This window comes from Chaetodon auriga, chromosome 13 (genome assembly GCF_051107435.1).
Source record: "Chaetodon auriga isolate fChaAug3 chromosome 13, fChaAug3.hap1, whole genome shotgun sequence".
Taxonomy (NCBI): Eukaryota; Metazoa; Chordata; class Actinopteri; order Chaetodontiformes; family Chaetodontidae; genus Chaetodon; species Chaetodon auriga.
The window spans coordinates 15,367,945-15,425,372 of NC_135086.1; the positions used below are offsets into that span (position 1 = coordinate 15,367,945).

General features: G+C 42.1%; 6 protein-coding genes across 6 annotated transcripts; 2 read left to right on the forward strand and 4 right to left on the reverse strand.

Annotated features, from left to right (window-relative positions):
* Positions 1-213: 213 nt before the first annotated feature.
* LOC143330823 (ribosyldihydronicotinamide dehydrogenase [quinone]-like) lies at positions 214-1,491 on the reverse strand. The gene is made up of 6 exons (XM_076747583.1): positions 1,488-1,491; positions 1,194-1,361; positions 977-1,107; positions 788-901; positions 614-715; positions 214-513 (listed from the first exon to the last, which is right to left on the reverse strand). Exons 1-6 carry the CDS (start codon positions 1,489-1,491, stop codon positions 214-216), a joined length of 819 nt encoding a protein of 272 aa, XP_076603698.1.
* An 8,447-nt stretch (positions 1,492-9,938) lies between these two features.
* Positions 9,939-11,436, forward strand: LOC143330539 (helix-loop-helix protein 2-like). The gene is made up of 2 exons (XM_076747200.1): positions 9,939-10,021; positions 10,922-11,436. The coding sequence occupies exon 2, from the start codon at positions 10,948-10,950 to the stop codon at positions 11,293-11,295; it is 348 nt and encodes a 115-aa protein (XP_076603315.1). The 5' UTR covers positions 9,939-10,021; positions 10,922-10,947; the 3' UTR covers positions 11,296-11,436.
* Positions 11,437-14,165: 2,729 nt separating this feature from the next.
* Positions 14,166-32,788, forward strand: LOC143330922 (vang-like protein 1). The gene is made up of 9 exons (XM_076747693.1): positions 14,166-14,373; positions 19,249-19,504; positions 20,530-20,701; positions 25,864-26,292; positions 26,528-26,703; positions 27,616-27,749; positions 29,404-29,554; positions 30,143-30,377; positions 30,711-32,788. Exons 2-9 carry the CDS (start codon positions 19,434-19,436, stop codon positions 30,969-30,971), a joined length of 1,629 nt encoding a protein of 542 aa, XP_076603808.1. The 5' UTR covers positions 14,166-14,373; positions 19,249-19,433; the 3' UTR covers positions 30,972-32,788.
* A 942-nt stretch (positions 32,789-33,730) lies between these two features.
* On the reverse strand, positions 33,731-39,704 carry casq2 (calsequestrin 2). The gene is made up of 11 exons (XM_076746968.1): positions 39,169-39,704; positions 37,375-37,459; positions 37,114-37,214; positions 36,887-36,998; positions 36,279-36,352; positions 36,080-36,210; positions 35,907-35,952; positions 35,748-35,802; positions 35,224-35,324; positions 35,000-35,074; positions 33,731-34,868 (listed from the first exon to the last, which is right to left on the reverse strand). Exons 1-11 carry the CDS (start codon positions 39,403-39,405, stop codon positions 34,587-34,589), a joined length of 1,299 nt encoding a protein of 432 aa, XP_076603083.1. The 5' UTR covers positions 39,406-39,704; the 3' UTR covers positions 33,731-34,586.
* Positions 39,705-40,669: 965 nt separating this feature from the next.
* Positions 40,670-47,845, reverse strand: LOC143330273 (potassium voltage-gated channel subfamily E member 2-like). Its single transcript, XM_076746711.1, has one exon. It carries the CDS (start codon positions 41,593-41,595, stop codon positions 41,263-41,265), a length of 333 nt encoding a protein of 110 aa, XP_076602826.1. The 5' UTR covers positions 41,596-47,845; the 3' UTR covers positions 40,670-41,262.
* Positions 47,846-50,109: 2,264 nt separating this feature from the next.
* slc5a3b (solute carrier family 5 member 3b) lies at positions 50,110-57,174 on the reverse strand. The gene is made up of 2 exons (XM_076746710.1): positions 56,725-57,174; positions 50,110-54,076 (listed from the first exon to the last, which is right to left on the reverse strand). Exon 2 carries the CDS (start codon positions 53,796-53,798, stop codon positions 51,663-51,665), a length of 2,136 nt encoding a protein of 711 aa, XP_076602825.1. The 5' UTR covers positions 53,799-54,076; positions 56,725-57,174; the 3' UTR covers positions 50,110-51,662.
* Positions 57,175-57,428: the final 254 nt, after the last annotated feature.

A 57,428-nucleotide genomic window follows, 5' to 3' on the forward strand; every position in this document is an offset into this window, starting at 1 on the left:
TTCTTACTCCAAGATTGAAATCCTTTCCAAACACTGACAAGATTACCATCAAGACATCTTGGCTGTACCCCATATGTAAAACAAAATATAAGAACCCAGCCCTTCATGATTGAATTACCAAGACCATACAAGCGTCAAATCATAATATTTTAGTCAGCTCTTGTTTTATTTCATAAAAAGACAGGTCTGACACCCAGTGAGGCCCCACTGTCTTCAGACTCCAGCTTTCATCTGGTTGTTGGGTGGTAGTGGCTTGCCCAGGTGGATCCCCACAGTCAGTCCAAACTCCTTGGTGGCATGTTTCTCACAGACCTCAGGCTTCAGCTGGAACCCCTTCTCTTTATCAAAGCAGTCCAAGGGAGTGAAGGAAAGTGGTTCTTCTCCCAGGAGGCCTTGCAGCCTTGTACGCCAGCCCTCCAGCATGGCGCTGCGCACCTCAGTGGAAACGTGAGATGGAGCCCAGAATATCTGAGGGGCCAGAACCTGGAAGCCACAGTAATGCAGGATGCCGTTCTGCAGAGAGAAAGCATTTTTCTGGTCACTTAAACAGTTTGATTTGTCACTGTTGGCAGCCCATTTTAATGTTAGGATGAGTCTTAGCTTGAAGCAGTACCTGCAGTGGCCACAGTGTGACATTCATGTCTCCATTAATACCATTTGCACTGAACATAGATTCATGAGACCCAGTGGTGAAGGACAGCATGGCTTTCTTGTCCTGTGCAGAAAGCAAGCAGTTATGGGAAAAGTCTGAGTCTCGCAATGCCAACCTTTTGATTTGATCCCTTACCTTGAAGACACCCAGGCTGTATCGCTTCTCTTGTGAGAATGCATAGCCCAGTGTGAGCACCCGGTCAATCCAGCCCTTCAAGATCGCAGGAACAGTGAACCAGTACATGGGGAACTGAGAAGTAGGGTTTAAAGTCAATTCAATACAGAGGCGTTACCACAAACCCATTACTGTCACTCAAGGCTCTACCTGAAAGATAATGAGGTCTGCCTCAGTGAGTTTACGTTGTTCTTCAGTGATATCAGTAGACAGCTTGCCTGCCTCCCATGCCGCTTTGGTCTCCTCTGCATAACAGAAGTGATCAGCGTTTCTAACTTCCCCTGCAGAGACAAAGTAGTTTCAGGAATGCACCCACTCTGCCTTTAAATGCAAAACTTTTAAAAACCAAAAACCAACTTTTATATACCAGTGATGTCCTCAGCAGTGGCACTGGCTTTAAACTTCATGCCATAGAGGTCAGATACTTCCACGGTGCAGCCCTGAGCTGTTAATGCTTTTACAGCAGCATCTTTGGCAGCAGCGTTGAATGAGCCAGAGCTCTGGTGAGCATACACAATCAGCACTTTCTTCCCCGCTGAACCAGGAAGTAAAAATATTAGAATAAGTGCACATCAGATCAGAAACTTGAAAAGTGAAACACGAATACAACGCAACCTTAGTCAGAGCATGAATGCAGTTAAACACAGAGAAGAAGGCTCACCCATTCTGAAGCCAGATGTCGACTGCAAATGATGAACTTTACAAGTAGCTGATCTGTTGGTGGAGAGAGACACTCATCCTCCTCAAGGTGCTGCTTTATACAGCAAACCACTCTCACATGTGTTGTCTATCCGCAATCAAGGTCATCACTCAATCAGCTGTCATAGGAGGATGTCTCTCGGGACTCTCCTCCACATAGCTACATATCTTTTACTGAACCTAGACAGCACTTTTAAGTGGGGAGGGGAATTTATGCACCACCAAAAGCCAAGAATATGTAGGGTTTTATCAGTGAAACCAGCTGCAGATTTAGCCTGTTTCAAACACAGGATAAACTTACTCTCGCACATCTTCTATTTCAAGGCAATGTGTGCTCTTCCCATTATAGCCTAAGCAGAAAGAGACTGAACATATGTTGTCTGTGTGTCGTTCATACAGTAACCGTGTGGATATTTGAGAGCGTTCATATCTGTCTGTGTGCAAGATGTTTAAAAATGAAGTGCCACTCCTGATGTCTTCAAACCACATAAGCAGATGTGGCTGAGTGATGCGCTCACTCTACTGTTACTGCCTTCCAGCTCAGTTTTCCTTTACATTACGTTCCTCTGAAGAAACAGTCGCCTGCGGTCGAGCCCACTCACGAATGTTGCCCTGTAAAGGAAAAAAGAAACAAACCCAGCAGTGGACATCAAAGGCAGACATGAGCTGGCACACATCTGGGACCAAAATCCATCCTAAGTCCCATTTATCCAGCCACTGTGAGGAGGAGGAGGGGGTTAATGAACAACCGCAACATAATAACACAGAGACGCACATGCATGAAAGCACGCCACATAAGTGAGACATATGGATACGCTTTGTCAGCTATCCTTCTTCACATTGTCTCTCCTTTTTCTGACTAATTGAGACTGATTGGGCTTCTAAGGCTCAGTAGGTACAGGATTTGTCCAACCACCACATGCATTGTTAAAATTTAAAATTATGCTGGTGTTTCTGAGGCCAACTCTTTTTTTCTCTGCGGCTTCTCTGTTTGTTTCACCATCGCCACTCTGGTTTGTCGTCTTCATTGTGCTTCACGTTGAGCCTCTGGCTGGATTCTCTCTGTTGTGATGGGAAGGGATCATGTGTTTTGCTGGGAGGTATGTGTTTTCATGTTTCGTGATGTATTGACCTTCAGGATTACAGATGTTTCTGTTGTAGCATTGCATGATGTACTCACAAGTATGTTTCACACTTTCTACTATTCATGTCAGGTATTTGGTGTGTAGTGCTCGAGGCTTTCAGCCCGTTAATATATCTTACTCTGGACATACAACATAAAAGGAACATCTGCAGCCCACCTTTAGGGTAAGCTCCTTTACACATCACAACAACTGTGCAATTGTAGAATACATAAGGGCATGAAAAGGCACATTCCAAGGCACACACACATAGATGTAAGGGGGGTTTTGCCTTATTTGTCTTTATGAGAAATGCTGGATATAAACGCATAATATGAAAACATAGCCTACAGTGCCATCATGTGGCCAATGTGTGAAAATACAGCATTTTGGTCAATTTCATGAATTACCTTACTTTAAATAAGATGCTTATAGAACATATTATGCATATTATTATGCATTGTAAATGTGACATGGACAATACTAACAAAGTGGCCTCCCAGGGGCCTGAAGGGTCAAGAGGCCTCTAAGCCCAAGCCTCTTTAAGAGGTCACCGTTGTTAATATTGTTGGAAAAAGATACATACATACACGCATTAGAATAACTGAATGCATTTTAAATGTGTTTGACAGCAGAATATTTCTGGCTTAAGAAATTATAACCTGCATCACAGGTTTCCTTTGTTGAGTCTATGTGTAAAATAAAATTTTGTACAGTATCCCAGTTTCTTGTATAATATCCGTGGGAAAGCATGTCACCGTGGATCCACTGTGGAAGGAAGCCTTAGAATCTTCATTCTCAGCATGAACAGAACACTAAAGCTGAGGCGCAGAAATTGGTTAATGTGCGAAATGTTGCTGAAAAGAGGCAAGATGGGCATGGGGTGAGTGCAAAGTGCCTTTTTGGCATCTATGCCACAGGACTCACTGTCCCATACTCCATCCACAGAAGTTCTCCTCCTGCTTTTTACCACTATAGGATGACAGAGTCCAGTTTGTCTCCCAGTGAAAAGATTGATTCGATGCAGTTTATGGTTTAATCACAGTGTGTGAATATCTGCCAGAGCTTGAGGAGGTTAAGGCCAAAGAGTAATAGCCATCCAGATGGTGAGTCATGAATTGTGGCGATATATTGGCAGAGGAGAATCGGTGTAAAGTGTGCAAACTGCAGCCTTTAACAGATGAATGTCACTGATCTAATCACTGGAATGACCATAAGTAAGCAGAGCTCCAGGATTTACTGTGATATTCTTGGCACACCCTCAGCACTGCTGCCTGGCAGGGATACAAATTAAAAGGCACTCAAGTTGTTTCAGCTGGAGGAAGTTTTGGTCTTGTAGAGGCTTCTAAACAACCACAGAACAGGTCACTTCCTGCTCTGTTGTACTATCATAACCCACAGGAATTCTCTGATTAGAGGAGAAAAACACAAAAAGCAGATCTTTAAGTAAGTGCCACTGTCCCCTACTCCATTTTTAAGTTTAAGCAGAGCCCTGAGATGAACTTAAACCCACTGAGAATCCATCATGTTACCTGAAACTCAGCCTTTTAACAACAGTTTATTATTAGCTCTGGACATGCTAAATTATGTGTGACTGAGATTCAATTACAAGAAATAACTTTCATGAAATGACTTTTCTATAATAGAGCAGTTAACCGGCATGTACTGGTCCACTAGAGGGCAGCAGACACCAGTTACCTCCACATTGCGTCACCTGCAGCCAGTAAATGAACATTTCTCATGACTTTGACATGGCAGCAGCTGCACCACCGTTCGGATATTCATACAAAGTTTGGAGTTGGAGGATGTAATGAAAGTTTGTGATTGGTAAAAACATTATATTCAGATCAGGCATGAGCTCAGGTCGATGCATTTATATCAAACAGCTGCTCCTGTGGTTTCCTCTCTTAACCAAAAGCTGTTATTATGGTTTTCTAATGAAGCAAACATGGCCACAAGAGGGTACATCTGGTAAAGCCTTAAAAACTTGAGCGTTGCTGAGTGAACGTTGCACCTTTGGTTGCCTCCTCAGAAATGCGGCATAGATGACTGAGCACTTAGACATGTCACACAGACCAGATTTGTTCATTCTCTGTGACAGCACAACAGTAATCAGCGGAGTATAGCTGGATCACAGCTCATGCCAGAACAGGAGCTTCATGTTGCTCTCACTTCAGGTTTTGTGTGAGACAGTGAAAAGTAAGAGAGGGCTGGTGACAAAAGGTGCCAAGTGTGTGTCACATGTATGCACACGCCTTTGGCTTAAAAATACCATAATGTGGATCCAATCGTTTAATTGACGATAGCATCACCTTAAAAATGGGCCGATTCATCTTCCCCGTACAGACAAATGAAAAGAGCAGGTGAACATAAATAAGAGGTCTTGTTACATTTGGTTTTTAATGAATCAAAAACATGTAAACCTGACAGTGTGTAACCTTTTTTTTCTCATAGCAGGCACACTGTGCTGGTTATGTTCTGTGTCTGTTAATGTTCATACTGTAGGATGGATGAAAAAGTGTGACTGAGACTGAAAAGATCCAAAGTGAGATAGTTCTGCATTCTCAAAATCACAGAGTAAATTGAATTAGATGGGGAAAAGAAAGAGTTTTCTTTCCGTATCAGCTCTTGTTCTGATATCTGCAATGACGTAAACAATGGCAGCCTCAAGAGACGAAAGTACAGTCTAACCTTTTTCTCACCTGTAGTTCCTCACATGTGTGGCCGTCTCAGTTTGAATTAATGTTAACATTTTTCCTTATTACTGGGATCAAAGACAGTCTGCTCCGTCTAGACTCTTTGCTTTAATCCTGACTGGAAAGTTTCAGGTCAGCTGCAAAATCCTTTTCATGAAACGCTGCTGCTGTACATATTGCATCTGGTGTGAAGTGCGGGAAGGCATTTTAATCATTTTGCATTCCTGGCTGTTCTCATATCAGACCAATAAAATGCCCTCAGTTCAGTTATAAAGGCGCAATAAGGATCTGCTTTATCTGACAGCTGCGACTGTGACTGTTCTGGCAATGGATGGTCCCACAAAAAGGAGAGATGCACGCCTTTCTTGCAAGGAAAAAGAACTGACATTGTGTATTTGCAAAGTTGAATAAAGAATGTAAATCTGTTGGCACGACGTTGACTTTGATTATGTTGTGTCCTACTCACTGTCATTTTTTACTTTTCAGTTTCATTTTATCTAAATGCTCTGTGCCATTCTACCTTTTGATGTCTTTTATTACATTTTATATCTTTAGTTCGAAAATAAACATGTGTGTTAACTGCTTTACTTCTGCTGTTCTTCAATGGACTCCCATACTTGAATGTTTCCTCTCATATTTCTCATCTGTCCTCATGGGGATAATAACTCACTTGTTATATGTTTGTCAGCTAAGTAGAATTTCCTGAGCCAAAGTCCCTGAAGGCAACACGATGAAGTGATGTTCACTGAACTGTGACAGCGTCTCGCAGCAAAACACTGAGTTGCATTGTTAATAGAGTGGATGACAGACAAACCTTGTGCGTATTTATTTAATGTTACAGCGCTGGCATGTACCAAGATAACAGCCACCGCTTCCAGAGTAAATTTTCTGACTGAAGTGAAAGTCTTCGTCTTCATCTCTGCCCCTGAGGAGTTTAGAACAGGTGTCCTCTGTAATGTCAGTCCTGTTGAATTGAATGAGCAGAAGTCCCATTTAAGTAGCTAGAATAAGCAGCAAATTGAAGTTGCTGCTTTTAAGTTTGAAGGAGATAAGTCTTGAATTTTAACTCAGATGGCACATCAGACAGGCATTCCCCAGCGTTATTCTCAGGTGTGCAACAAATCCATCTACTCTGCTTTTCTATTTAAGCTCCTCTTTATCGGTTATACATTGTAAAGGGTCTGTTTAGTGCCTCATTCTGCTTCACTTACTTTACAGTTGGGAATTTCGAGCTCAGGCCTGAAAACAAAACTAAACAAAGTGCCAGTTTGGAATCAAAACTCTGTGAAACTTGTTGAGATTGTTTTGTTGTCAGTACACAGAAGACAAAGGGACAACTCCTCCTTGAAAGAACTGCTCCATTTAAACCATGTAATGTTCATTGAATGTTTCGCTTAACTATTCATCGCAATGAAAAGTTGCAAGTTTAACAACTGAAAACTACATTTTACCCATAATTAGTGACAAAAATGACATACATACACTTTAACTTTGACTCTTAATATAATCTAATTGAGTGAGTTATATAAGAATTCAGCACTGCACACTTGTCATGAAGGGGGAAATTAGCTACAGAGACCAAAGCTGTTTTTTGTACCAGGCAGTAAATGTGTTTATTTCTGCTGTAAAGTCTATTCTTGTTCATTTCTAAGACTGACATATGCATTATTCATGTGAGTGTAAATTGTGACAAATGCTTTTTTGACACATACATTACTGTCAGAGGTGCCTCGTCTCTAAATAATGAATTAGAAAAGATAAAGTGCTTTTGGAAGTTGTGCCAAAAACCTTGAGAAATGCAGCAGAACTGCTGTAACGTCTCACCTCGTCCCCTCCTCCCCTCCCCCTCTTTCTTCTCACCACTGTCGCCATGGTGACAAAGCTGATCGATCAGATGTCATCTGATTCCAAATCAGCAGAAACAATATAAGACAGCAGATGGTAACCAGACAGTGAGGAGAAGCGAGGGAGGGGGTGGGCAAAATGGGTACCAAATTGAAATTAAAGTGCTTCAGCTTATTTGCATATACAGCCTGTGATTTGATGGTGACACATAAGGGTTACAGAAACAAATGACAGGTGAACATGAGTGAAGGTAAAAGTCAGAAGGAGCAGAAAGTTGACCTGAAGCCTGCAGTAATATATGCAAACACAAACTTTTTCACCACTGGACTGCAGATATCACATATGCCTCGACATAAAGCTCAAACTAGATGCGTGGGTGTGAAGAAAAGATTTTGAACATGCGTGTTCATTAACACACAGGCCCACGTGCACACGCATGAACAGATGACGAGGAGGAGTTGAAAACGGGAGGTTTGTGGCTCTAGCCTTTAAACAGATGGCGTCCAGACCGAGACAGACGAGGGGTTACACCCAGGAGAACATGAAAAAAAAGGGGGAGGAGGACACAAGGGAGACAGGGTGGATGGCAGCACTGGGCACAGAACCTGAAAGTCCTCCTATGATATGTTCACTTGGGATTCCACTGAAATTAAATGGTTGAAGTGTTGAATGTCTTTAATGCAGTTGGAAAGAAAATGGATGATGAAAATTGTCTGGGTGGCGTTTGAAATCTTCAGGGTATTGCATCATTCGTCCTGACAGGTGTCTGAACTTATCCTGAATCTGCAGTATAGAGTTAAAGTTGTGACAGATGTGGAGGGATCGGACGAACTGTGAAGCTCGGCTGCACTCAGAGCTGGAGCCTGTAAAACGAAACGTAGGTTAATAAGTAGCAGCATCGTCTCTCTTTAAGAGAGTTTGACATCAAGTGTATCTTTTGTGTTTGTTAGAGAGAGTACACATGAATCAATACTGAATAAAATGGAAATCATCTGCATCAGACCTCTGCAGTGCCTTGCTAATATTAAGCCTTGCTAAGATATTATTAACAGCCAGTTGCATGCTGCTACATGAACAGTTTTGATTGTTAAATGGTAATAAATGGTCATGTATCTATATAATAATATATATATATATATATATATATATATATATATATATATATAGGGACATTTTCAGATCTCATAATACTTGTAGCAGAGGGCCAGATTTATCTCTATTTGCTCCACCGTTATACAGGAAATTGGTCTAAATTGTCTTTGATTATTACAGCATTTGAAGTTAGGCGAGAAAAGTGCGGCCCACACAAACAACTGTACAGACAGAGATCAGCAGAATTGATTTGCACTGTATCACTGCAAATGTGTCTATTCAAAGAACTCATAAAATATTGGCTTCATATCATCACATTCATTGATTTTCATGGAGATCATATAACTTCATGGCCTTACTGAGAGCGTGACAGAAATACCAAAACGAATCTTGAATATCGTATCAAACCCTAAACACACAGCACATATCCAAATCAATGGAACATTACGTTAAGTCTAACCAGACTGAAGAAATGTAAAGTCGAGGAGGCATTTCCTGCCCTGGAATCAGTCAGCTCATTCTAGCTTTCGATGAATGTTTACCAGCAGCAGTTCAGAGGAGTCTTCCCTAATCTCATCGTGAGCAACATATCCAGGGTGATATTTCCCGACTGCCAAAAGACTGAAATGGTCACATTTTGGAGGGAATGATAATGATGTACGCCATAAACCAAAGCCCTCTGAATAATCAGACATGAGCATTCATGACACTGTTTCAGAGGAAACATTTTCCACCATGGGCACAGAGGTGAGTTACTCACAATGATTATATCAGTAATGATTAGCACGGACATTTCCCACTCAGAGATGAACTGATCAAAAATAAAATGCCAGAACACCAACACAACACCACGCACACAAACAACATCAGGCTCTGGTACATGTGTCATAATAAAAGGCGCTACATTGAGAAACACTGATTAAACTTGGTGTCCATCAATTTTTTCTTTCTTTCTTGGATAAGTTAGTTGATTTACAGACCTCAAACATACTGTTCACACCTCACCCTCCACCTCCTGACCCTGTACCTCAATCAGCACTGGGCCTATTAAAGTGCTGCAAATGGCAAAGCACGCTCTGGTAAAACCAGCAGCTTGTAACCAACCAAATGCTGTGCACTGTGCTTTACTGCCTGCAGGCTACACAAGCCCCCTGGGCTTTTAAAACTCTCACCACCGGCTCAAAGATATGACCGATCTGTCCTCAGTCAAAGACAACAAGGAACTGTCTCTGGTGCGGTTTGTTTAGTTTTAATGGGTAAACAAGGTACCAGCAGGAAACGTCTGCAGCACATCAAACTGGTAACGCACCGCGCGCACATTGGCGCGTATCATGCGCTTGGAATGAAAGTGAAAGAGGTTTGGACAACAAACACTGTCTCGTTGTCCCGCTGTGCGTGTCGTCACTTGGCTTCATGCAGAGATAGGGGTGTCTCATCCAGGAGAGGCTGGATGGAGGAAACAGACAAAGCAACGAGCCAGACTGTCACTGACTGAAGGATGTGATGCGCACCTGACACCATGACGGACAGGGAGGAGGAGGAGGAGCGGGACTGCAAAGCTTCTTCATCCGAAGTCAAACCTAATCCCACGTCCTGTTTTCAGCTCTTTAATTCAACTCTACTAAACAAAAACCAGGACAGCATGGAGGCTGATGGGGAGATAACTTTATGTGCTGGTATCTACACTGAGCGTTTATTTAATATGTGACAACCTTGAGCTGATTTTTTTTTAATTGTACAAGGTAAGTTAACATTTAATGTTCTTTACTTATCCCGCAGCTCCACTCAGTCTTTGCTCTGCTGCGCAGTTTCAAACGTTTGTTCTTCATAAAGCCTCAGCAAAAAACTTGAAACATATGCGCATTAAAACACAACAAGATTATAGAAAAGAAACCAAAGACTTCAAACCGCTCCGGGATCGAAGCAGGCAGCTCATCTGCTAAATAAGCAAACAGACAGATTCTCCGAGTCGTTAACGTGCTATGTTGTACTCACTGGGAAGATGCCAAAAAGTGCGAGTATTTGATCCATTTCCACTGTGGATCAAATCATTATACAAGGCGGAATATGATGATTTCCACACCCGCGCTTATTAATTCAAATCTTCAATTGTTTTGAGGCAATAAAAATGGATTTTAAGTTTTCGTTATTTAACTAAATGGAGAGTCGTTTGTTTCCGTTGGCTTGTTTCAGCACCTCGGACAGAGCCGAGTCTCTGCTCGCAACAAGTGTGCAGGTCCGCCACGAGGGGGCAGCACGAGTCCCTCTTATTTTAGGGTCGTTTTTTCGTTAAGCTTTACAATTTGATCACTAAAAATACAGTTCTATCAAAGAGAGGCAGTCGGATATGCGATGAACCCAATATGACAATCATTATAATTGCACAAACCAACGTATACTAACTACAATCAGCGGTGATGTTTAAAACAGAGCCCATGACATGAATGTTTGTAAAGAGTAAAGAATTTAAAACCTGGTTCAGGTTTGGGATCCTGGATCTACCTATGATGCCTTACATTGATGCATGAATGTACAGCACATTATAAAAAAAAAGTATTTGTCACAGTTCCTGGCACTTGATCATAAAGTTGAAACCGAATCATTTCCAAACATTTGGATGTATTTCTCCTGATTTTCCTCAGGATCTTTCCGGTCTGCGGACAGCAGCATGATGCTCCGTCCCGACCAGGCCGAGTCCGACCTGCCCTGGGGCCAAACGGACACGGAGACCCTTCTGGACACTCTGAACGTGCAGTCCGGGTCCATGCCGGCCGAACCCGCGCACGTGCCCGCTCTCAGCAGGGAGGAGAAGAGGCGGAGGAGGCGCGCGACAGCTAAATATCGATCCGCGCACGCCACCAGGGAGCGTGTGCGCGTGTTGGCCTTCAACGTGGCCTTTGCAGAGCTGAGGAAACTGCTCCCAACGCTCCCCCCAGACAAGAAGTTATCCAAGATTGAGATCCTGCGACTCGCGATTTGTTACATCTCCTACCTCAACCACGTGCTGAATGTTTAGGCTGCGAGGACGCGCAGGAGGAAGGACTGAGGCAGGGTGACTGTGACCAGCTGAATACTTCCCGGAAGCAACAATACAGGATACTGATACCACATGGCGTCATGTAATATAATGGAGTACACACTGTAAACTGCTGCAAGACTACAATGTGTTCTTTCTGCCATCACAAGAATGGAAATATTTGAATAGCTGCCGTAAATTATATTTGTGTGGCCAAACTACTAAAACAATGAAATGCTTGACCTTTCATTTGCTGCCTGTCTGTTGTGACTTTGTTTCCTGTTTGCACCCATTTGTACATCTGTTTATTTCACGTACACAAGAAAAATAGTCCACCTGACTTTTCAGTGCTTCACTCTGTGGGATTCGGCTGCAGGTGAAATTCATCTGAATAAACTGTGATGGCTAAAAAAAAAAAATGTTGAAGAAACCTGTTTGATGCTGTTTTGATCCCAGTTATTTCGCAATGTCTCTGAACCCAGGAAGTTTTTTTTTTTTGCCAAAGGAAACGTAGTTCTTATTAGATCTCATCTTGAAAAGTGTCTTCTGGAAGCATTTTGCAAATATTTGAGATTTTACTTTTATTCATCTTGTTGGGGCCCCTCTCTCCTCTGGATGGGGCAGGCGTTTCTCCAGAGGAACCAAAACCATCATGGTATAGTTACTCATCTGCTTCCTCTCTGGACACACACACACATACACACAGAGATGCACATGTGTACATACAAATGAGACAGTAATGGATTACAAAACAGGACCAAAAACTCTCATTCTATATGTAGCAGTGCTGAATTTCTATGTGAAAGTGGCAGTGAGAGTGGGCCAAATGCATGTTAAATATGTATGATTGTCTTACTGTCAGCAGTCCACAGTCAAAGCCACATTTTTCCATAACAGTAATAAGGTCATAAACAAACATTTAAAAAAAAGTCCGGCACCCTATTTTGAAACGCAACCCGCCTTTATATTTTCTAATGCTGTCATAGGTTTGTTTACATCAGTGGTGTCTGTAAAGCAGTACAATCTGCCTTCTTCTTGTCCTTTCATTTAGTCATGTGGGAATATACATAATTCATGCTGACAAAAATGAATCATTGAACAGTGTTTTGACATACTGCTTTATATGTTCATGTGAGATCAGGGAGCGGATATGAACTCCTGCTTTGATTTCTCTCTCCATTAGTCAGAAGCGGCCTGCGCTCCTTCTCCCGGCCCTTTATGCGAGTCTCCGCGGTGTAATGTGGCCCAGGGGGCTTGAGGTATTGTTCATGTCCACTCCAGCAGCAACAGCGACAGCCCTTTGTCTACACATTACACACACTACACACTCGGCCTACACACTGGATATAATGGGAATGTTGGAGCAGAGGGAGATCAGATTTTAAGAGAAATGGGGCCGGGAAAGTTGTAAAGCCCATACATAGATGGTTATTAATATTGCTGATTGTTTTAGCCTGGATCAAATACTAAAAGTAGGCAACAGCTGCACACAGCTGTCACATTACAGCATCTGGAAATTCGACTTGAAGTTTCACCTTAAAGTGGGGACAGGTTCAGGACTGTGTTTTGGTCTTATTCTGGTCATTCCCTCTTCAAATGTCATGCTTCCTTCTTAACTATCCTTCAGTTTGGTAAAGACTTGTTAGACACAGTTTGGAAGGAGCAACACTGCCCTCTGATGGAGTTTAACAGTAAAAAGTTCATTTTCACTCATCTGTGGATGAATCTTGCACAGATTGTCTGTTGTTTTTTCCCAGAGCCATTAAAGACACTGCTTTATTTGCATGTGATAGGTGTTCTGGAGCTTTTGCCCAAATCACACGAGGTTTATCAGATGGAGAGTTTGCAGAGGTGTTATGACATTGTAGAAGTTCAAATTTCCATTGCTGAATATCAAAAGCTGACCTTGAGATTAACTTGTTTTGTTAACAGCTGTTTGGGAGAAAAACACAGCTATATTGTGTATTACTAATATTATTGTTGCTGATTTTGCTCTTGATGCAGTGAATAAAATGTAGCAAACGTCAGTTGAACATTTGATTATGTTTTCTGTTTGTTTGTTTTTTTAACCATCCATCCACATGTTACCGTCATCATTTATCATGGCCTTTTTTTACCTGGGTGCTAAGTGATCCTTTTCATAACACTGAAAATTGGCCTTGTCCCTCCTCATTTTGTCTTTGTTCTGTGGGCAGAGACAAAATGTCCTAAATCAGCCATTTTATTTAAATCACAAGAATTTGTGTATCCCCGCACTCAGTTTCTGCCTTCCACAGTCCACAAGTGACAGCTTGACCCTGATAGAGTCGGTGCGTGTGTGTGTGTGTGTGTGTGTGTGTGTGTGTGTGTGTGTGTTTATAATCTGTATTCATTCAATTCAATTCAGTCTTATTTATCTAGTGCTAAAACACAACAGAAGTTGTTTCACGACACTTTCCAGAGCTGGCACAGATCATAGAGATAGAGAGACCAAACAGTTCCTTCATGAGCAAGCAAACAGGCAGAAACCTCAGGCAGAACCAGGCTCTGGATTACATCTGTTTGTTATCCCTCACTGAAAAATCCAGCTTCTGTGAATATGCAAATTTCAGAAGAAAGTACTTGACACAGGGTGCATCCTACTTCACTGAGAAGTCCATCCTCTGTGTTTGTGCGCTGGAGGTTTGAAGTCTCCACATTGCTCTTGTTCAGAGAAACCTGCAAAGAAGCTTCCAGAGTCAAACTGCACGTACATCATCCTGCACAGTGAAAATGAAACTCCCAAGCGAGGCAAGAATAATCAAAGCATCATTGTATGGAGAAAATAGACCAACGTCCTGCTTAAAGCACGACCTCTTGTGGGCTCCAGCTGTAAAAATTCTCCCTACAGTGCGCTTGAAGTGTATTGTACCTCCATGCTGCCTCCCTCTGTGGTGCTGCTAACCACAATGGCCAGGCTCGTATGAGGGAGCTGCCCTGTCAGAGCTGCACAGACGCGCCTCAGCAGCAGCAGCAGCAGCGGGCGACGGCTCATTCACCGAGACACTGACACCGAGACGCAACCGGAGGAATACATGACACACATCTGAGGCCACAAAGGTAGGTTAATGAATAGATCATCGCGATCACTGCGCGGGGTATATCCATGGCAAAAGCCTGAGCCACAACCCCTCATAGGAATTAGCCACTGATGAAGTTCAACGCTGCCGTCGTGGAAAAAAATGGTTTCCTTTACATCAGACAGATGTAGCCTTTAGTCCTTCAGGAACATATTTATGTGGGGTCTAACCTTAGTTTTTTTAGGCACTGCTTTCCTGAACCTCTAATGTGCGCATTAATAGACAGAACCAAAAGAATGCATGCGTTATTTGAAAGGATAGTAGCTCCTGCGTTGGATGGCGTTCAGGATGGGACTGAAACGGGATCTATTGTAACCGAAACTGCAGCTGTGTAACAGAGGGATGTTTCCTCGCTCCCTCTGACCCAGAAGCCTGTGAAATAAAGGGTGTTTTCAGATCAAGCTGCGGGGTGATGGTGTGTATCGCCATCAGCAGCAGCTGTCTGGAGAGCACGCCGTGCACAGCTGGTTGAGGTGTTACTATGACGTGCCTCCTCTGACACTGTCGGCGCTGTCTTCCTCAGTATCCCACAGTCATGCTGCTGCAGTGGAACGGTGCAGCTCCTACTCTCATTTATTATTGAGAGCTGCTGATGGGTCCTGTTCACACACTGCTTAAAGGACACTGTCATCCCCTGGAAGCCATTCTTGCCGTGGATGATCAAAAGAAAGTGGTGCTGGCAATGCTTTTGTCATTGTTCTCTTTTAAACCCTGTTTTCTGGCCGGCAGGGCAGTGTGTCACAAGTGTAATGAGAAGTGGAGCTACCTTTAGGCTACTGAGGTGCATTAGGATGCTGCAGAGCTTGGACGGCCCGTGTAATGCCTGCTGCATTATAAAGCAGTGTACAGTAGTGTATTTACAGACATAAAAGCACTGCTCTTAAAGCAGGAATGTGCTGCGGTATCTGTCCCACCGCCTCGCTCCCTCTCCCTCTACTGTACTTTTATTTAGTTCCACATGAGCGGATCAGAGGGGACTAAGTTTGCATTCCAGAGAACTGTGTCAGGTCTTAACTTTCTCCTTTTACTGCAGGGTGTGTGTGTGTGTGTATGTGTGTATGAAAGAGCAGCAGGGTGGGAGTGGCTGAGACTCTATCCAGTCACTCAAAGGTCACAGGTTTGCTCTCATATCTAACAAATACCTCTGTGCCAAGAATCAGCTGTGTCACAGCAAACAATGAAAGGGAAGTACGCAGGAAGCAGGTTCCTAATTACATCCTAGTGACAAGGTCCGTGAAATAAGAAAAAAAAAATGCTGTTTCCATGGGAGTTTTGTGTCTGTGCATCTTTGGCTCCGTTTGTGTGATTTTAGTCAGTCAGCAGGGATGTTATGTTAATCAGCAGCTGTTTCTCTGGGTTATCTGTAGTCCACGAGGGGATTGGAGATTGTTATCACTATAAATAACACTGGCACACACTGCGCCACCCATTCTTTGATTTGTTTGAGAGGTCTTACCCAGCTTACTGGACTGTGCTAGTCGTGCGTGTGTGTGTGTGTGTGTGTGTGTGTGTGTGTGTGTGTGCCTGCCTGTGTATGCGTGATGTTTCATTTGCCACTTTCAAAGAATGTGTTCTTTTCCACTAAAATAATGCACAGCTGAAACAATTTGTCGCTAATTCTGAAAGAGAAAAGCAACACAGTCAGTTGATTGTTTGCAGCATTTCTTTTAGTCAGAATGCCAAAGATTCAGTGTTTCCGGGCCAAGTGTGACTATTTTCCCGTTTTCTCAGTCTTCTATGGCAGTAAGTTACTGTTGCCATTTGAACTGATGGTTGGAAAAAACGCACAATATGAAAATACCATCTTATGCTTTAGAAAACTCTGTCACTCTAAATGACACCGTATAGAGCAAACAACCACCACTTAATCAAGAAAACACTCAGCAGAGTAATCAAACATGAAGTTAACCATTAGTTGTGGCCCTAAAGCAGTATCTGTCGTACAGCTCTGTTGTCTCTGAAGTTTCGTAGTTGGTGGATCTCTTTGAAATTGTGAAGCAACAATAAAGGAAGTGATCTGACACAGCAGACTGCCAGCTGCTGCATCTGGCAGATTATGGCATAATGCCACCAGAGCCAATGGGTGTGAGGGAGAGCACAGATGCCATGGCGACCAGACCTCAGCACGCGCTCTAGATGAGGCTGATGTCTGTCGTTTAGGGTGCTAACGCCACGTCGGCTACCTTAATGGAGCATTAAAATTCTACACCTCTCTTTCTCTGCCCAGACTGGAGGTCGCAGTCTTTCTAGGCAGGGGCATTAAATTAACAACCCACACTCTCAGTTTTGTCATTAATTGATGAGATGGATCAGCAGGACAAAATTCTGTCTGACCTCACCTATCAGATGTTACAGCTCCAACCTTGGAGACCCTCACATGTTTTTTGCAATAGTGCAATCTGTTTATATTCTCTCTTTGGAGTAAAGTCCGTAGCAGCGCGTGTGTCTGTGCCTCTTGTAATTACAGTAGCTCCCACTGTGCAACAGTCTCCATCCACTAAACAAACACGTTAATGAGTATTTGTTTTACATTAGTGTCACTTTCTGCCCTTGTGAATCCCTCCTCGGTGCAGCCAACCGGAACGGTTTGCTGCGAAGCAACGCTTCGCTACAGACTCCATTTCCTACACAGGGTCCCTCTCAGAGGACTGCTGATTTTTGGGGGGGATGGACCAGAGTAAGCAGGCAGCCGCACGTCTCTAACGCACGTTGTTACGCCCGCATGCCTTATTCATAGTTATCCGTTGGTTTGTAACTGATAGTTTTTTTTACCCCGTGGCTGCGATTTTCCACATGGCCTGGTTCACTATGCCTCTTCATGCTCGTCTCGTGGATGAGTGGCTTCTCAGAGGGATCATCTTGGCCCACATACCACTGCCACGCGCTCAGAGATCGGCTCTCAGGGGGTTAACAGCTTTTATTCAACTCACAGGCTTATTCATTTAACCACACGGGCGCCGGGTGCGATGAGAAGCCATTGTTTGCTCTTTGTGCCCTCTCACTGCGCTAACCCCCACCCTCACCCTCTCGTACACACACATAAGTGCATCACACAAATTTACTCGCAGCAGGGGTGATTGATTATTGGCGCTAGATGGGGCCTCTGGTGTTGCCAGGGCAACAGTGGACGCTCCAGATGTGGTTGATGAGATGTGACTCTCCTCTGTTTAAAATTTGATGCTGCGACGCGAGCTTTGATGCTGTGAGTGGTGTGTTCCTGCATGTACGCAGCTCTGCCTTGTTAGGCATATGTTCCCCTGCTTTCGACAGCACAAGTGGCTGCATCGGTGGAGGCTCCCAGAGAAACTGTGCTTTTTGTCTCCACAGCATCATTTCACACTCAGGATGAGAGAGGGTTACTACACGGGTGTGAGAGATAATACGAATCCTAGCTTTTGCAATCCTACAGACAACCGGTGGTAATGTTATTACATAATTTATATGCATTGTACCTCAATCCTTAATCGAAAATCTGCGGATTCTCATATGCACCAGATACATTTCCCATGATGCTTAATGGAAGGAGAGAAAAACGTTCATCCCCATCTTAATGGAAATCAGCTGCTGTGTCTAACCATCATTTTCAGAGCATGATCTGCATGCCGCCATGTGAATTCACATCCTAATATGCTGAATGGGCTATTTTACTGTTTGTATGCCCCATTGGCTACAGAGATAGCAAATAGCCTGCAAGTGACGGTGGGGGGGGGGATAATCCCGGTTAGTCAAATGCGACTGGGCCTGGGGATGGTGATTGGCAGGTGGTTGTCAGACAACAGCTGGGAGACAGACAGAGAGGAGATTGAGGTCTAAATGAACGGTCATGCATGGTGGAGCACTAAGACATCCCCATGCATCACACAGCGTACATTAGGGCCCAGGAAGCGAGTCTGATAGCTTCCGTCTGACCTCGTGATGACTTAAATGGGAATGACAGGACAGAGAGTTCACATTGGAATTAAAAACTGAGAATTTATTTGTTTAAAAAAACACCAAATATTATGACTTTTTAATCCTGTCAACAGGCCATAGTTATTAAAGAGGACACAAGGGTCATTTCCTTCTTTTATTTATTTATCTATTCATTGTGTGGCTGTGTTGGTTTTAGTAATCTGATGGGAATTTAAATTTCTGCAATTAAAACCGTGCACGTGGTGGGTATTTTATAATGGATTCCAGTATTTCTTGGATTAATTGTGTTTGCATCTGACTGTGAAGTATTCAGTCATTTCTAAAATTGTTTATTTCATTTTTTATTCAACCTACATTTAACCAGCACATCTCCAGAGATGCACTCTTACATGTAAAAGAGTCTCCCGGCCAAAATGGCAGCAACAAGACAGACATAAGAAAAAGAAACACACACACACACAATTTAAGAGTCATAAAGGAGAAAGCTTGACTATTTAAAACAGTTACACTCTCCAAGAAGCATGTTTTGAATGTGGTGTTTTAATGCCTCGTTTTGAGGCCCCAATTCCAAATAAAGTTTGTCTTGTAAACGATTCCATGCTCAGGGTGCGGAGTACAAAAATGCAGTTTTGCCAAATTCAGAGCAGACTGTGAAGATTATCCATCCATTAACCAGCAGAGGTAGACATAAACCTGCCTGGTCCATACATTAATGAAAGATAATCTTACATGATAATCTCTACATTCACTTCCAGTCCTACAGTACAGATGATAAAATTAATGATGACTATAATACACTGATTACTGGTTGCTCTGCCCTCATTTAAAACACACTGAATGCTAAGAATCAGCACGAGCCTGTTCAGAAATATATTGTCCTCATGCATCATTTGTTAGAAAGCAAGTTTTAATGCATCCCTGTATCCATCCCTCTATCTCTCAGGTCAATGTGGCGACTACAGCGGCTCTCTGGAGTAGTTGTCAGCCGTCGTGGATTCCTGAGGCCTGTCTCTATAGCAACCCACTCTTCCTCCTCCTCCTGAGCACTACTGCCAACTGACCCTCTGTGCCACACGACGAGTCTCTCCTCATCCCCCTGGCCAATCGCCGGCTCTGATCTGCGCCGGAATGGACACTGAGTCGACCCACTCGGGCTACTCCTATCACTCCAGCCGCTCTGGGAGATCAAACCGGCATGGGTATGTTTCCTGTCTGCCCGCCCTCTCGTCTGCCTGTCTGCTTCTCCGCTCTTTATCTGTCTGTCCTCCTGCCTGTGACAGGAATGTCTGCTGAATCACACGCTGCATCTCCCACAGCAGCCTCGGCCGTGGTACGTCACGCAGGGCCTTCAGTGCACGTTGAGTTTGTTGCGTTTGTCTTCGGTTTTGGTTGCAGCCAAATAAATCTGATGAGGGACTAAGAGAGGGACAGAGAGAGAATGAGGTGGTGATTGAGACGGACAGACCTTGTGGATTAGGGTCGTCACAGCTGAGTGCCTTTAACCTATTTCACTTGGCCTATTCTGCAAGCGAGAGAATCTTTTGATTCTGATTCCTGTCGATTCCTGTGTTCGTCTGCTGGAATATTCGTTAGTCTTTTGTCATGTTGGGCTGCAACTAAAAATTTTCAAATATAATCTGCCTATTATTGCACCTATGTATTGATCAACCATTTAGCCAATAGAGTTCACAGTTCTTCAGATGTCTTGATTTGTTAGACAAATAGTCCAAACTCCGACGATGTTCAATTAATGATCGTAAAAGACAAAGAAAAACAGCAGATTTTAAGCAGATTTTTGAGAAGGTGGAGCCAGATCATATTTGCTTTTTTTCATATTGCTCTTATTCTATGTGTGTATCGGTGTTTCAGTACTCAGAAATGAACTGGATGAGACCCTGAAATAATTAGTCGATTCTTAGCTTTTTGATCGATGATTGATAATTCAGTCTTTGGTCATTAATATGAGAATTTTCTGATTTTCTTTGGTATATATGAGTAATTAATTAAGGAAACAGATTTTGGAGGGTATGTATTCTTACATGAACTTGGGTTTTGGCAAATTGTTAACAATTTCCTACATTTTATAGACAAACCCGTTAATCAATAAAAGAAGAAAGACTATATGAGTACATGAGTGAATGAGAGTGTTTCTGATCTCACATTCATGTGTCTATATTCGTCTTGTACCGTTCTTCATGGCCGTTGTGTGTTTGTTCATCTCCAGGGATCGAAGCCGTGAGCGGCACAAGGCCAGCAGCAGCAAAGACAGCAGTCGCTCTGAGAGGTCTGTCGTCATCAACCCCCCTGACACCCCCTCCCAGGAGTCCCCTGTTCATAATGGAGAGCCGCTGCCAGGAGAACCCACACCAACAGCAGATCACGGAGATGACACCCAGGTATTTTGCATGAAAGTGTGCATTGGACGAACATGACACTGTTACATGTGACAAAAGTGGGATGTCTTAACTATGAAGGAATGCAGACTGTGTTATAAGGAGTGGTTTCTTCCTTTAGAATAAATCAGAAGGCACAGTAATCCTATGAACTCTGCACCATGACCTTATAAACTCGTCCTCACACAGCTGGCTGCCCATTGGCACAACGCCTGACACATAATAACAATGGTGACAAGGGATCATATAGGTCAGAGGATTAACATCCCTCTTTTAGGCCTGGATGGATTTGTAAGGACAACTCTATGGTACAGTGTGTCTGTGTGTGTGTGTGTGTGTGTGTATGTGTGTGTGTGTGTGTGTGTGTGTGTGTGTGTGATACTGGGTATAACTGCCACGCCTGATGGCTTTGAAAGCAGAGCAAATTGGTACCAGTCATTCCATAAAGCTGATTTTGCTGAGCTCTGTAAGCAAAATAGGTTTTTAAGTAGATGTGGGGAAGCAAAATGATGTGATAATGCAACTCAGAGACAGAGCGGACCTTTAACTAAGTCAACACGGCAGGGATTAACGTTGCATAGTTACTTTTGAATTTAGGGAAATATGCTTATTGGCTTTCTTGCAGAGAATTAGATTAGAAGATTGATTACACAGTTAAATATGAAGTTAGAGCCAGCAGTGGGTTAGCTTGGCACAAAAACTGGAAACAGGGGGAAACAGCTGTCCAAAGATAAAATAAATCCACCTACCAGCACCTCTAAAACTAATAGATCATAGCTCATTTGTTTAATCTGTGCAAAAACCAAAGTGTAAAAACAAGAAGCTGTGGTTATAAAGACTGTTATGTGCGAGACTATTTCTTCTCCAGGAACAGTGACTTCCTGGAGTCTTGAGTCACTTTACATTTCAGACGAACAGGCAAACTGCAATGGAAGTTAAAGAGAAGCAAAAAAGACAACCAAAGCAGGGAAAAAAGAGTTATAGGTATTATTCTTCAGAGAGACTCTGCCCTGGGCTGCATTCACAGGCTCTCTGACCTACTTGAAATCTATAATAAAAAGAGAGCATTCTGTCATTGTTTTTGCACTGTTGGGTTGTTTGTAAGAGGAAAAAAGACAAAAAAGCATGTGTGTGTCTGTGTGTGTGTCTGTGTGTGTGTGTGTGTGTGTGTGTCTGTGTGTGTGTAAAGTGATCACAATTCAATATGGTATAGATTATTATTTAATGTGATTATGACGTGAACATGTCTTCAGCCAGACTTTCAGGCCATTTCTGAGAGGTCTGACCTATTTTACCGTCTCTTCTCCGCATCCCCTTCTGGCCGGGCAGCCGCATTCCACAATGTCATGTGATTGTCAGTTTGTAGCTTACGTCCATTGTCCGCAGTGTAAGGTAATCTGCCATTGTGTTGCCTTAGCCCTGCAGACAAATGTGTCCAAATGGCACAGCAGCAGCACCATCATTACCAGAACAACCGCCACCAAAGTGCACCCAAGCTGAGCTTTCCTGAGTAGCTCTTTTAGATGGCAGAGCTGCTGCAACACTAACAGGCTCCGGTGCAGAGAGACGCTCTCACAGACTGAGATTAGCTTTAGCATCCAGCCAAACGCCACTTTGAGGAAAGCTGATATGAATAATCCTCCATGTTTACACACATGCCTATGACATAAGGATACGGTCTTGGACCACAGCTTCTGTGCATGTGTGAGTGAGTCATAGAGAGAGCGCCAAGTCTGTTACTGAGACTGTCCATGCTGATTTGTGCCAGAAGGCAGCAGCTTCAATTCACAACGTTAGCACAAGCAACACCGCAGCATATGGGGAGAGGCACATACTCTTGATTTGGCATTTTACACTTTGCTTTTTTGCCCTTTTCACTGAATAGCCGGACACACACAAACACCTACTCATAGCTGCTACGCTCACATCTTTTCTATGTCATCTAAAAATAACCACCACAGTAAAAGAGAATGGAGTAAATTATACGAACCCTGCCAGGCATTTTTAACCAGTGCCATTGGTTTTTCGTCCCACAGCTCCTATGACTCATTTGAACACAAACACATACAGTGACACGAATCTGCTCACCAGCACAGACACACCAATGCGTAAATGTCATTTTAACCTCCACCCAGGCCAGTGGGGCTTAGCCATTATGCTTTCCAGTTGGCAGACTGTTTAGTGTGTGTATGTGTGAGTGTCTGTGAGCGGTGCTAATCAGTATGTTGTTGTGCTTTGTGAGGGTGGAACAGGCCTAACCATAATCCATATTCACCCTCTGCCAGATGAAAAGACTGCCAAGGAAGCAGCAGCGCTCGCTCTCTCTCTGTCCCTCTCTCTCTCTCTCTCTCTCTCTCTCTCTCTCCCTCTCTCTCTCTCTCTCTCTCTCTCGTAGCCCCTCTCTGTTTCATTCACTCTCAGTTACTTACTCTTTCTCCTTGCTTTACTGTATATAGAGATCAGGCCTGATTAGTGGAGCATTAATCTTTGGGATTAATCCACCGAGGCTCCATGGCTGGTTTTAACCGTGTATTAGCCTCTGAGGCGATATGTTGTTTTCTCTCATTAAATGAGACATCAGCATGAAAGTTTGTCTCAGCAGAGAACTTGATAAAGAGAATAACATTTTCAGTTTGAGCACATTGACTAGAGACTGATTTAGAAGATCACCATCAGCGTGCGTATTCATCTGAACTGTCTGATTTTTCACAGCAGACATTTTGACTTTTAATAATAGGAAAATAATAGGCGCTACTAATGTCATTAACAATGACTGTGTTCTATTTAAGTGTCCCAGTAAACCATCACAGTGTGACAGTGAGCCAGCAATACCAGGACCCTGAAACCAAAGCAGCTAAATGGGATTCAACCATCACTGATTTTATTATTTACACCTGTGATTTTCCTAGAGTGACGTGTCAAAATGACTTCCTTAAAAAAACCTTCGTTAAAGCTGCTACACCAAATCAGCTATAGTAGAAAATGACGTCTGTTGTCTGTGTTTTCAGGTCATTTTTCTGATAATAGACCACTTTAAAGGATCTCTATCGTTACCCATACGGTGTTTAAATACAGCCAAACTCAAGATTTATCTGCTCTCATTTTACAGTTTTCTGTTTCTGTTGTCAAACAGCTAAATGTTGTTTATTGGATGAGTAAAACAAGCGTGGACAGAGGACCATTATCAAGCAGAAACTACATATTTCTAAATTTAGTCCCTTATGCATACTCCCAAAGACAGCATGTAGGCACAAGTAACAACTGTGCAAACCTTATCTACTAATAAATACTGTGTGATGTTGTCGAAAGCTCCAGAACAAGCCAATAAATGGACCTAAAGTGGAGATAGTTTGGCTTACTGCTCTTTCCACAATTGTAACTGAACTGTCAAGATTAACAGGATATTGTTTTGTATCCCCACTTGTTCTGCTCTTTCTCTTAAGTGTGGAATAGCGTTGAACGGTCACAGATCCTGTTCCAAAGGTTGGGACCCTGTTAAAAGAGCTGGCTTATGAGTGAAAGGGAGGTGTGAGAGGAATAGAAATGAGATCAGATACTCAATGGAGTTGACACTGCACTTACATAGCTGACCTCTAGCTTTGCAAATTAGTCCAGCAGACAGATACCCACAATTAAATGCTGCTTCTGCCTCCCCGCCCTCCTTTCCTTCTCCACTCATTTACTTCTGTCTCACACCGTAATCACTGCCACCCTCCCTCTCTCACTTTCCCTCGTCTCCTCATCTTATGCTCATTCATCTTCTGTCTCCTGATGGCAGCTGCTCCTCCAACATGGCCGACTTAATTAGCTGTGAGTGGCAAAAAGGGACAGAAGTAGTTTTTAAGCACCTTCATGCTGCATTTTAAACGCAATGTTGATTTAATATTTCACATTCCACAAAGAGCAGTGGGGGTCACTTAATTGGAGACAGTTCTATTCACTTCTTAATACCCTGGGATTGTACAGTTTACAGCGGGCATGCACTCTTCTGTCTGAATGTCTGGTTTCACCACAGCTTCATTGGGCCCATATGGCTTGAGTTTGGGTCTTTACAGTCAGTTTGATGTGCTCAGGTGTGTGTTTGTGCACATGTGTGTGAAGCCATGGAGCCTTGTCTGTTCAGCTTGTAATTGTTCTAGCCCTCATCCATCTATCTGCAGCTGCGGCTCTTGCGATTGGTTGTAGTCAAAGAGATGCACAATGCAGTGACACTCTGGGGGACAATGAATGGCTAATTACTTGAATTAATGACAGGCACACAAAAAATAAATGCCTCTGTCGAGCAGACTTGTCATTAATTTATACTCCCTGTGTCTCTTTGTCAGAAAGATTTATGCTTAAAATGACCCTGCTGGCTAGGAAGAATAAAAAAATGACTGTAATTTGTGATGATGGGCCCGGAAAGCTTTAGCTTTTGTTGTTGTGATTCAGTGTGTGTCTACGTGTGTGTGTGTGTGTGTGTGTGTGTATTTGCATATGTCGTTGTGCATCTTCCTGCCAATGTGAACGTTGCTACACTTCCCACCCTGTCATCCTACATCACTTGAATGGGACTTTGAAAAGGCCTGTCATAATGAGGGAAAACTCGAGGAAAATCAGACCTCTAAATAGTACTAAGGAAGTGCTGTTTGCACGGTGCAGAAAATCTATCTTGACTGCTCATGTGAGGACGGGAGTAAAATGGGATAATGGAGGCATTGTTGCCTGTCAGATCTGGGTTTATATTTACTTGTGGATTTGTCAGATTCTCATGAATTGTACTCTGTTTCGTCAGCCATTTTACAATTACAGAACAATAAACATGTTTGTCTTACCCCTGTGGTATGTAGCAGTGCATATATTTTTGGTTTTCTTTGCCCAGGTTATAACATATCTAGTTTCTCTACCAGCCCAGTATAATAGACCATGACTGCTGGAAGAACATTGATGTGAATGCAAATGTTTGCTCGATGTAAAAATAGGAAACCCTGCACTTAATAAGGTGATCATATGCCAAAATTGTTGCATTCAAATGGCCAAAAACATCAATTATTGCAGCTTTAAAAAATGTAAATGTTTTTTAAATGCCAACACAAACAGTCCAGCAACATCTGTATTCCCTACATTCATGACTTGTAACATACCCTTCCTACCCTTCCTTCACCTTCCTTTCTTTCCTCCTTCAGGATGATAACTGGGGGGAAACCACCACCGCAGTGACAGGCACCTCAGAGCTGAGTATTTCCCAGGAGGAAGTGGTTGGACTGGGGAAGGGAATACAGGACCGGACTAAAGGCTTCCGCCGCTATCTTCCCCTGGCTGTGGGCTTGTGTGTAGGGCTGGTGGTGGTGGCCACACCCCTGGTCTTCCTGCTTCTTCCGGCTGTCATGTGGCCAGACAGGCTGCAGGCTTGTGGCGCAGCCTGCGAGGGCCTCTTCCTCTCCATCTCCTTCAAGCTCCTCATCCTCCTGGTGGCCATTTGGGCCTTGTTCCTCCGACCGGGTCGCGCCAGCCTGCCCAGAGTGTGTGTGTACCGTGCCTTCCTCACCACTCTTACGCTCCTGCTCACCATGTCTTATTGGCTCTTCTATGGGGTCCGGATCCTTGATGCTCAGGTGGGTTTGGAAGTGTGATATAGTAAACTATTTTATTTATGGATTAATGAGAATAATAAGCACAAATTTTCATTTTTACTTATATTTTACTTAATATTTGTATTACTTCACTGTCATTCAGTGTTTAAAAAGTTAATCAGCAATAAGCAAGCAATAAAAGCAATAAAATTAAAGAGGGGGGTTTCACCCAACGGCAGCAATGATTTTCATTAAACCTGTGATGTGGTCTGAGCAGGATGAAGACTACCATGGTATCGTCCAGTTTGCTGTGTCCCTCGTGGACTCCCAGCTGTTTGTCCACTACCTGGCTGTGGTGCTGCTGGAGCTTCGGCACTTGCAGCCCTGCTACAGTGTGTGCATCATGCGCTCCACTGACGGAGAGACGCGTCACTACAACATAGGACAGCTCAGGTACAAATGCTCCTCCTCCTCATTACTTCCTCTTTGTGCTGTGCACACAGTTTCTGATGAAAAACAAAACATTAAAGAAGATACTATAAATATAACTCTAAATGTGTGAATATGGCCTTTCTGTACGGTGCACATTGAGACACACACACTGGCACTTGGTCACAGTCATTACACTCTATTATGTTGAAGTATATGAGTAATAAATGTCCACAGGGAAGACTGGCTCCAGCAGTAATTGAGTTACTCATCAGCCTTCTCGTCTAGTTTGCTCGAGGCGAGCTATTCTTGGAGTTTTGGGGGAGGTATGAGAAAGTCCGGCACAAAGAGGCTCATCCTGTGGCCGTCTTACTTTGTTTCTGTTCTGATCAAGTGTGTGACTACAACGGGACAACAGTGGTAATTAGATAAGGTTTGTGTGACAAGGTTAAAAACCAAATCAAATTACAATTTACATTCTTCATGGAGTGATTCAGAATTCATTTATTTAGGATGGCAAACGGGAAGTTAAAACCAGCACACTGGCAACTCCCAACTAAAAGGGGAACTGCACTGATTTTACACATCAAAGTTTGTTTGAAACACTTGCATGAAGCCTTTTTTTGGCCTGCATGAAATCTGATAAATGGCCTCAAGTGATGCCACCTGAGTCACTGTCAGTTGAAGACTATATGTCTGCATGTGTTTTTGTAAACTGTCATCATGAGTCTTTTATAGGAGCTAGCCAGCTTGGTGCAGAGCTCTAAATTGAAGCAATATTTTAATTACACAGGAAAAAAGAACATATGCTTGTCACCAACTATTTATTGTTTGCTGGATGTATTATTCTATGTCTTACACAAGTCAGCAGTAATGTAAATCACATTTCTGCTGTCTCTGAGGTTCCTCACTCTATCTCCCTCCCTTCTCTCACAGCATTCAGAGGGCTGCTCTGTGCATTTTGGAGTATTACTACAGAGATTTTCCACTCCATAACCCAGCACTTCTCTCTGCCTCAAAGCACCGGGCTGCCAAACACCTGGCTGGGTTAAAGGTCTACAACGTAGACGGTTAGTCGCCTCATCTGTCCCAATAATTAAGTCCCATATTACATAACATTCCTTTGTTGTTACATTCCATGGTTTACCAGGTTTTCCGCTGGTTCCGCTCTCTTGTTGTGATGTCTCCTTTTCCATCTCCATCTCTTCCATGAGCAGCTTTTAAAAACAAACTGAGAACGTACCTTTTGGACAGTAAGTGCAGATAAAAGGCAAGATCTCTCTACCCAGCACTTTATCACAGGAAGCTGCTAATTTCACAGTTCAGTTCACTCCATCTTTACTGCACTTTGAAGCCCCCATCATACTGTATACATGGCATCTACAGCAAGCACACACATGCACCACCTGATGTACTGCGTCCCTGCCCCCATACACACACATCCTGAAATGCCACATATTGCACTCTTTCTAAAAAGGGTCCTTCGCTCGCCAACCATCAATCCCACATCCCCTGCATGAGACTGTGGATTTGATGATCTATGGCAGGGATGCAGTATGGGATATGATGTCCTCATAGTACCTCCCACCCCACCCCCTTCCCTATCAAAGTGCACCGGAGAGGCCTCTGGAGGGCTGTGGAATTTCAAGCCTTAAATAATTCATCAGAGTAGCGCTCATTCCTCACATACTCCCACATCTCTCCTTCCTCCCGCTCAGCCTGTCTCCAGCTCGGCTCGCGCTCGCTCTCTTTTTTTTCCCCCTCGTCTCCATTTCATTTCTTGCTCGCTTCAACCCCCACTCACCCCAACCCCCCACCCCTTTCTCTCATTCAAAGTCATTCACAGGCACCTCTGCTCATAGCACAAATATGTAGGCCAGCGAGTTACAAAGGTTGGTGTTTACCCATATTTCAGGGGAAAATATTTACAATTCTCCATGTGCAAATGATCTGATGGCATTCTTTCCACAGTGTGCACTCGGGTGGTTTCTCATACATGTTTTAATGCTACATTCACTGTGCTTTTCTTACCTGCACACACCCGTAAAAACACATACATGCAGATTAGATTATTAATGATTTATGTCCTCACCTGACCTGCAGCATTTAGTCTCTACAACCTCCCCCAAACTGTACTGATGAATATGGACCAGATCTGACTCCCCCACAGTAAAACCCCAGGAACTGTAATATACTGCCGTACAAGCTCCATTAGCTTTATGGGTTTGTCACACAAACCAGTAAATTCACAGATCAGACAAGAACTATGGCCTTTGAAGTGCAAAATGATGAATATTTAATCCACAGCCCGATAAAAAGGTTCCTGCATCCGACTGTCTGTGGAGAAATGTGGATGCTACCAGTGCAAATTGCCTCTTTTCTCAGTGCTATAATTAACATTCTCTGTGACTGAGACACATGATCTGGCAGGATGCCCCAGATAAGTAACCGAGATTAACACACACTCCTCTAAACTCTTGCTCAAAAGTCAATGGGGGATCATTGACTTTTGAGAAAGGACAAATACTGACCAACAAGGCTGATTCACAGTTGTTTCACAAGATCTGAGCTCTGCAAGATCTGAGTTCTCTTCCCATATGACCTTTTCTGTCCATGATTCAGATCAAGATACAGCCAATTAATCAGTGTGGTGGGGTCAGGGGCTGCTACCTCTCAGTCCAGCTCAGATAACCAATTTGCCCCTGTCTTTTCCTTCTGGTGCAGCCTCGGGGAGCACAGCGGGAGCGCAGCCTGTTAATGGAAACCAGTCACGGGCCATGGTGACAGCTGCCGGCAAACGCAAAGACGCCGCCCACAACGAGCTATACTACGAAGAGGCTGACTTCGAGAGAAGGGTCCGTAAACGTAGAGCCAGGTGAGTCATGGGAAGACATGACAGCATGTCGGGGGGCAGCTTGATGATCTAAAGAGTCTTTCGGACGTGTAACTTGGTAAATAAATGTGTCTTTTTTGCCTCCTTAAAGGAGTCTGTCTAAAAACAATCGTCAGGTGCCCATGAACACTGAAACAGGTCTTTCTTATTGTAATCATTCATCCTGCTCACACTGGACATTAAGCATCCATTCCTCATGCATCATCAGTGTAAGTGATTGGGTACAAAATCCACAGTCCCTGTTGCGTGTGACAACTTACCATCTTGTCATTTTATGCTTGACGGACATTATAATCTTTACAAGTGAGGGGTGAGGTGGGTATCTATGAGACTCACCATTGCTTCAATAGAAACATTAGCTTTGAAATCTCTCACTGATGCTGTGATTAAGAGAACAAAAAGGAATTTTCGAGGATTTTGGCTCTTGCCATAACAGTCGGGTCATGTCTGAAAGTCATTACTTCAACAGATAGATGATGCCAGCGGTATTATGAGTTGCAGTGGCACATTACAGCAGATACAAGTGTAGAGAGCTGACGGCAGGCTAACTGCTGTGTGTATGTTTGTCAGGCTGGTGGTGGCTGTGGAGGAGGCTTTCACGCATGTCCGGCGCATGAAGAAAGAGGACGAGCGCGCGACACCATCTGACATTATGGATGTGCGTGAAGCAGCTCTGGCTATATTTCCCTCTATGGCCCGTGCCCTGCAGAAGTACCTCCGTACCACCAGGAGGCAGCACTGCCACAGCATGGAGAGCATTCAGAAGCACCTCGCTTTCTGCCTCATCAATAACATGAGTCCTAAGGTGAGTTTGGCTTTGAACCTTGAATTCCATAACTGAATACTGACATTTAGAGCCACAGAAGTGAGTGTTTTGATGACTTAAAGGATAATCACAGTTTATTATAGCTTGGGTCTTATTTTGAGAACTCTGGCCATTATGTCTGTAAGTTTATTAGTAGTTGTACTCACCAAAGTGTTTGCTGAGCTAAGGGAGCACAATGATACTGCAGCAACAAACAGTGTTTTGACGATCAGTTTCTTACTCAAGCACACAGCCTGATTATCTAAACCACACCTGTCTTGAATTGTATCTAAACCAACATCGCCGTGTCACCGGCTGTTTCCGTGCATCCAGGCCTTCCTTGAAGCCTACCTGGCCCCTGGTCCGACCCTGCAGTACGGCTCTGAGCGGTGGATGGCTGACCAGTGGACTTTGGTCAGCGAGGCTTCAGTCACCAGCGGCATAAAGGAGGGGACAGAGTTCCTACTGAGGTGTCTTGACTTCAGCCTAGCTGTGACCGTCAAGAGCATCCCTTACATCCGACTGAGTGAGGAGTACATCGACCCCAAGTCCCACAAGTTTCTACTGCTGCTCCAATCAGAAACCTCAGTTTAACAGTGACACAGTGAACCAGTGCTGCTGAGCTGGACTTACATGACTGTTACAATTATCCGATTGAATTTTTTCAAAAATAGCTTTTTGTACTGTTTTTTGTACTTCTGTTTATGTACTTTTCTCACATAGAGTATCTTTGCGTCCTTGTCTTCGTCCCGGGCGACATGAAAGACGATAAAAAACAGAAAACGGGAGGGAATATGCTCAGCTTTCTCTGTCCTGATATTTGCAGAACACAGTTCAGGTATTCCTCTATGCACGACAGATGACCCTCACAAATTTTCTCCTTGTACCTTTATTTGCATGTGCCAGTGTGTGCCTGCATGGGAGAGTTTGTGATTTAAGTGTGAGTGAGTGATGTGGGATGCAAAAGTGCGTGCGTTTGTGTGTGTTTTGAGTGTAGTGTACTCCCGGGATCTGGCTCTTCTTTCTTCTTAGCGTTACTATATTGACCAGGACATTTGATATAACCCCGAACCCTTTTCACCAAAACTGCCCTTTTTCAGTCTTAGCAATGATTATTTAACTGTCCTGTATTACAGATGTATGTACAGTATTTATATGTGAATATACTTTATCCCTCCACTTTGCCTATACTTTTTATATCAGAATTGTGCTTTTTTTAAGATTTAAGATTTTTTTTATTTGACCTTGTCTGTCTGCGCTGTATTTGTGGAGATAACTGGACTGTAAATAGATGAAGACATGTTTGTAAATGTCAGACAAATCACTGGAGTCTCTTGGACAGAATGCCAACTACAATACAGCTGAATATAGATGGTCTGGTCGATAGACACACGTGACAGCTCACCATGTTTGTGCAGTTAAGTGTGTGCGGTGTACGCTAATCTTTTTGTAGGCTAGCAGACTAAATGTTTGGGCAGCTGTGAGCTTCATGTGGTCGACCTTCATATTTCTCATGTTAAACTGTCGCCTCTGTGCTCTTTAATATATAAAAAAAAAAAATACGCCCCTGATTTTCACCTTAATTCACTGTGAAGGTGGTGTTTTATAACAGCACCTCTCAGCAAAATGCAAATCTGTCAGCTGACTGAAACAACCCAGCCGTGAGCATGAGGCAATGCATAACCTACAGGAATATTTATGGCAGCGATTTCACAAGATTTCGATGATTCACTGCATGCCCCTCTGAAAAATTAACCGTCACTTATCTCATGCTTGCTCGTGCAAATTTTTAAACAAGTGTTGAAAATCAATAATTTAGTGTAAATTCTTAAATATATACATACATAAGTAGCTCAACCCAGTGTCAGTATTTCTGCTGTCAGTATTTCGTCTGTGTTACATTGCTGCCACCCATCTGCAGCTACTGGAACAGGAACACTGTCCTGAGGGTCAATCGAAGGGTTCATTTGTACTGATACTTGATCTGTATGACGCTTTGTTATGCTGTAAAATTATATTTACACAAGTGTTACCGTGGTCACTGACAGTGTAGTTTTGTTTAGACTCTTAGAGTGTTGATGGTTGTACATAGTTCTTGACTACACATGTGCCTCAGTTATACATATTTAGGATGTGCTCAGCATACATGTGCAGACTTCAAGCATCTGTGTGTCTGTGTGTGTGTGTGTGTGTGTGTGTGTGTGTGTGTGTGTGAGAGAGAGAGAGAGAGAGAGAGAGAAAGGGAACATAATGAAGAAAAGAGATTTCTTTCTTAAATGTCATGCAGCTGATTAGTCATGAGTCTCAAGTTGTCCCTGTCTTCTTTTATACAACAGAACGTGTAAAATCACAGCTGCTGTGTCAAATTCCCATTTGTAAAACAAAATAAATATTTGTATTGACCTTTTGAAGGCATTTAATTAATGTTGTCTTTTTATGCCGTGGTGACTGATGAGGTGGTCACCCGGTGTGTTTTATTAGAAACGCTCAGCTTTTAGCAGCTGTCACAGCAGTAGTGCTCGACAGTGTGCAGGATTTTTTGGTTCTTTCATAGCCAGAGTTTATGTGACACATCTGAATAGAAGACTTTCTGCTGTGCAAGAACTTTGTAGTGACTGGTTTCACTGCAGTCAACTGCATTTTGAAGCAGTTAGGCATATTAATACTAATTGGTTTTGAAAGAAGCAGGAAATCTACCTTTCATTTATTTGTATATTATTATTATTATTATTATTATTATTATTTTATCCTCATTAGAGCTGTAGTTTTGTGTATTTTTTATTCATCAGAGGACTTTTCTTGCACCTTTTTTTGTCTGCAAATAAGCTGAATTGAAGTGGGTGTGTTAGTGCTCACAAGCTGTGATGAACCTGACATTACAAAGAACACTAATATTTGTTACACCTCCTCTTGTTAGGTCAGTTCACTGCATCAGGCAAATCTTGGTCCCTGAATAAAAAGAAAAGAAATAAGAAAGCAAGAAAGTAAAGTAAAAGTGCAGGAATGCAAGAGAAGAAGAGAAACGTGAAAGGAATTAGCAGGTAATTAGCTTTCCAGTATCAGTCCAGTAATGACATTATTATCTCTCTGTGCAGCTACTGCCTGCCTGCCCCATTAACTCAGGTGAGAGATAAACCTGATGGAGAAACAGGAAGTAGTTATTGGGAGATGAAGAAGAGATTAGAGTTTTGCTACTGAAAATGGAGACTGTTATCATGTGGTTTTACAATTTCAAAGCTGTCAACCCCCCGGGCAGAAAATGTTTTCTGGGTGAACCAAACATTAGATGTGAAGTCGTGTTACCTGAAAGGAGGATGGAGAGTAAAAGAAAAGGGAAATGGAAACACACATTTACCACCCAGTCTGGTTTATTGACACTGAGGACAATGAGCCACAACGTATGTAATTGAACAGATTGTAAGTTAAAGAAATTAGGTTTTGAGAGTGCCACTCAGTGAAGGAAGACGTACTCAGATCCTTTACTAAGTTATATTGACAATACAACAATGTAAAAATACTCCATTACAAGTATTACAAGTCCTGCATTCAATATTTCACTTCAGTAAAAGTACAGAAGTATATCATCAGTAAAATGCTCTGACAGATGTGACACAGAGGAGCTGTGAGGTGATTAATGGTATAGAAGAAAGAAAAAGTTCCTCACTAAAGTTTGCATTTATATATCATTATTTATAATGATATATATTTATAACTAGATATCGCTTTTTGCAAGTGTCACAACCCAAAATCTTGAAAGTTAGAAACAGTAGTAGAGTAAATACACCTAGTTACTTTCCACCTCCCATTCAAGTTGTCAGTCTGTGTTTCACTTGAAGGTTTAAAATACAAAATGAATTTGATGACAGTGACAGCTGACACCCACAGTCCTTTTTTGTTAACAGCCATTTATATATTCATAAATATAAATGAATGTCATGTGTGACGTGAGGTAAATGTCTGATCCTGACATTTAAGTACATATGCCTTTTATTTTAAAGCCCCAAACCCACTCCAGGCTTATTTACATTGTCAAAATATGTCATTTTTGGATATTAAATAGATTTATTATTATTACTTAACACATATTCAGTAAAAATGTGGAATTATTTCCAAGTGAAAAGGGATTTTATTGTACAGCGGTTTGTCTGAAATCCATGCTACACTTGGCCTGAAGAACAAAAAGAGTCAACTTTTACTATTCTCAGGTGATCACTCATCATCGTCATCATCATCATCATCATCGTCATCATCATCCTCATCTTCATCGTCATCATCGCCATCATCCTCCTCATCATTGTCACCATCATTGTCATCATCTTCATCATCATTGTCGTCATCGTCGTCGTCATCATCATCATCATCATCATCATCATCATCATCATCATCCTCAGTGTTGACTTTGCCGGAGAGCACATCCTCAATCCAGTCCTCCAGCTCCTGGGGGGTGGGCAAGTCCTCCTCATCGTCCATCTCCATCCACACGCTGTCGGCCTGTTCACACACACACACACACACACACACACACACACACACACACACACAAACACACACACACACACAGGTCAAATAATGTCTGACATGACAACATTCATGTCACATCAGACAGGTTGTGATGTACTTACATCTGTAACATTGACAACTCCAATCTGTGGTCGGAACAGGTCCACTTTGAAGGTCTTCTCCCAGTAGGGGATCAGCTGAAGGGGGTCAGTGAAAAACAAGAGATCGCATTAGAGATGCAGCTTGTGAGCCGGCCACATATTTTTTTTTTGTTTTGTTATGTCTGTTTGTATTTCCAATCTGCCGGCCTCTGTGTCTGTCAAACCCTGGAGGGGTCACGTCTCACCAAGGGAAAGTCATCAGGGTCTATCCAGATGATGCTGAGGTCAGGTAGGTGGGTGTTGTCTCTGGCCACCTCCTTCAGGATCTCCAAGAACTCATAACCATCTGAAAGTAATTTCACACAACACCAGCTGATGGACAGCTTGACACCACTCTCATGCATGTAGGTTACAGCCAGCTTTCAGTTAGCTTAGTGTAAAGACTGGAAACAGGGGGAAACAGCTAGTCTATCTCTGCCATAATCAGCCTGTAGTATCAGCACCTCTAAAGCTCACTGTTTTAACACATCATCACTTGTTTATTTCTGTAAAAAAAGTCTTCCTCCATGTTTCTATTCATTATGCTAAGCTAAGCTAACTCTCGACTCTCCTCGTTATCAATGTCAATATAATTTTTTTATTGTCTTTGATCTAGTTTATTGGTTTTATTATTTCACTTTAATCATTTCTAATTTTAGGTTTATTTTTTTGTTGTCTCATTTTCATTCCTTACAGTAACAAATAGTGGTATAACATAACATGCTCTTACCAGGGTCCTCCTCCTCGGCAAAAGCCACTATGTGGATTCCTTCAATATCATCCTCCTGAGAGGAAGAAGACAAATATAAATGTCAGCTTACTTTAAGTGTCAGGGGAAGCTAAATTTAAAGTTGTTAATGTTGTGTGCAGCTAGACAATCAGCACTCACCCAGGTCTCAAACATATCTTCTGCACGTAGCTTTCTCAGAGTTGGCCTGATAGCACAGAAAATACACTAAAGTTACTCTGTATATTTATGCAATTGGCCAAAAACAAATCTCAAGGGAGTCGGTTAAATACACATTTGTCGGAGTATTTCATTTGACATTGCTCTTTGTTTACCGTCTGTGTTCAGTTATGAATTCCACCAGCTCCTCCTCAGAATGAGGCTTGCCTGGGATGGTGACCGGCTCCTCCATGAAGGGCTCGTAGAGATCAACCTCATTCAACTTCAGAGTCAGCTCCTTGGCCACCTGAAGCAACAAAGACAGGTCAATCACGAGTAATGATGTGTCTGTTTATTTATTTGTTTGTTACTTACAGACTTCTCGAACGTGGCAAAGAACTTAATGTAGGGCTGGAAGTGCTCTGCAGCTTCTTTAAATGCTTCATAGTCTGAGGATGAGAACAGGGAGAAGGACGTTATATAAAGTCTTACTAGGTGGTACGCTGTGTTAGGTTATAAGCAACAGGGTTTTGCTGTACTCTTGTTTTCCTGATCACACATCTGTTTGTGCTTTCTTTGGCTGTTGTTTACACGACATTTGCACATCAGGGAGCGGAAATAGCTGAACTTTGACCTCTGCTTAATGCTCCCACAGTTGGTCAGAAGGGATGTAGCTACAGTTCAACACCACAAGTAAACTACTCTAGACTCAGTTCCTCTGCAGCATGTGAGATGGGACCAGACAGTGGCAGCTGTGTGTGCAGCAGTGGTAAAAATGGATCTGTAAATCCGTGGAGATGAGGGGGTTAAAACACATTCATGTTATAATGAAGGGCATGAGCCACACAGAGCCCGTCACAGGCCTATCAAAGTATCAGAAATCAGAAATACTTTATTGATCCCCGGGGGAAATTGGTGTGTTCAGACAGCAAAAAACATAATAATTTTAAAAGCAATTCATTCATGCCAACAGCCTCACACACGTTCAGAGTCCTCGCTTTTGAAGTAACCAATGAGGCGAATGTCTTCCTCCATCCTATCAAAGGCTCTCAGCTCCAGAGCATTTCCTATCACCTCCACTGGCTCCTCCAGCAGCTAGAGACAGGCGGAAAAAGGGAATAAAAGTACTGTGGAAAGTTTGTGACTTTGGCAAGACTGGTGTTGATTCATCGCAGCAGCTGGGAATCTGCCCTTAAATTACTCTACTCACGTCCAACAAGAACTCCACCAGGGTGTTAGCAGAGAGCAAGCCGTCAAACTCAATCACCCGATCAGCCTTAAAAACATACACACTGCCCTCCTCCTCCAGGCCTGTGAGAGAGGGAAATTACATATCAATGCATATATTCAAAGGCTGTTTCTAAAGTTGACTTTCCTCGATCTGTAAGTAGGGGCAATCGTCTTTCAGGAATTGTAAGTGTCAATCAGATAAAGGAGGCTAAAAAGAGGTTATGCTGCATTCAATGCTCACCCAGTTTCTTTGCCACTTTTGTATCTTTGTGGGAGTCAACCATTCCAAACCCAATGTCCTTTTCTTCCACAACCTGAGCTACAAGCTGCAACCAAAAGAAAAAGATCATGAAGGACTAAATGGTGAGAAGAGGACTGAATGCACAAATGTAAAGGGAAAAGAAAGCACCGGAAACAAACATCCTAGTTTGGTTAAAATGTTCATTGAGGCTGCTTCCATGGAAAAAAGTTAACGGTAGCTTGACTGCAGTGTCGGGTAAGGTCTTAAGAAAAACAAGATTAATACCAAAGTTGGCAATATGACAGAGGTGCTCAAGCTACACAGGGAGACACAGTTACATAATCACTTAGACTGTCTTGATCTAAATATAACCAAAGTACAGAGTACATGTAATTGTATTGCCAGTTGTTCTGTGGAGTACAGTAGGTGAGCAAAGTGAGACTCTCCTGCCAGAAAAGATCCTGACACGAATGGGACAAGCATGTTGACACTATGATTGATGTGCTCTTCAATGTGCAGTGAAAAGCTCTGGAGGAATAGAGTTAAAGGTAACTTGTGGTATTTTGAGCCTTATAATGCAGTGCAGCAGGTTTTTTTTTACAAGTGGGTCCCCGGTTTGTGTAGCTAGAAAAGAGGCTTGTGCATGAGTGTGAGCATGGGATTCAACTGATCTACAGTTCTTGGGAGTAACGAGTGAACAAACATAAAAATGCCTGAGTAACAGCAGTGAGGAAGAATTGTTTGCAAGCAAATGTGGATGTAAACATGCACAATTTAAATCATATCTTTTGTGTATTTACAGGATGATTCCGCAGGGCACCTTTAAGTTTTCAAAGAGGAAGTGAACAGATGTCAAACAAGTTGATAGACTGCAAAACCTTCTGCAAGTTGTAGACATTTGGGACAAATTATATGTTAACATCTGCTCACTTCATACAAACAATCACCAGCATGAAGCAGACTGTGATCCTGTTTGTGCATGCTTACCGTACATGAGTGCCTGACTCTAGAGCAACATGGCCCACCTGTGCTGTGTAAAATAAGTGAAGCTAATATCAGGACTGCAGGACTGGGCTCAAATTACCCTCAACAGATCAGACCGCAACTCACCCTCAGCCATGTGTAACATGAGACAGGGCACAGAGTACACTGGTTCCTTCAACCAGAGGGATTCATTTAATCTATCAATCAGACGTGGATCTGGCTGCTTTGTTCAGCCTGAATACAAAATACCCTCAAGCTGTATTACTTTTGCAACCAAAGGTCAACCAAAATCTGCAACAGAGGAGAAGGTAGTTCTTTCCTTCACATGCATTACTCAAAAACATAATACACATGAGCTCTTGGCCTATTTCTTAAGGCGGAGAGCCACAGGGAGAATTAGCCAGATACGTGTCTAAGGGATAGAAGCGCGCACTGAATTAAGCTGAAGTTAAACCTAAGTGACAGTGCTGCATCTCACTGAACCACTGTGCATTTGTAGAGCACATATAGATACACACTGACCTTGAAGAAACTCCTACATGCAGTAAGTACATGCAATTGGAGTTGGCTCTCTGATTATTGTAGCACTGATGAGGAGTTGTAATACTCTAAGTCTTTTAGATGAGCCTGTTTAATGATAAAAACAACCAAACTTTGTCCTTTCCTTTATCTCTTTCACTGACACCTTTCTTTTTCTCAACCTTTTCCGTTTCGACCCTGCTTCTCTCCCTCTGTCCTGTTCCTTTAACTTGGTCATACACCTCTTCTCCACCTGCTTCCTGCTTTGTTTTCCTCCTCTTAATACTTTACCTCCAGCACCAATTCAGTCATCTGGTGTTGTTTTTGCTGCTCCTTGCTGTCTGGTATGGGCCCATGGTAGAACAGACACACCATGCTGTGCTTCTTCAAGGCTTTCTTGTAGTTCTTGTCATTGATATCTAGGACCCGGTCTTTCCCATCATACTGTGGAAACTCCAGGCCCTTCTCGGCCGGGGCAAGAGGCACGAGGCTCAGCAGAGGGAGCAGGAACAACCACAGGGAGAGCATGGTCCGCAGCACCCACACACCCCCAAGAGTCAGAGTTTGGTTTTAGTTCAAAACTGTGCAAATGCAAAGGTTACCTAAGCCCTGTTAAAGGGGTAGGGAGATGTAGGAAATGCTGCAGAAAGTTTTGGAGGTAAAAGCTGGTCCGTCAGTGGCAGTTCTCAAGCATCCCAAGCTGTGCAAAGAAATCCAACTTCTACAAACATCTTCAGGACCCTGCAACTCTTTTCTCCCGCTGTGATCACTCCTTCACGCCTTCTCTCTGCAGACACAAAGGCGAAAGAGGAGTACCGTGAGGTACTGGGGATGTAGATACCATACATAGCAGCAGCTCCTCTCCCCTGCCCGTGCAGGACAGGCCCATTTTTAGGAGACCAGTTGTTTGAATGCCAAAAATAGAACTGCAAGTGAGAAAGAGAGAGAGAGCAAAGGACAACGGTGGGGGGCGGGGGTATTTAATAGTGAGTACAGTTCATGCTCCACGTGATGTCTCTTTGAGGGAGTCAGCGATGTGGGAGAAGAGAGTTGAGCCCCCAAGATTTGGGGATTCAGTTATTTTGAGCTGTTTACGTCTGTGACGACCAAAAAACATGGAAGTGAGGGTTGGTGCTAGTGTGGAAAAAAGGGATGTATTTTAAGCTCTGATGCCAACAGGTGTGTAAAGGGCAACTCAAACTGTCTGAAGCGGTTGTTCTGCAGATGTGGTCTCACAGTTTTGCATGTGCATTGTGTTACCTGGCAATGAACTGAGCATATCCCTATCTACAAATACCAATGCTTGGTTTGATTTGGGTGTGATTTGCTTTGATTCAATATCAGATTGAAGAACTGAATGTGCCTTCTTGATTTCTCAACAATTCTACTCTTCACAAACCTACACATTGACCTTAAACTGCATATTTAATCTTGACATATACATATTATTAACTATAGACCAGACAAAGCAGCAGCAGCTAGCATCTATTTTGGCCTCCTTCTTCACCTCCACTCTGAAGTACAATAGTCTTCTAGCTGCTTTGACAAGAGCCTCTTCTGCCCTCTGCAGGTACAAGCTATGGATGACCCGCTGAATTGTGAAAATTACAATAACACCACAATAGTATTTTCTGTAGTTGTCAGGGCATATGTGGAAAATATGGCTCAACTTTTTGGAAGACAATATAATGTAATTCTGCAAAAAATAATAATAATAATAATAATAAGAATTAATTAATAAAACAAAAAAGAAAAAAACACAGATTGGACAATAATAGATGTGAGACTCATCTTTAGTATATTTATTATCAATAGTCTTTTTCACAGCAGACATTTTGACATATTGTTGTAGGAAAAGCACAGGTGTTACTAATGACATAAACCATTGTTTATGTTAGTGAGTGACAGTGAGCTAGCATGCACAACAGCAAAACCCTGAAACTGAAGCAGTTGAATAGATTTCAGCCATCTTTTATTGTATTACTTCGGGGTCACAGCAGTATGTTTTGCATGAGCACATCATTGTAATTACAATCATGTTTATATAATTAGCGATGTTAAATGACATTCTCTTCAAAATCTATATCAATGAGCACATTTGAAGATTAGTGGTGGTGTCAATACATTATTAAAGGTCGGGAGGCACTGTCCTAATGCATCATTGATGTTAATAGATTAAAGATCTGGAGATCTAAAGAGCTTAACCACGAGTTAGATGCACAATACTGGTAAGACTTTACTATTCTGATTACAAATCTGGATGAGCAACATCTACTGAAAAAGATACTGAGAAAGGACTTCTGTGAAAATAGGTTATAGTTATGCTGCTGCTGCTGCTGCTGCTGATGATGATGATGATGATAATGTCCCACATCTCTGTCTGCTTTATCTAGCTGAGAAGTTATTGATGATGTCACTCTGTTGTATCTGAGCTGTCCAGTCCTCCTTGATGTATTGGTGGTAGGGGTCATTAGAGTGCTCTCTCCTCTTGGATTTGACTGTGCTCACCAGGATGGCCACAACAATGAAGGCAAGCATGCCAATCATCACCGCCAGATACCAGATGACGTTCCTGAAGTTCTCCTCAGCCAGAGTGTTGTCCAAACTGTCAGCTGCAGCCGTCACGTTACGCCTCCACTTGTCCAGGAAATGACTCAAAGCACTGGTCAGGGATCCCTCCAGGTGAAGGGTCAGGTTGGACCAATCAGATGCACTCATCTAGTTGGAGGGAAAAACCAAAGGATGATTTTCTGCTATTTCCATTTCCCAATGATTGGTACATAAGTATGGCTATATCTCCTTTTCCCCACTTCATTCCAGTGAAAACACACACACATACACACACAGGTAATCTCAGCAAACACTACTCCAAAGGTGGAATAAAAAGCATTAAATATAAAAGAGGCCTGTACAGGAAATCAGTACTGTGACAGGTGAGTTTTTAAGTAGCATGCAGCAAGTAATAAAGCTCTAAAAAGGCTTGATGATTGGTGCTAAAACTGACCTTAAGTTGCTCCAGGCTTATTTTGTCAACTCACTTACCTTGACACAAGCCCAACCAACCGCATAAAGAACTTGTCTTTTCAGCTTCTCTATACTGTACCAACCTTTTGGCAGATTTTTGAAGGCCGCGTCGAGAAATTGTTCAGGAAATCAAGACACCTTGGAGTGAAAACAGAGCAAGATAAAGAGGAACTACCACTGGTTAGTATACGCATGAATGTAATTAACTCACAAGAACACTGTCGACCACTGCTCATACTTTGTTTACTTTTTTAATCTTTTCTGCTTGACTCAACAGTGGGTTTAGACTTTGTATGTGTGTGTGTGTGTGTGTGTGTGTGTGTGTGTGTGTGTGTGTGTGTGGGTGTGTATTTGCTGTATGTTTGTGAGGGAAAGATAGTGGGGTGTGACTTTGAAAAGGTTAGTCACACAAATGCTGTTATTTCCTCCAGCTGATAAAGAAAAGGGAGTGCTGGAAGTTATAACTTCCAGCAAAAACACAACCACACAAAAAACTACAAATCTTTCTTGAATTATGACTCTCTCTCTCTCTCTATATATATATATATATATATACACACACACACACACACACACATTTAATATTGACTGGTTGGCTTGGACCTTTATCCCCATGTAATTTCTGATCTGCCCACAGAGAGGGAGTACCATACAAGGGAAGGTTGTTGTCAGTCTATGGCATTTCTGCTGTAGCTTCCTCTAGGTGGCAGTACACTGCGACCCATTTCAGAGTTAAACTGACATACACTTACATTTCTCCAGAGAAACATGCCCCATTATCAAATTGTCATATTAATGTTGTCTCGCTGTAAAAAAAAAAAGCAAATATGTGCCTTTTAATTAAGTAGTGAATTGAAATGGGTTCTTCATTTCAGGTAAAATGAGGTATTAGTCTCAGATACAAAGCAGCACCCTGAAGTCATTCGAGGGCCATTGTCTTGCTCAAGGACACTTCAGCTTGGTATCCGTCAGCTGACAAGAATGCCTGAAACGGGATCCTGTGTTTGAAGGGGCAGTGTTTCTCCCCCCCAGAGTCACACTGCTGGAGTGGATGACTCCCACCAGCTCTGATCATTCCCAGATCGTTTATGTTTTGCTGTGCAGTGCCAGCGGGTGGACGCTATGACTTTCTGTCCTGTAAAGTGAACGAGAGAGAAACGGGACAGTATGTACAAAGATCACAAACACAGACAGAGAAACACAAATATGCACAGAAAAGTGGAACTGAAAATGTAACTGTAAATTTCCACACTCTGCTCATTTCTCCATGACTCAGATGACGTTCCTGAACGTTCTCCTCGGCCTTAGTCTTCTCCAAAGTTACATGAGATTTTGCAGAATACGATATTAAAGTATATCCAAATCTCCCTTTTATTTTTTCCTCTGTCTCTCTCAATCTCTGGTCAGTTTTCAGCATCTGCATATCTTGATAATATCTCAGTAATCTGGTGTTTCATAACTTAAAGGCTTCTTTAAAAGATCAGGAATGTTTGCTCAGTGTGATAAAAGCATGTTACAACACACTGTTTTGAAATGAACTGACATCAGGGGACCAGAACATCTGATGCTTTTCACAATAAAGGATAGGAATACTGCATAAACCCAAACAGCTTTGTTGTCTTTCCCACATGTAAAATCACTCAGCAGACAAATTTTATGCAATGGCAAAGCTAGAAATATCATGGTACAGTGCAAAGATATGTATTTAATGCAACATTCTGGAATGTTGAGGTTAAAAGATTTGATGCATTATTCTGTACCATTACAACTTATTATGTTAATGAACAATACTTCAAAGCTGAAATACCTTTACCCTAAACATACAAGAATGTTGAATTAAATGTACATCCTTTCTTTTACTGTACATAGTTATGGTTCCCATTATTCTGTTCTGTTCAGCTCTGGAAATTTCATTATACTTGTAGATAACATCATTTGTATATTTATATTTTTCTGTCAAATGAACTACAAACTACAGACACTGTCAGGAATATAAGGGACAATATGCATAAAGGTCCTTATGGTTATTCAAAATACATTGAAAAGGTGAATTATAGCTCCCCTTCGCCAGGGTGTAATCAAGCTAAAGACCACAAAGTTATGACTGAAATGACCAAGGGCCATCTGACATCATCACAAGCCTGGATTAAACATCAGGGGTCAGAGACGGACCACAACAGCAACAGAAACCCCAAGGCAAGACTGACATATGCAAAAGAGAGGGCAGTGCCACTGAAACCAGTGAACCAGTGAACCATAAACCCCCTGCTAGGCTGAAATGTTACATAAACTCCAAAATGAAACACATTGACACCACATACCAGTGCCTACTTATTTATGCACTCATGGGCAGGAACACACTCATCTGAAGCGTTGTTCTGTTAACCTCACATGTGAAGTGTCTTTGTCAGTCTGTGTCTGTGTGTGCTTGTGGTTATTGGTTTTATGTCATTAATAAAGCATAAACATAAACATAAACCAGTGCTCCGTGAGTCAGCACCACACATGATTATTTAAATGAGTAAAAATAAAATTATGCTTAGCTATTCAATGCCCAGTTCATGTATGAATAGCAAAAAACATCATGACTTACTTTTAAAGTCATCCAGTAAAGAGGACTATTATTTTCCATGTATTTTACATAGCTGTGTCATGTGTTAAAAAAAGTGACATACAGAGGCAGCGTAGCATCATTGAACATACAACAGGTGTGTTCGGTTTGTCCGTTCTGGCCTTAAGTAGAAACATGTTGGCACACTCCTCCTTCAAAGCTAATTTTTCACACACAATCACAGTGCCAGTGCCAGTATATGACTACTATCAATCTTCTGGGAAAATACTCTGTTTCTATCGTTCACAATTTTGACACTGCTTCTGCCAGGGAAATATGCAGAAGATGAATTAAGTTCAGGTGCTGGTAAAACTCTCTCATCCCCGGCCCTCCACATCGCTCTCGGTCCCTGCCTCCAGCCCCCCACTCCAAACCTGCCATCCTCTAACTGTCCACCAGATGTCCTCAGAATTTCCCTCCTTTCCTCATCACCTGACTGCCACCCGTCCACACACCTGTTTGGCTTGTCACAGGCTTCCCCGCCCATCTCACCACCTGCACTTCCTTTCCTAATCAGCCTTCACTACATACCAGTTCACCTCCTTTGTTCCTGGCCAGTCTGTTGTGTTGCTGTGTGCTTCATGGCTTAGCTATACATATATTCTGTTAATCTGTTACTCTGACAGTTATAATACCTGTATAACTTGTTTCTACGATCTTGTGTATTGGACTTTAGTTTCCTGTCTGTTCCATATTGGATATATTTGTCTGTCTTGGACAGCGTCTTTGGTTTTGACCCTTGCTTGTCTCACTTTCTTGTAGGCCTTTAAACACGTTTTTAACACGTCATCACTATCTCCCTCTCTCCTGTTGTAAGTATTTCCACACACTTTGACCTGTTTTCTGGAAGCTGTGGCAGTGACTTCATCATCCTGTGCTATTTTAAGGGGCCACGTGACAAATGTGATTTTTTTCTCTCCATACATGTTGTCAAGGATGAGAACTGCTGTTAAGGTTGCTTCATTATCCTAAACATAAACTAAGCTGCCACGTTGTTCTGAGTCATAGCACTTAGTGTTTTCATATCAGCAAACTCGTTATCAGCATTGTACACCTGACACTCTGGCAGCCATGCTGTTGATGTGTCACTGATCAAGAATGTTGTTGTCAATGATCAGTTTGCCCCAGAAAGATGGGAAAAGGCCTAATCGGCGTATGCTTCATTTATTCTCATTGTTGCAGCTCTAGACACTATTCTTCTGGCTGTGTGGTAAGGGAGGTAAATATTTCCCTTTGCCATTGAAAGCCTATTCCATGGATTAATGCCAGACTACCAGGCATGCCGCCAAAGTTTAGTTGGGGCTATACACGTGGAATGACAGGAATGTATTGACTATGTGTTGACTATATATTTGAAAGAACACTTCACATTCCCGACATGGCTGCTTCCATTCTCATCCCAACAAGAATGAATAACAGAGGCATTTTTAGTTTCAAAATGGTTCAATAGCAAAAGAAGGCCAGAACCAATCCAATGTATGTATGTAATTGTAAGCCTATGCTGACTGTTTGTTTTTAACTCCCTGTGAAGTAGAACTGATACTGAGTGGATTATTCTGGAGGATGGGAATTTGCATCTCTATGAGAGAGGTCAGCATTTCTCCACCCCTGTACTATCTAACTGCCACGTATTTCTTTCAAACCCATCTGCAATGTGCTTCTCTGCTGTCAGGAACATATGGAGTTACAGGCCTTCTGACACATGTGCCATGTAAACCCAACAAGAAGTAATGTGCATGCGCCTGGATGCAGCTGCTGGAGTACAGAATAGTGCATTACTACTGTGACCTGTAAGCATTGAGAAACCACTGTTCAAATCAAGAAATGCCACAAATACCAAAACATGCATAACAAAGTCTCTTTTACAAGGAAGTCCTGGCAAAGACGGCAGCATAAAAGTTTCACATAAAAGAACAAACAACAGGCCTAAACCAGTAGATAGAAGAATCACAGTAGAAATATTCAGCAACAGTGGAACAAAAACATCGTGCAGAACAGTGATGGACCTCTTTGTCACAGTGCAGATAGTGCGAAGTTAAAGGACTAGTTTGACTTAAATTTTTGGAAGAAACCAAGTAGTCTAAGTGAAACTAGTCCTTTAACTTCACACTGCCTGCTGGGTAGAGTAATACTGATCTTCTCACTTAAGTTTTTGCAAGAAAGAAAGTAGCCCAAGTGAGACGATCAATATTACTTTATATTTTAAAAGTATACAGACTAAAACAATATATATACCTGTGCTTTTCTCCCTTTGAGATTTCAAAAAATTTCCATGAAAACATCTATCAGTGACATGTGGGCTAATAGCTAATAGCTCAGGTAACCAGAGACACTGTATGCTGTTAGCTGAGCAAATTAATGTTATATAATAGTTATGTAACAGTATGCTGTAGCTAAAAGCTAGCTGTACATTTTTGTTAGCCAACTTCATGCAGCTGCTGGCATCACTGCTATTTCTATTGGTGGTACAGGTTCTGGCAACCATAGCTACTAAGTGAAACACTGTATACTGTTAACTATGTACGAAAAATTTAAGCTAATAGTTAACCAAGTTTTCATTTTGGCTGTGTTAGCCTACTTTATGTAGCTGCTAGCATCACTGCTTTGTCACTGCAAAGTACTGGCAGTATAGTCTCAGGCTAACTTGCTAAGGTTACCAGATACACTGTGTACTGTAAGCTAAGTAATATTATAGGTAGCAGTTATCTGTTAACTCTGAATTTTAAGTTGTTAGTTTACTTAGCTTCTTGCCTCACTGCTATTTCTCAAGTTGCCTTTATTGCTCTTCAGGTAAACCACATCACACCTCCGTAAAAGATAACATTATTCATGTACTGAGTTGAACCTCTCAGGAAGTCATACGTCCCACTTACTTTTGCCAGACTTTAACCTGCAACCACCGCCCTAAGCCATATCTTAACTATCCATCTATGGCCGATTCTGAACCATTTGATGAATAGAACTTGTTGTAAGAAGTAGGCAGGATGTCAGGGAGTGCCATCTTGGAAGATCAGTTCTGGACACAAATAAAACAATTCTTTGTTTTAGATCCCCTGCCAAACGTTCGCCACCCTAAAAGATCCCAAACAGTGCGAGGAGAAAGACATAACAGAGGCAGAAGCCTGGGTCACTGGAAAGCTACGGTGTTTCATTGGGACAAATCCTGATCAGTATGCCTTAAGTCAAACAAATGGCATCTTATCCTGTGTTATATATTGTAGGATATGTAACCTTTATATCTATGAAAATTACTTATGCAATTTTTTAAAAATATGTTCATACAAAATGACTACATGTCTGTTTTTATGCATGTTACACATAGCTATTGACAGACTATAATGCATAAAGCCTTATTAATCACATCTAATAATATTATTCCAGCACTGGGAAGCAATTTGCAGCATTTGTATCAGACAATTGTTCGTGTTTTCGCTGTCCAAAATAGACAATGAACAAAGCATGGCCTGGATGCCAGTACTTTTCCACAAGGACAATATCATTAGTTTCCTCTTGGGAAAGAGGGAGGGTATGAGTTGGGTGGTGTTTGGTGGAGGAGTTAGCCAAGTGTGTAAGAGATGAGGAAAGATATCTGGCATAGAATTTAAACAAGTTTGAATTACAGCACTGTCAAATTCAAAGTGTATGTTGTGTTTTACAGCAGTGATGTAAAATAACAGCAACAAGTGAGCTGAAGTCCATGTCTGCAGCATTAATACAGTTATAGGGGAAACACAAGCACAGGTTACTGTGCACAGGTGGCGTATCCATCAGATGAGTGCTATTTTGTGAGAGCTTTCCATCTTAAACAGTGGTGGAAATGTAGTCAGATCATTTACTTAAGCAAAAAAAATAGCAATATTGCACTATGAAATACCCAATTTCAAATCCTGTTTTCAGTCTTCAGTACAAGTATTAGCAACAAAATGTGCTTAAGTCTCAGTAAGTACTCATTATGAAGATGCATCATGCAGATGCATTTAACAGTTACACATAAAGTATTTGTAACTATGAGGTCTAGAATTTCATACACAATTCTCATCAGTTATTTCATTGATTGTCATCAAATTCGGACCTGATATCCATGATGCCTAGAGGATGAATAATAGTGGTAAATACCTGACATTTCCTTTCGTGCCATCAGCAGGTCAGAGTTGTCACTTATGCTGTGAAATATTTCAATATCCCCTGGACTAGTTGGTTCTTTTGAAATGCTTGTATTTTTAATCATTATTTCGAGAAAAGAGCATTTCAATGTTATGTTACTCCATATTCCTTTATTCCTGTACTCAAAAAATAACTCTTCAAATAAAAAAATATGATCACTCAGAAAGCCCTTTGCTTCATTTTGTCAGTTTTAGGGCTCCATACAAAACTACAGTACTAAATATAAATCACAGAAAATAAATACACTGATACCACAGTAGCAATAACATTTAAGAGACAAAGAAAGTATTGTCTGATCAACTCAGAAGCAACATTGCCAGGCATTCAGTGAATGATTTATTTAGCACATGCCTGAGAGGGGTGTAGCTCTCTTCAAGTAGAGTTGCAGTTGAAGGTCGTCCTTACAAGTGTTTAAACATTTGCTGTCCTTAGTCAAGGTACACCAGGTCATTTTCTCAAATTTTTCTCATCCCCCACCCACACACCCCTCTTCGGAGTGTGGTTGCTACATTTTAACTTGCTGCCACAGGGAGTCACAGGACATCAACAATATGAGTCACTGTCTAAATAGGAATACAGTTCATGGTGCTCTCTGACATGCCAGCCTCTGACTAAAAGAGACAATTCAACAGTGTACTAGTTGACACATTATATGAACCACTATGATATTGCTTAGTTTTGCACTTTGCATGTTGGCCTCTGTATTTCCTAACAAATAACATTACATTTTAAAGTGTATTTTCACAAGGTAACTTTCAACCTATTCTTACTTAGTTATGGAATGTTACAGAGGCACGAGGTTTGGTCAGCAGAGGATAAATGAATGTATGGAGCTAAACTGGTAAGAAGGGGAGATTTGCACTGATTTGTCACTGATCCTGGCTTTTTGATTGGTTGAATCTTGTGTAAAGAAGCCTGGAATCACCCAATCCTCTTCTGGCTCTGAGCAGATTAATGGCCTTGCTGGAGTTTTATGTAATCCTGGTCAACAATAACTGAAAGCCCCAAAATATATAGGAAACACTGGAGAGGTAAATTTTGTTACTACCCAAGCCCAGTCTGAACTCCTTCATATCTGCTCAGAGTTTTTGAAAGCAATCAATCTTCACATGCAGGAACACGTTGTGAAGTATCACTGACAAATAATGCAGTTATTCTGGATTTGTAATAAAGTCAATGTCAACACCAATATAGCCAAAAAGTTGAGTCCACAACTATTCTGGTCTGAATAAAAATCATTTTAAAGCAATAAGTAATGTGTCTGCTGTTGCAGTATTCTTTAATACACAACTCATCAGTTATCACCTGATGAAAGCACATTAAAATTACACTTTATTACACTGGATTTTAATATTGAGCAAGACTGACTTTATATTAGCCAATGTGGCAAGAAAGTAGTCTCTCACAACATAAAGAATGGATACACATTTGTCTTTTGTCTCCACAGAAACTTTATTTTCAGTCTCTAAAAATAAAATCCATAAAAAAAACAATGTATATTCTCTCAGAAAGAAAAGGTTTTTAAAGCTCTTTCCCATAGAGCAATCATCACTTATCAACCCTCTATATGTTATGCATCATTTGTGCCTGACATTAGGATTGGCCTGTCACATTATGACCCTGACGTTTTAGACTGAGGTCGTTCAAAGCTGTTGTCAAATTCCAAAATACATAAACACAAAGTTTGTCTTCATGTTTTTGTATTCTGGGAGTGAGGATGTTGAACAAACGTCTGAAATGTCATTTCTGCTTTGCATTATCATTCCCTGCTGATATGCAGCTAACTGAAAATGTACTACATGACAAAACTGATTTATCAAATGGCTTTAAACAGATGTGGTATTCACTGCACAACATTTTCAGGATGTGAGCTCTTATTTTTTGTTTTCTTTGAGTTTTTTTTTTTTTTCTTTTTTTCACTTTAGCATTGCACACTAAGACACATTTGGTAAGAAGTTTATAAAAGATGCACTTCAAACGACTAAATGGCATTTCAGCTCTGCGGTGCACTAAATGTACATTGACACACAAGAGATAGTCTACTATCGAAGAAATGTATATAGTGGGTGATCCAATGAGCCCTGAATTATATTGTACATATGATGAAATAACATTAAAAAACTCGACACACTTTTCAACAAACAAAGTGAGATATGCATAAAATATAAATTGATACAGAATGATGAGCATTGGTACTTGTGGCTTTTTGTTACAACAGTAGTGCATAAAAAGCTGCATCTTGGTTTTGAGATGAAACACAGAATACAGCCACAAAAACTAACCGAACAAAAACACAGTAAACACAACATATAAAATCCCTTACCGTGACAACAAATTGAACAGCCAATCAAAATGAATAAGTACCATACTATTTTGAGTTTGGCTATTTTTTCTTTTAGGATGTAAAACTATTTTGAATCTTGTGCTTCTTCTCTTCATTTCCGGTGCTGCAAAACACATACATATTCTAAATACCAAATATTTGCTGTAAGCTTGACAAAAAGTTTTTTTTAATGCAGTACCTTCACAAGGCTAAACCAAACTTTCAACAAGAGTGGGGGGGGGGGAAAGCTTAAATCACAGAATACATATTCACCATACAAAAAAGGACAACTGCATATATATATATATATATAAGGCAAATATTAAATAAACTTTGAGAACAATTCTAAAAATCCCAGTAGATATTCTAAATGCTTAGCTAACAAGGATTAGCTAACAAGCGCTGTACAAAATGGCCACACCAGTGCCAAATAAGCTTCATAGTCATAAAAGAGTATAATTTTTCTCATATGGAGAAGCTTTAATCATTTCAAAAATGATTAGAATATGCTTATATCCCTGTTAGAGAGCTACAAAAGACAACTGTAAATATTACAGACAGAGCTTTTCAAATCTCTGAAGATTCCACTGTAACAGCCCAAACCCCCTTCCAACTTAATAAAAGCCGTCACTCCAGTCCCCGATAGTTCAGTGCAGGGTTCAGCTACAGTGAGAAATAAACAAACATGAAGATGCCCACAGTGCAGACGAATACCAGACCCAAGTTGAGAAGAAGTTTCACTCTAGGTGGCTCGTACAGCATCTCTGCAATGACTCTTTCATCCTCCTGTGCTACTTTCTGCTGTGCACTCTGTGCTCCCTCCTTACATCCACAGAACCATTCCATTAAACGCAGACATCTGCCAGTCTCCCCGTTACCATGGTAGCCTTCCTCGGTTCTGATCATCTCCATCCTTCCATTGCCGAACTGTTCTGCAGGGCTGGTGGCAGGGGTTGTCTCTGTACTAGGGGTGGCTGGGTCATGGTCAGTGGATGGGACCAGGAGTCTGACTTCCACCCCATCCAAACACCTCTCCTTTCTAACATCTGGGGGCATTTCTTTATGGAGGCTTCCACCGCCATTACTATGGCTCTTTTCAGTCAGCCTGTGCATTTCCTCTTGGTCCTTCATGGGAGTCATTTCAATGCTGCGGAGCCCCCAGACTGTGGTGGTGCGAACCTGCTCCTCATCTGGTGGAGAGGTGCAAAGGCTGACCACTACCGCCACAAATCCCGAAATCCAGAACAGCCCAGCGGCAAAATACATGTAGTGGACATCAACGATGAAGGCAGGCCGATCATCTGGCTGGTCACAGCGAGGCTGGCGGTAAATGAAAGCTAAGATCAGTCGTACGGTGCCGAGTGTGAAACCTGTCATGCCTCCCCAGAATGCACCTCTCTCATTACACCGTTTCCAGAACACACCTAGCAGGAAGAGGGCAGCAATTGGTGGAGTGAGGTAGCCAGCAACTTCCTGGATGTAGAGGTACGTCTGTCCACCTTGCATTTCAATTATAACAGGGACCCAGGCAATGCTGATTCCCACCATCAACACAACAAATATGCGACCCACAATCAGCAGCTCGCGCTGAGATGCCTCTCTTCGAAAAGTCTGATAGATGTCCAGTGTGAAGATGGTGCTTGAACTGTTGAAGATCGAGTCTAGATCGCTCATCAGGGCAGCGATCATAACTGCCATCATCAGACCCCTGAGTCCCACAGGCATCACTGCCATGACCAGCCGTGGGTAGGCAATGTTTGAGCAGCCGGCCTGAGAACCACACACAGCCATACAGTGCTCTGGCCCAATGCAGGCAATCTCATCTGCAAACAAGATGCGGGAGATCATTCCTGGAATGACAATTAGAAACATGGGCAGGATCTTGAGAAATCCAGCCATAAGTGTAGAGCACTTAGCGTGAGCAATGTTTTTGGCTGCTAGTACTCTTTGAACAATGACCTGGTCTGCACACCAGTACCAAATTGATGCAGGGGTCTGGCCAAGAATGAAGCCTGGCCATGGGATGTCTTCATCCAGGGGACCTCGAAGGATGCGTAGTGAGTCTGGTTTAGGCTCAATGCGGCAGGAAGGAGAATAAGTGAAGTTTCCAGAGGCAATAATAGCAGAAACATTGGGAACTGCCTGCATGTACTTAGTTCGGACACCCTCTAGCCCACCAACTTTGACTAGGCTGATGGTGGTTAAGGTTAGGGCTCCACCAATCATCAACACTGCCTGAAGTGCATCCGTGTACATTACTGCCACCAATCCACCAGTGACAGTAAGCAGTGCAGTCATACTGATGAGCAGGACAATGGACAGATAAAGGTTCCACCCCAGGGACTCCTGAATAAAGAGAGCTCCAGCATATAAGTCCACCGACAGCTTGGTAAAAATGTAAAGTAACACAGACAAGAAAGCAAAGTACACCTTTAGCCTGTTGCCACCATAGCGTTTCGACAGGTACTCAGGCATGGTGTAGACTCCTGAGTGGATATACACCGGGACAAACACCCAGCCAAGCAGCTGCAGAAGAAGAAGTGCATTAAATTCCCATGCTCCAACAGCAAAGCCACTTGCTGCTCCTGACCCAGCCAGGCCTATGAAATGTTCACTGCCAATGTTGCTGACGAAGAGTGATGCACCTATCACAATCCATGTCATGGAGCGCCCAGCCAGGAAGTAGCCACTCACAGTGCTGCGATTGGCTTTCCACATGGCAAGAAACCCAATGACTAGCACCAGGATAAAATACAGTGCTACCACAGCTATGTCCGCTGCTTCCATTCCAGGACCCATTTTAACAGATTACTTAAAAAAGAAAAAATCTCACAGCTCTACGAATCCTTGCAAAAAGGTAACACAAACAGTCAAAGTTATGGATTTAATTATTCAAAAAGGAGCAATGGAAATGCTCTGCTTTGGTTTGCTGTCTGGATGGAAGCTGTAGTATCCACCGTCAGGTCAAATTCACTAGTCGTGCTTCGGAGGGGGTTATCCACCCACACTGAGGTCGTTCTAGTTTTAGAGGAGGATGCTGTAGGCCCTTGGTCTAGAAAAGCCTAGAGTTAATATTCCTGCAAGACAGCAAAGACAAAGAAAAACACCTCATTAGACCCTTAATTTGAGAGGGGAAAAACACCGAACACAAATGCTTGAAAGTTTACAACAGCCTCCCAAAAAACTGAACAGAAACGCAAAGGTTGAAAATTACTTCAGTCAAACTCATTATTTTACAGTCCAGAACATAAAAATGATCGAAATCACTAATGAAAGAAATGGTCAAACATGGCATAGCACTCTACAAACCATGGGAAGATTAATAAGTGTTAATTCAATTTTGCACCTGCAGTGTTTTTCCAGCACCAACCCTTAGGTTTAGCCCACATAAGACTTTTCTCCTTAATCTTTTTAACACAAAGAACTCAAACAACACCTCTATGAAAACTTCAAAGAGAGCTTAAGAACATTATGTAAGAAATCAAGAAGAGTCAAGATGGAACAAAAACATCAAGGCAGTGATTGTACCTAATATGTGACCTGACTAATGCTATTTTCTCATGTCTTTATGATAACAGACAATTGCGCTTACAGCGCAGTCTGCAGTCAGCATTTTTGTGAAAATGCTAAAGACAGCCGTTCTGTGCATCTCTAACAATTACATTTTATGGTTTTGGCTATGAATAAATAAAGAGTAGTGGGACACAAAAGGACACAACAGGACATTAACTGTTCACACAAAATTAGGACCAATTCAAATTGTCATTTTTAAAGTTTTACTTTAAACACCATAACCCATACACACACCTACAATTTACAGTGGTTCTATGATATATACACATGCCAAGTCATTCTAATTCAACAGATGATTAGAGATTACAGTGAGATGAATCAACTTGAATTCCAGTGTCAGCAAAGAGTAATATGCTTGACGATATGTGAGCACATCTGTTTTGTGTCCATCTCTCTCTCTCTCTCTCTCTCTCTCTCTCACACACACACACACACGCACACACACACGCGCGCACACACACATACACACATCTGGCCTCCCTTGAGGTTTCAGCCTGCCATGCATGGTAGAAAATAACCCCACGCATTCATCTTCACAACCAGGCTTTATGCATAACCACCCCTTTCAATAAAAGAAGTCTTTGTTTTCATTTTACCATCTCATCATCAAGGGCTACAATCCATGTGTTCGCCATAAACTGCCCAAGAGACTCTGGCTCTGAAATACAGCAAAGTCATTCAATAGGTTAATATATTTTTATTTGCAAAGTTATATAATGGGGAATTAATGGGAAATATAATCACTACCAACCCAGTATGCCAGGACCTACCGCTTGAGCTCTCACTTAGGCCTCTACCAAAATAATGAAAAACGTATGGTGCTGCCAGTGCTCTTGACTTTTGGCCAAGCTGATTCATAGCAGTATTAGTTTCAACCTTACATCTTCTGAACTGGAGTTCCTCTCTTTTACGAACAAAGAGCAGCTTGATTGCCTTGTAAACACACTTCATTAAAATTTGACACAAACAAAATAAAACTGACCAGAATCATTTTGTTTAGTCTTTCCACTATTCCAACAATAATTAACTCTGGTTTTGGTGAAATAAACCCTTAATTCACAGTGTTAGATCTGAAAATATCCTGACTCTACACGCTTTTGTTCCACACTGCCTGCTGCCTTTGCTGGCCTCTGTGCCACTGGGTTAGCTCGCTGAATGAGAGTCTATCTGTGAGTACAAAAGGAACGAGTTAACGAAGTTAACCTGGCTGTTACGCGCAACAGTGTAGAAACAGGATTTTGGATTCCACATGCAGATGGAGTAAAATAGTTCCTCTTTGGAGAGTCATTCAAAAACAATGATTCATTCACAAATCTAACATCACCTGTCTAATTCCTCTCAGTTCCACCAATGGTGATGAAACTGGAATTCTGCTATAATAAAAGTTTAATGCTAGAGTCTGTGCTAGGTATTCAAAAGCCAGGAGACACCGAGGCAAACCAGCCCTGACATGCATGAAGCCCATGGAGGCTTCTTAACTAATCCCTTAAGAATAGCAAACTCCATACCACAAAACTTCAAATGCCCAAAACAATTAAAGCCACAACTTAAGCTGATCAACTTCCTTTATACAACTGAAAGACACTTCAGATTAATGGTACACTTGCACAGGTCCACGCACCTTAAACGGAGACGCTGAATGCTTTACCTTTGCATTCCATCATAATAATGAACACTACAAAAAAAAAAAAAAAATCCAGGCTGAACTGGGCTGCAGGTAAGGCCAGCTGTCGCCATGATGGAACAGTGGCGTATAATGGATAGTTGGTATACTTAACAATGCTGCTTTAATGAATGGCCAGATGTGGCTGTCAGCCCGAGACTCCCTTTGCGAATACAAAGACGAAGCGACAGCAGTCCACGGCCGTGCACGCGGCGCACAGATGCTTCAGATGGAAGGAAATTTCTAGAACAGTCACTCATTCATCCGCCTGCAAAGACTGCGCATCTTCAAGGAGCTTGTATTTCTCGTTATTATCCACCTTAGATGCAGCACAGGGTATACTGTACTGTGCTGTACTGATATTTAGATATACAACACCACAAACAAGTCTGACTTAAACGTAACTCAAACTTAAGTATTTAAGTTGGTCGTTATGCACTTGACTCACCGGCCCCATTGTTTAAACACAGATGGACACTAAGCAAGTACCTTGTTAGCTAGTGTTAGCAGACGCGCTAAAGATGCTAAAGGCACACTGTGCGCCCCAGAGGAGAGATGAGGGTGAAGAAGAGGAGGAAGAAGCGACTCCCTCTCGAAGACCCGTACCCCTCAGGACAGCTGCTTCCTCGTACCACGCAGTGCTCCTTGTCAGTGTGTTTATTTTGTATTTGCAGCCCGTTATTTTCTCCCTTCGTCACGTTTCAGAGGAGCTGTGACACCCGTCAGACAATCTCGCCTCCTCCTCTTATAAGCGCCTATTCGGCTCCACGCCCCGCACCCGTAAAACACTCGCGATGTTTGGTGGAAAAACGCCTTCTAGAAATTGCCTCAGCTAATTATCAATATCCCCTCTACTGGCCTGCATGTTTTCGCAAACTGAAGAATAAAAAGAGGTGTGTTGGATGCAATCCTCATTCAGCTCAGGGAGCCGCCGAACACACCCACATTCCACAGCGTGTTTTAACTGCGGAAGAGAAGTGGCTACCTCGTTTTGGAGTCTTTTTTTTCCTCCTTAAAATAACTAATAATTTACACCTATAAATAATTAGAAACTGATGGGAATTGAACAATGACAGCTCCACTGCCGCATCATAATACTTTACTGGCAATGAAGCTGACATTTGTTGAGTTGCACATCTTTTTGTTAATCTGCAAACTACACTACTCCTTACAATATCAAACAAAAAAACCTT

Excerpts from the sequence above, each read along its gene's own strand:
- LOC143330823 (XM_076747583.1), bottom strand. Across the intron at positions 902-976 it reads CAGACCTCATTATCTTTCAG|TTCCCCATGTACTGGTTCAC; the intron begins GTAGAGCCTTGA and ends CCTACTTCTCAG. Across the intron at positions 716-787 it reads ACAGCCTGGGTGTCTTCAAG|GACAAGAAAGCCATGCTGTC; the intron begins GTAAGGGATCAA and ends CTTTCTGCACAG.
- LOC143330539 (XM_076747200.1), top strand. The coding sequence starts at position 10,948 with ATGATGCTCCGTCCCGACCAGGCCGAGTCCGACCTGCCCTGGGGCCAA.
- LOC143330922 (XM_076747693.1), top strand. The coding sequence starts at position 19,434 with ATGGACACTGAGTCGACCCACTCGGGCTACTCCTATCACTCCAGCCGC. Across the intron at positions 19,505-20,529 it reads GGGAGATCAAACCGGCATGG|GGATCGAAGCCGTGAGCGGC; the intron begins GTATGTTTCCTG and ends GTTCATCTCCAG. Across the intron at positions 27,750-29,403 it reads AAAGGTCTACAACGTAGACG|CCTCGGGGAGCACAGCGGGA; the intron begins GTTAGTCGCCTC and ends CTTCTGGTGCAG.
- casq2 (XM_076746968.1), bottom strand. The coding sequence starts at position 39,405 with ATGCTCTCCCTGTGGTTGTTCCTGCTCCCTCTGCTGAGCCTCGTGCCT. Across the intron at positions 36,211-36,278 it reads TTGCCACGTTCGAGAAGTCT|GTGGCCAAGGAGCTGACTCT; the intron begins GTAAGTAACAAA and ends TTGTTGCTTCAG. Across the intron at positions 35,325-35,747 it reads TGCCGAGGAGGAGGACCCTG|ATGGTTATGAGTTCTTGGAG; the intron begins GTAAGAGCATGT and ends AATTACTTTCAG.
- LOC143330273 (XM_076746711.1), bottom strand. The coding sequence starts at position 41,595 with ATGAGTGCATCTGATTGGTCCAACCTGACCCTTCACCTGGAGGGATCC.
- slc5a3b (XM_076746710.1), bottom strand. The coding sequence starts at position 53,798 with ATGGGTCCTGGAATGGAAGCAGCGGACATAGCTGTGGTAGCACTGTAT.